We start from the raw sequence: 72,089 nt of genomic DNA, 5'->3' as shown, positions 1-72,089 counted from the left end.
TGCTCACGTCGTCGACACTAACCAGAAATCGAAAGATCTAAAAGACATTCCTGTAGTATGCGATTTTCCTGATGTCTTTCCGGAGGATTTTCCAGGCCTACCTCCCAAACGACAGGTTGAATTCAGAATCGACCTAATCCCAGGAGCTACCCCCGTAGCTAAGTCGCCCTACTGTCTAGCGCCCGCCAAAATGCAAGAACTATCCGGTCAACTCAACGAACTTCTCAGCAAGGGCTTTCTAAGACCGAGCTTCTCACCTTGGGGAGCTCCGGTCTTGTTCGTGAAGAAAAAGGATGGGTCGTTTCGGATGTGCATCGATTATAGGGAACTCAATAAACTCACGATCAAAAATCGCTATCCTCTCCCTCGTATCGACGACCTATTCGACCAACTCCAAGGAGCAAGTTACTTCTCCAAGATTGATCTTAGATCGGGGTACCATCAGTTACGGGTGCTTGAGGAAGATGTTCCAAAGACAGCCTTCCGAACCCGCTACGGGCATTTTGAGTTCGTAGTGATGCCCTTTGGACTGACTAACGCCCCCGCAGTGTTCATGGACTTGATGAATAGGGTATGTCGTCCATATTTAGATCAGTTCGTCATCGTCTTTATTGACGACATACTCGTCTACTCTCGAAGCGAGGAAGAGCACAGAAATCATTTACGATTAGTCCTGGAAACCCTGCGATCCGAGAAGTTGTATGCGAAGTTCTCTAAGTGCGAGTTTTGGATCCGGAGAGTTGAATTCTTAGGGCACGTGGTCAGTAAAGACGGAATCCACGTGGACCCCTCCAAAATCAAAGCTATTGAGAACTGGTCAGCACCAAAGACGCCTACGGAAATTCGTCAATTTCTAGGCCTCGCTGGCTACTACCGTCGGTTCATCCAAAATTTCTCTCGGATTGCGAAACCTCTCACCACGTTAACACAGAAGGGTGTATCATTCGACTGGGAAGAGAAACAGGAGAAGGCATTTCAGACCCTGAAGCGAGCCCTATGCACCGCACCAATATTATCCCTTCCCGAGGGGACAGAAGATTTCGTCGTATACTGTGATGCATCCAATCAGGGGCTCGGTTGTGTCTTGATGCAACGAGGCAAGGTTATCGCCTATGCCTCGAGACAGCTAAAGAACCATGAAGTGAACTACACTACTCACGACCTCGAGTTAGGAGCGGTCGTTTTCGCATTAAAAATCTGGAGACACTACTTGTATGGGACGAAGAGCGTGGTGTACACTGATCATAAGAGCCTCCAACATATACTAAACCAAAAAGAACTCAACATGAGACAGCGTCGATGGGTCGAATTACTTAACGATTACGACTGTGAAATTAGATATCATCCAGGGAAAGCCAACGTAGTAGCAGACGCCTTGAGCAGAAAAGAATATTCCGGACGAAGGACCAAGTCGTTGACAATGACTATACATTCACATCTATCCACGCAGATCAAAGAGGCTCAGCTGGAAGCTTTAAAGCCTGGAAACGTGACGGGAGAATCCCTGCGCGGAACGGATAAAAATCTGGAGGTTAAGGGTGACGGAGCCTATTACTTTATGGACCGAATCTGGACTCCACACCATGGAGGTTTCAGAGATTTGGTTATGAGGGAAGCACACAACACTCGTTACTCCATCCACCCGGGTTCAGATAAGATGTACTTGGATCTCAAAAAGCTATACTGGTGGCCGAACATGAAAGCGGAGATCGCTACCTTTGTAAGTAAGTGCCTTACTTGCGCGAAGGTCAAAGTAGAATGTCAAAAGCCATCAGGACTCCTCCAACAACCGGAAATACCCGAATGGAAGTGGGAGCGAATCACAATGGACTTTATCACCAAACTGCCCAAGACAGTAGGTGGATTAGATACCATTTGGGTCATCGTTGACAGGTTGACCAAGTCTGCCCACTTTCTACCCATGAAGGAGACGGACAAGATGGAAAAGCTTACTAGGACTTATATAAGAGAAATAGTGCAATTGCATGGCGTCCCTATATCTATTATATCAGACAGAGATAGTAGATTCACCTCTAGATTTTGGCAATCATTACAAAAGGCACTAGGGACGAGGCTGGACATGAGTACAGCCTACCATCCGCAGACTGACGGACAAAGTCAGAGGACGATCCAAACCTTAGAAGACATGCTGCGAGCTTGTGTGATCGACTTCGGGAAATCGTGGGATACACACTTGCCTCTTGTGGAGTTTTCCTACAACAATAGTTATCATACGAGCATCAAGGCAGCTCCCTTCGAAGCCATCTACGGCCGGAAGTGCAGATCCCCTTTGTGCTGGGCCGAGGTGGGAGACACTCAGTTAGCTAAAGGACGAGTTCCTGACAGCGCCCTCACTGGTCCGGAGATCATTCAAGAGACGACCGAGAAGATTATGCAGATACGTGAATGACTGAAAGCCGCTAGGGATCGACAGAAAAGCTACGCCGACAAACGAAGAAAACCCTTGGAATTCCAGGTGGGAGACCGGGTCCTTCTGAAGGTCTCGCCCTGGAAAGGCACGATACGCTTCGGGAAGCGTGGAAAGTTAAACCCAAGGTACATAGGGCCTTTCGAGATTCTTGCCAGAATCGGCCCTGTAGCTTACAAACTAAACTTACCCCGCGAGCTAAGTAACATACATCCTACCTTCCACGTCTCAAACTTGAAGAAATGTCTGTCTGACAAGACTCTCGTGATCCCCCTCGACGAGATCGAGATCAATGAGAGCCTCAACTTCGTGGAAGAACCTGCGGAGGTTTTGGATCGTGAAGTAAAACGGACGAAACAAAGCCACATTCCAATTGTGAAGGTTCGGTGGAACGCCAAGCGAGGACCGGAATTCACTTGGGAGCGCGAGGATCAAATGAAACTCAAATATCCTCATCTCTTTGCTTAGTAGTATTGTAGTAACGTATCTGTTTGTATTCTAAATTTCGGGACGAAATTCCCCTAACGGGGGGATGATGTGACAACCCCAAATCTATTCCCGTTACAAATCCCATTTTCACTAACGGAATGCGTCACTATACGTTATTTTATGTAATATTTGGAATCGTCAATATCCGAATATCTAGTTATATGCATGTCTTAATATCATCATAAGAAATATAACTCATACGTGTTAACCCCGTTTAACCTAATAGAGTTGTATTACTTTTTCAACCACTTCACCCGGGTAAAAAGTTTTAACCCAGTTAACTTTAAACATCGGGTAGCCGTGTATCGGGTGTGATACCCGAGACATATGAAATGGGTGTACACAACATTTGAACACTCTTTTACCACACACCCACTTTCTCTCTCTACTTTCTCTCTCTAGACTCGAAATCGGCCCTGATTCCGCTAATTTCCGACTTCCAAACGTAAGTACTCATCCTCTATCTTAATCTAGTCATGCTTCATTGAATTTAGGGGCCAAAAATCATAGAAATCAAGGACCATAAAGGAGTTTACGGCCTAAGAAGCTCCTTAGGCCGTAAACCCCCAAAATCATGCCAAAGATCAAGTTTTTCCTTCTTCTAAGCTAGTATACTAATTAAGGCATATATCTAGAAGAGTTTGGACACTAAAACACAAGGATTTGATATATAAAAAGGAGTTTACGGCCCAAGCTTGTGCTTAGGCCGTAAACACCTCAAGCACCACCATAAATCTATGTTTAAAGCCCCAAAAACTCTTCTAAGATGTTTGGTAAATTGGACTTGACTCCAAGGAACACTTAAATGCATCAAACAACTCCATTTGAGGACAAAATGAGGAGTTTACGGCCTAGCTTAAGCTTGGGCCGTAAACACCCAAAAATTGGTGTCAAACAAGTCCCTAAACTACTCTAGTGCTTGTAAGGAATTTAGCTAAGGTCTTTGGAAGTGTGTTGTACCATTAAACTTCACATTTGGGAACAAAATGAAGAGTTTACGGCCAAGGATGTTCTTGGGCCGTAAACTCCCCAAAAGTGCATGCCAAATTGCCCCAAAACTCAATATAGGGCCTTCTAGGATTTATCTAAGGTGTATGAGACCATGTTATACCATTAAAACATACATCTTGAAGGATTTATTGGAGTTTACGGCCCAAGAACAAGTCTTGGCCATAAACTCCCCAAAAATGTCACAAATTATGATGTTTAATCTTTCCCTATTAGTCCAAGACACATACCATTAAATTAAGGAAGTGAAATAAGGCCCTAATCATACATTTTGGAGTGTCACAAGAGTTTACGGCCAAGCCTAGGGGGCTTACGGCCGTAAACTCCCAAAGGATGGCCTTTGGGCCATAAACTCCAAGGGAGTGAGCTCATGGACCCTCCCGTAAATCATTCATGGCCTTGTACCACTCCCGGGAACCCTTTCTAGGCCTTAAAACCCCGAAAACGATGCTAGAATGTCCAAATACTATAATGAAAAGCATAAGATGATTAACTTTTTGTAAAATACAAATTTCATATGACATTAGGGTCCTAAAAGGTGCTCAAGTGGTTATTTGGTACCAAACGCTCAATCGACACTTTTACCCGATCTACCCGATTCACCCGATTTCCGCGATTTCAGGTGAGTTCATACCCCTTTAATGAACCTTTCAAATGTCTTAAATGTTTTAGGGGGGAGATACAAGTTGCTTATAAATGTTTATGTAAAGTTTTACAGAACAATTTCCGCATCACAAGGATTAATCACATGTGATTCACTACCCTTAGTTCAAATCACATGTGATTTGTCCCTATGCCTTATAAACGGGTTTCACCCTTTTCAAACTATTTTTAAACAGTGAATCAAAATTTAAATGTTCTTTTGGAAAAATATTTTTATTAAATCAATTTGCTTATAAAATGTAACCACCCTGATATATTTATATAAGTAAGACTTGGAGGACTTAGGACCGATACCTCGCCTTATTTCCTGTTCTTGTTTGATTGTGGGCTTAGGGTAGTGGTTATCTGTCCGAATGTCGTTGATTTCTTAGTTATATAATCTGTATATCAGTATGGGATACGAATGTTACTGCTTTCACATAATGCTAAAGTCACTAACATGCCAAGAACCATCCCCACTAAGATAACTATAATAGGTATAGTTACGGTGGCTACGGCTACTACTCGCTAAAGTCATTACTATCTACACTATAATACTCACTATTACTAGACGATACACTAGTAAGAGAATACACCATGATCAATACTAAAAGATTACTACACTATAACAATAGAGAAAACACTAAACAAACAATGATACACTAACCCACTACGAGATACTCTATTCGCTATCCACTACGCCCGGAGTTTTCCAGCAGGGAGACGACTCTACATGTATAGATCTATACGGGGCAGACGCTATTACATCCCGACTGTTAATCTCAGTCCGCGCCGTGCAGGCCCAGGGATGCCACTACTTCACTATACTGTGCATGACTGGGAAGGTCATGGGATCCTCTATTATTCTCACTATTAGTAATATACAAGGAATACTCTACAACTACTCTAAAATACTACACTAAATGCAAAACCACATCCCGAAGTAAGTAAGTATCTATCACTAAAAGAAGCTTGTACCTCTATCACTGATTACAGGCTTAACCTATTCTATCACAATTATTATTTGGAGATTTCTCAATATACGTTTGAAATAAACTGTTTCAAAGAAATGAAGAATGCATATTTCTCACAGATTGTCACTCACAATGTATTTTCTGGAAAACATGGGATTTTTCTAAGTTTCTACTGCTTAGGAATATAAATGACGCATTTTTTCGTACTAATGCTTTGTATACAAAACTCACACTAAATTCTTATGAACTCACCAGCTTTTTGCTGATAATCGTTTTCAAAATAACTTGTATCTTCAGGTCAAAGATAGACAGGTACAGATGCAGCATTTTTGGAGAAGGTGGAGCACACAAGACCCATCTCTTATTTTTGATTTACTTTTGGGTGATTGTTAAACATTACAAAACACACTTGTAATTAAATTCACTATGTAAATGCAATGGTTGTATGTTTCTTGTTTTTACTATTATGCAATTGTGATGATACTGTTCACTACGTCATCCACCCCGAAACGTATTCCGCCGTTATCGGTTTTGGGGTGCGACACTTTGGAACCTGGGAAACAACATTATTTGAGTCGTGTATCAGCCGAGCTGGTTGATGGACCGCATTGGAAAGATATTGATCAGGTTAGTATATTTATTTATATATATCATATAATATTAAATTTGTATATATATATATATATATATATATATATATATATATATATATATATATATATATATATATATATATGAAAAATATGTATATATCTAATAACCTATCATTTTTTGAAGGTTTTAATTCCCATCAACATACCGCACCTGCATTGGTATTTGGCTGATTTGGATCTCCTTACATGGAAAGTGAGCATATATGATTCAACCTAATGGTGTGGTTTCTTTAAAAGATATGCTGGTGGCGGTAGTTTCAAATCGTTAGGAGATAGTATATTAAGTGAACTAGACCACATATCATATTGGGCCTATTTTCCTAATAGACAGAAACCTACTAAGGTGGAATCCGTTAAAGCTAAACATGTGTCGTAGCAGGAAAATGTAGAGAGGAGAAAGAGGAGATTGTGGAGTTTATGTGTTCATGTTTATGGAAATGCTTGCATCGGGTGTACCAGTGGAGACACGTCAGTCACCTAGAGATACGGGATTTAGTTACCGTAATAGAATGGAAGAAATTATTTGGAATAATAGACTTTGATTGTATTATGATTATTGTTTTAAGAATATTTTCTTATGTTTTAATTATGTTATTTGGAATAGTAGACTAGTATAGTAGAGTTAAATTTATAAATTAAGTTAAATACAAGATAATACATATAACAAAACAAACGTACAACAACAGCTACATTAAGGCTAATTACCAAATGTCATTGGGATTTTACAAAAGATACAAAATAAAGCACATTACCACTTTAGGCTGACTTTACAAAATATACAAAAAAAACCTTCACATCCCAATACATACACCTTACACTAACAGCTACACCAAGAGCTTCACATCCCAACACTAATTAGCTAACTTAAAACAAAACAAACATACCCAAAAACTAGAACAACTACCAACAGCTTGTACATACGTATGCTTTTCTTGGAATCACACATCCCCTTCTCCATGCTTTCCAGTAGACTCTTCTCCTTACTCAGAAGAAACTCCAAATCAACATTCTTAGTCCTCAAGTTTTTTATGACACCAAGATCCTCTTTGGAATCCAATTGTCGCTTCATGGAATAGATGAGGTTTTTGTAGTAACCATCTTCCAGTGCAACATCCTTCCATTTAAAGTAATCACATTTCCTCAATCTTGTCTGTATGAAACCCACATGAATAAGACATCAAAACATAATCAGTAATCACCAAATGCAATTTAAGAAGCCCTAAAAAATCGTGTATTAACAAATCAAACTAGATCGAAGCTTACCAAGCTGTTGTTGCAGTTCCAAAAACGTTTACTGGGGTTAGTGAGCTTCCAGCATGTCCGTTCCTTAGCTAGAACATTGAAGTCACAGTTGTTAACATTGCCTTTAACAAACACACGAGCAACTTGGAGGCGATTTCTTGCATTGGACGAGCTCGCAGTCATTATGTTGAAGAATCGAACAAGCTGATTCTATAAAGGAGGGTGCTTGTTTCGATTTTTCACGAAGGGGTAAGAAAGAAATGAATCAGGTCCAAATCGGGGTTTTAATTAATAAAATAACTGGGAAGATAACATGTCAGGTGCCACGTTGGATGTCTAGGTAAGGGGTTTTTGACACATCACTTAGCCACGTAAGAAGGAAGCTGGCAGTGTACACCTCTACGAGTCAGTCTACACCACTGAGGATCAGTGTACACCTCTGCAGATCAGTTATAGAACTGTTTTTCGCGGATCAGTGTACACCTCTGTATAACTATTGGGGAATACGCAGAACTATTTTTTGCGGATTAGTATACACCTCTGTAGATCTGTGTACACCTATGTGGATCAGTTATAGATGTTATCGACATATTTAAGTGGTTTTTTGTGAGTTTGTGAGTTTCAATTACCAGTAGAAGTTGTTTTTTCATTGTGTTTGTGGAGAGTGATTTGTAAAATGCGTTTTAGTATTTTGTGTATGGGAGGGTCGTGACAGTTAGTTAATGGAGATGAGGTTTATGTTAGAAATAATGTGAAAAACTATGGTTTAAATCTTCCTCCTAACATTGACCATGAAATGTTATTACAAATGGTTAGAAGTAAGGCATGTGTGTTAAATAGTTATATATGTTTGTCTTTTAAACACCCGGAGTTAGGGTATGTCATGGAGCTTGGAGATGAAACTGATGTGTTGCAATTGACACATGTAATGTCTGAATCAAAGAAGATGGTGCATTTGTATTTAACGGTGGTAGGTGAAGAAGCTAAAGAACAAGCAGTGGTTAACAACTAGTTTAATCCAACAAAAAATAATAGAGGTCATAAAGAAATCCAATGTGATGGAAACCGTTCAAGAGGAAGAGGAAATGAAGTGTCAATGGGTTATGAAAAAAAAAGTTTCGGTTAATGATAAATTTGTATCTGGTAATGATACTTTTGTATCAGATAATGATAAAGAATCAAAAGTGGGCATTACTGAATTACAACGTCAAAATTTGTTCAAGTTTGGAGAAGCACCTGAAATTGATGATTGAAGATGTGAGGAAAAATCAAATCAAGGGTGGTCGGATGATGAGTACATGCAACAAAAAACTGCTTTTAATCCATGATATTGTATTCCTTCTATTCCTGATTGTCCAGTACCTATTCTTGAACCTGGACCATTTCACAGTTTATGTCCGAATGATAAATTAATTGTCAATCAAACCTATAACACCAAAAAAAGACCTAACATTTGTTATTAAATTCAAAGCCATTAGAGAAAAGTTTCAGATAAAGGTTGAAAAATCTTCAAAATCTCGGTACCGGGTTGTTTGTGTATAAGAAAACTATCATTGGCGTTTATACACATCTCTCATTAAAGGAACATAAATATTTAAAATTAAGATGTTTAATGACGAGCATACATGTTCTTCATTGCTTATACACCTAATCATAGGCAAGCAAATAGCAAAGTTTTGGGAACCATAATACATGACATTATTGTGACATCCCCATTTTCACAGCCAGAAAATACCGATTTTGTTTATGCTTTATAAAAATCATAGTTCTTCTTTTAATAAAAATGTTGCGGAATTTGTTCCCAGAAAAACACAATAAATACGTTACTAAAACACTTTTGAAGAAACGTATTTTATTCATTTTAAAACGTTTGGGATGTCATCGTTAATACAGAAACATAAGCATAAACAGAACTTACATTTATTTACACTAGTGATCTACATCTCTTTAAATCTCTCAGTGTAATGTAACTTCATATCAACACCTGTGATATAAATAAACTGAGTGGGTCAGGTTGGGAAACCTGGTGAGTACATAGGGTTTTCAACCCACAATAATATAATTATTATATTTAAACAATCAAACAATCAACCCAATTACCCATCCTCATTATATTCTTTACTCTTAAGGATTTAACCTAAGAGTCATCTATCCTGCATTCGTTTATTCCGAAGTCCCTTACTTCCAGGGTTATAAGACTGGCACTAAATCCATAGCTGCCAACGTTCGTTCGTAAAGCACTAATTCCATAGCTGCTATATCCTACTCATTGGGTACTAAATCCATAGCTACCAGTGTTCAATAGGTTCTAAGTCCATAGCTACCAATTCCTAATAGGTACTAAATGCATAGCTACCGATGTTTGTCTAATAGGCACTAAGTCCATAGCTGCCGATGTTTATTAGGCACTAAGTCTATAACTGCCAATGTTTACTCACCTCATCTTTTATCTCTCATCGTTCATCTACCCATGTCATACCCAACATATTCGTATATATAAAATACGTATACAGTTTAAATCCTTTAAAACATGCATAAAAACGTTCATCCAGCATAGACAGCAAGTACTAAAATAATATGCACACTTAGCATGTAATTTATATAAAATACTTCATATCTATGTGTAAGATGAAAGTAACTATGCACTCACCTGAAAGGTGATGACTCGACACTCGGACAGCGCTTCGATTCTCTCAAAACGATTTTCCTTCGATAAAACCTAGTATCAATACCACTAGGGTTTAGTCTAACGATAACCGCGACAAATTAATAGTCTGACTATTATTATTATTATTATTATTATTATTATTATTATTATTATTATTATTATATAAGCGTTAAATAACCTTCAATATAACTCATAATAATAGCCCAAATAATTATTTCAAGGACCTAATAACATTCCTATAATTGTTCGAAAGCTATATTAAAAATTGCGTAAGCATAGCACACTTACAGCGAATTTTATCGAAAACTGGAACTTAATTGGAGCAGCGTTTTGAAACCGAAAGACTCCTTTTTCTCGGGACTCCGAGAGCCTCGGGGCTTCCTTCGGGTGCTAGGGGATCACCTAGGCTTAGGGGAGGGTTAAAAACCTTAGAGAGAGAAAGAAATCTAGAGAGAGAAGGAAAATTGTTTGAAAAATGCGGAGACCCTCGTCCCTTTTTATACCCTGCGAGGCCTCGGACTACGTTGGGCGTAACTTCGGATAAGAGCTCCAGCTGTCTCGCACGTGGCTTGCACTCGTCGGATGGATAAGAACCGGAGTACGTTGCACGTACTTGGCCTCGGGTGTTGGGCGTAGCGAAGCGAGGCGTGTCCGAATCCGAAGCGTTCACTGATCAGCGATGGACGGCCCACAACGCGCCACGTCATCAAGTCCTTATCAGCCTTCGCAAATTTGATCATAAACTTTAAAAATTCGAAACTTTCGCGTACGACCTCTGTTTTCGACGTTCTTTATATCCACGCGAAGGTGGGCACATACTCTACAACTTTCGTTTAGACTTTTTCGGCTAATTTTGAATCGATTTTAAATTTTATATTATTAACAGGCCGGGACAAGATTGGTCCGTTAAATTCTCATAACTTCTTCATCCGACGTCCATTTTCACTCATCTTTTTCTCGTTACGCTACTCTTATTGTGATCTTCGATTCTCGTTTAGGTCGTGTTGGCTAAAGATCACTCGATCTAATATTCGAATTTCGGGCTGTACACTGCTAGTCCGAAACTTCGAAAAATCATAACTTCTTCATACGAAGTCAGATTTGGGCGTTCTTTTTATCGATGTTCTTAGTTTAACATATTCTACGACTTTCGTTTAGATCGCTAAGGATAAATCTCGCTCTATCGTAAATTCACTATTTACGCTTCCCGGTGTCGTGCCGGTTCCGACGCAAAACTTCGACGGGTCATAACTTCTTCGTTATAACTCGGATTTCGGCGTTCTTTATATGTACGGAAACCTCGTGACATATTCTACAACTTGGTTAAGATTATTTATTCTAAATAATATTTTGTTGACAAGTCATTTTCGACTCCTATTGCCTCTAAATTGACTAGCCCGGATCTACGGGCGTTACAATTATGGGTCAAGGAAGTTTGAGAGTTTACAAGCCTAATGATATAATTAGAGATATGAATGCTTTGCTACAAATAAATTTGATTTATTCATAACCGTGGCATGCTAGAGAATTTGCTTTAGGATTGATGACGGGGACCCCCGAAGAAAGTTTCTCCAAACTTCCAGTTTATTTTCACAATCTGAAGAAACATAATCTTGGTACTGTGGCGTACATAAAAACTAATTCGGATGATCGTTTTGAGTATTGCTTTTCGCTATTGGATGCACAGTAATATATTTTTAAATATATTTGTTATTTTATTAAATGTTTATAAGCAAATTATATGGTTGATATATTTGGTTTTTATATTGCTGTTGCAGATACGTGCTTTCAGAGAGTGTTGTAGAAAAGTTAATATTATGGATGGTGCTCATTTGAAGGGAAAGTACAAAGGCACCATCTTGCATGCAGTAGCCATGGATGGAACCAATCAGATCTTGCCTATTGGGTATGGAATTTGACCAAAAGAGACTACGGATTCTTGGACATGGTTTCTTGAAAAGCTACATGAATGCATTGGTGATGTGGAAGGTCTAACAATGGTCACAGATAGGGAACCCGCAATTGCTGTAAGTATTCAAAATGTTTTTCCAAATGCTCAACATGGATTGTGTGGTTTTCATCTAATACGAAACTTAGTCCACACCTTTGAAAAAAACAAAAAAAAAAACAACAATTTTGTTTTGGAAGATGGTAAGAGCTTACAAAACCACTGTGTTTGAATTCTATTGGGGGAGACTTTGTAATATAAGAGATGATGTAGCGACATATCTCAGTCAAATTCCACATGAGAAATGGACCAGAGCGTATTGCCCTAACACGTGCTATGATTATATGACCTCAAATAGTGTGGAGTCCATGAATGTTGTATCAAATAAAGCAAGGAAGTTGCCTATATTACCACTTCTTGAGTTCTTTCGCGCACTTATGCAGAAATGGTTTTACAAACGGCAGATGGCTGCATGTATGATTATGTTTAATTTTAAATTATATGATAAATGTCATATATAATAATATATGTTTGTTTTAATAGAAAAAAGTACAACAATACTTACAAAGTGGGCTGAATATATGGTTAAAAAATAAAGAGGGGGTTCATGGATGGTCGGTATCCGGTATTAATAATACAACATATCAAGTGCATGACTTCAAAAGTGGCAGCATAGTGCATTTGAGGGAAAAGGCTTGTTCTTGCAAATATTGGCAACTAACTAGTTTGTCATGTGGTCATGTGATGGTTTCAAAGCACTTGAAAAATGATCACTGTGGGCATATGGCTATAGATGCTTATAAAATTGAAACATATCGAAGAATATACGAGCAGACCGTATTCCCTCTTTCAGAACCTAGTGATTGGGAGGTTCTGGATGACCTTATGGTTGTTAACCCTCTTGTGATGGAAATACGTCAAGCTGGTAGACCAAAAAACACCAATCATATTCCATCTCAAGGTGAGGAACAAAAAATAAGAAGGTGTAGTAGATGCCATAACACAACTCATAATGCAAGGATGTGTAAGGAAATCGTTCCAAAGAACCAAAGTAAAAGTAAAAAACGTATTAGTGTGTCCGGAACTGGGACAAAAGCGGCAGAAGAGGAACTGAAGCAAGTGACCGAAAACTAATGGCAGTATGAGCCAGAGAACCAATGGACGCGACATATCGAACATCAATGGCAGCAGCAGCCAGACAACCAATTGACACAATAGACCGAACATCAATGGCAGCAACAACCAAACAACCAATGGACACAACCGACCAAACATCAATGGCAGCAGCAGCCAGACAACCAATGAACACAACATACCTAACATCAATGACATCAGGAGCCACATAACCAATGGATGCAGGGGACTAAATACTAGCAACAGGAAGAGTCATATAACCAATGGCAGGGTTACACCGAGTACCAATGGCAGCAAGAACCAGATAAGCAATGGACGCAAGCGACAGTAAACCTAGGGACACAAGCAACAGAAAACCCACGGCCGGAATACGAAAACAGATCAAAGTTTCCGTGGTTCGATTTGAATGAATGAAGCTTATTTCAAAGTATGTTTATTATGAAGGTTGTATGTTTATGTTTTCTAAAGTATGTTTTGTAACCTACTTAAAGTATATTTATTATTCAGAATACCGGTGTGTGTAATTTTATAAAAAGAAAAAATGGTATGAATTAAAAACATAAGTCTTGGTGTACATTGATCCACAGAGGTATACACCGATCCACTGATAATAGTTCTGTGGATTCCTAAACAGTTCAGTGGACTGATATTAAACATAAGTTCATTATTTTTAACATTTTTTTGTTAATTTTTTTACCTAATAATAACATAAGCTATTAGTGTATTGAAAAAAATTAATATTAATAAACGAAAACAAAAATAAAAGAAGCAAAAAAAACAAAAAAAATAACTCAAGATCCGAAGAGTTGTTCCTGTTCCTCAGAGGATTTAGTCGATCCACATAGCACCCTCTGCGGATCCTATGGTCATTCTACAAAACTTTGATTTTCATGGTTAAATTATTCAAACAACTCCATATAATTGGTTATTTTACCAATTTTCTCAAATTAATATTATACTTGTGTGAGATTATTGACAAGACACATCGACTAAAAAATTTTGAGTTGCTTGTGTTGTCACATCATTTTTCCGTCCTGAGTTCGTCACTGTATTAAGTTGTGAGTTTTATGTAATAAGTTGTGATTTCTGTGTTTTAAACTGTAAATTGAGTGCATTAAGTTTTGAACTTTTTGTTTAAATTATGAGTTGACTATATTAAGCTGTAAATTTTGTGTATTAATCAGTAAATTTATTGTATTGATTTGTGAATTTTGTATATTAAATTGTGAATCGACTCTATTAAGAGTTTTAAGTTGATAATTTGGCAGTGAATTTATACTTTTTTTTTGTATTAAACTGTGAATTTGTATATTAAGCTGCGATGTTTGTGTTTTAAACTTTGAATTAACTACATTAAGTTGTGAATTTTCTGTATAAACTGTAAATTGACTATATTAAGCTATGAATTTTGTATATTATTTTGTAATTTTTACGTTTTAAACTGTGAATTGATTGCATTAAACTATAAATTTTTTTTTTAAACTGTAAATTGACTGTATTAAGTTGTGAAATTTTAATGAACTTTGTGTTAAATTATAAATGATTTATATATGAATATTTGTATTAATTTCTTGTGAATATACATATTTTATGTTGTATAAATATGTAAAAATGTATTAGTTTTTTTTTTAATTATTTTGCATTAAACTCCAAATAAGTGAACTAATTGTTTATTAAATTGTGAATATGGTATTTAAGCTGTCAATCAATGATTTTACATATTGATTTGATTTGAAAGAAATGATAATTGTGACGGTGGCACAGGTGGTTGGTGGTGATGTAGGGGTGGTTGGTGGTGATGCGTGGTAGTTGGTCATGGTGGTGGTGGTGGGAGAGGTTGATTTTGAACTAATAGGTTTATTAAATTGTGAATATAATTTTTAAGTTGTCAATAAATGATTTTATATATAGATTTGATATGAAAGAAATGATAATTACGACAGTGGCACAGGTGGTTAGTGGTGACGTGTGGTAGTTGGTCATAGTGGTGGTGGGAGAGGTTGAGTTTGACTTCTTTAAATATGCGAATTATGTATAATGGATTGTATAATGTTATGTTGTGAATTTTATGTATTAAACTAAAAATTGATTGTATTAAGTTGTATATTTTATATAAATTTTGTGTTAAAATATGAATGAAGATATTATGAAAATATTAAAATCGTGTATTAGTAAATTATTATATTCATTAGACTGTGGATATTGTATTTTAAATTGTAAATATTTATTATACAATATATATTTTTTAAAGAAATCTATAGTTTAGTAAAAAAGAAATTTGATTTTTTCAAGATATAATTCAATTTTTTTAACTAAAATTTTGTATATATTGGCTGAAAAAAAAAAGTGTTATCAAAGAAATGAGAACTATAATTTTTTTTCTATTAAACTATGAATACGACCAGAAAAAAACTGTCACAACTAGCATTTTAGCTAGGAAGTTCTATTCTCATGTAAAAACTCAACTATTGTAAGGCATGTACTCTAAGTGAATGTCATATTCTATGCTCAATCAAAATCATCCATTTGAATCAAAACTCCTGAGCGAAGTTCAAAATATGATACAATACATCTCATATAGTCAATTATGGGTTGAAAACCCTAAAAATCCTAGTTCCAGTTTAATATGAACTAGGATTCTCTTATTAGGCCTAATGAACCAAAAACCTTTCAATTTGACCATTTTGGGCCTAGGAACCCTAATTGGGCTCTAATTGGACCCACATTCATAAGATTTTAGCATTTTGGGCAATGTGAGCCTAGAATAATGCATCTTATCTCTAATGGACCTTGTTGGGCCATAAATGATTCCATTTTCCCTAATGGGCCTTAAACCCTTTTAATTGGGTGCCATTGGGCCATAAACCCTCATAAGGGCCCAATGGGCCGAAAAATATTACTTGGGCCTCATAATTTCGAACTAAGTCAAGATAGGGCCCAAATTCTCTCATTTCTTTCTCCTTAGCCCAATTCTCAGTCCAATCAATTAACAAAAAAAAGAGAAATGGGATTAAATCTAGAATATGACACATCATTTTTGCATGGTAGATTTCCATGCAACATCACCTCATCACTTCTCTCTCTTCCCTCTCTAAATCTCGGTTGAAGACCCTATCTTCCATCACTCTCCATTTCAAATTTTCTCACCTATATTCCTTCTCTCTCAAACACAAGAAGATCTCCTCCCTCCATCATTGTTAATTTTCGTGATCTTGGGTGTGATCCTAAGAGTTCTTCAACATGTATCACCCACTTGGTAAGTTTCCATCATACTTAAGTTATTGATTTCCATTTTAAGCTAAAACACTCCCTTACATGGCTTCATTCATGTTATATCTTCCTAAGACCATCTAAGTTTCGAAACTTCTTCTAAAGAAGCACTCAAGGCCGAAAATCACATCATCTCCTTCCATCTCTTCATCAAACTGAGAACAACAACCCAAAGTGAGTTCATACCCCTTGTTTTTGGTTTTAATATGTTTTGGGGGAGAATACAAGTTGCTTATGTGATAGATCTATGTATTGTGCATGTTTATGTGTGTTTTTCTTGTTATAAGTTGTGAAAATGTGATGAAACACTATAGATCTTGAAAAATCTAACAAAAATTGGTGAGATTTGTAAACTAAAACACTTTAACCAACATTCTATAAAGATGAAAGTGTTAAACATGTTAAAGTTGTTGAAAAACTAAACAAAATCTTGTATAAGGGCCATTTTTGCCTAATAAACAAAAAGTTGAGACTCTTATGAAATTTACGGTTTCATAAGGACTAAAAGAGTCAAATTTAAATAAAAACGGGTCCTTATGATATTCTTGGTGTTAAAAGGGCCAAAAATGTAAATTTTTGCATAATGGGCCTTAATGTGGGCTTTTACGGTTTCTTGGGGCCTAATTTGTAAAAATTTCAATTTTTATGGATTGAATTGTTATTTAACACAAATTGAGCAAAAAAATGAAATCTATGGTTTTTAAGGGCCTAAAATGACACTTTATTTGAAATTGGGCCTAAAATGTTCTTTTCACAAAACTTGGGCCGAAAGTGTCATTTATATAAAAAATGGGCTGAAAATGTAAAATTGTACAATAATGGGTGGATTATATATATATATATATACTTGGGCCATAAATGTCAATTTATAGATAATTGGGCCGAAGATGTCAATTTTCATAATATTGGGCCTAATTACCTTACATGTTTATTGGGTCTTAAGGGTCCATTTACATGCTTATTAGGTCCGGAATGTACAACACATGCTTATTGGGCCTATACTATGCATTACATGTTTATTGGGCCTTAGTGGTCCTCTTACATGTCCGCTGGGCCTCGTATATTCACACATATACTCGTTGGACTTTTCAAATATAAAGCGTACTTGGAAAAACATTATAAATAATATGATACCATACTCGCGTGAACACGGTTAAGGATCTAGTGAGACATGTCGGTTGACACCTTTAGACTGTACGATCGTAGCCTGTAGTCATAACCAGAGTCTCCTGGAGGGAGAGCGGGAGTTTGTGTATAGATCAATACGGGGTGACTCCCCACACCTGAGCTATTCGCTACAGTTAAACTAGGCCAGTCAAGGGTGACAAACCTTACATTAATCAAGTCGGCGCCAGAAAACGCCACGACAGGCAAATTCGTCATAAATCAAGTATGGCTGAAACGACTCACTTAGAGATTCTCTCCAACACGATTTTAAGGAACACCTATAAGATCTTGTTGATACAAAATCATACATACACTGATATTTGGTCTTAGGGTTGAGACCGCAACACGCTTATAAACAGAAAATATAGGATTTTCTGGGGAAACACACGGTTAAACACTACTTTTTACTTACAACAGAAATACATGATTTTTATCTGGATTGCATCTCATTATACAAAAACAGAAAACACACATGCATTAATACTTGATTTTGACACATCACGTTCAAACTATTTTTCAGAAAATATCGGATTTTCTGGTGTTTTACTAACAGTACAAAACTTTTATTCGAAGATGCTTATGAACTCACCAACATTATATATGTTGACGTTTTCAAAATAACTTGTATTCTTAGGAAATTGTTAAGCGGAAAGGTCTTCAAGAACATGGGGAATTTGTTGAATTTTTGTTATCATCATACATTGATTATTTTGGCACTTAACTTATGATAGTATATTTGATGTAAACAATGTTGGTTGTATTTTTATATGTATAACGATGGTGTTGTCTTGTTCAATTATATGCATTGTGATGATATCCCAAGTTAAAGTCGCTCGAGCCCCCAGACGTTTCCATCGTCTGGTTCGGGGGTGTGACAAAAACTAGTAATTTTAATGTTATTCCGGCGTGGGTCCGACGATGGTCCGACGGGGGTTTGACGAAAGTCCGATGGTGGTCCAACAACAAGTGACAAGTAGTTTGTAAATTAAGAAATGTAAAAGATTGCATAATACAATATAAATGTTCGATTTTTCCAAAATGCTCTTAATGAAAACTTTTAAAAAATAGTTCTTACGGATCTGAACATTTTCTAGTTCTCATTTGAACCACTTCCTATATATATATATATATATATATATATATATATATATATATATATATATATATATATATATATATATATATATATATATAGGGTCCGGTTCCAGTGAGGACTCGTGAGAACTCCTGTAAAAAATTGAAAAAAAATATAAAAAATAATACAAATCATAAAATCTAGCATAGTACTATAACGGAGAGAAAAAAAATTGAAATAAAAAATTTTGGATCATTAAAATTTAATCATGGATCATAAAAAATGAATCATAGATCATAAAAATGATTCACGCTTCAATTTTAATGATTCAACAAAAAATTCAAAATTTTTTCCTCTCCGATATAGTTCTATGCTCGATTTTATGATTTGTATTTTTTTTTTTCAATTTTTTAAAGTTTCCTCACGAGTCATCACCCGATCCTCTCTCTCTCTCTCTCTCTCCCTCCCTGCCTCTCACACTCTCTGTTTCTCTCTCTCTCTCTGTATATATATATATATATATATATATATATATATATATATATATATATATATATATATATATAAAACCCGTAAGAACTACGGTTACAAAATTTATTAAACTTTTATAGTAAAAGCTTAAAATTATTAATCAATTATTTTAAATATATTATTAAATAAGAGATTTTTTAGTTATATAAAATTATAATTATTGATTTTAATAAATATGTGAGATTATATCACTTTATAATTTCTATTAATTTTATTTTAATTTTTAATATATTGTTATTAATTTAATTTAATTAGGGTGAAAATTTAAATTTTGAAATTTGAAATCGAGAATTAATATGTTGACAAATAACATGCATTAGTTAGGAGACATGATAGGATGACACATGACAAAAAGAAGAATAAAATATGCATTAAATAGGAATCCTAATAGTGTGATACATGTCAAAAGAAGAATAAAACTATTCTTTTATTAGAATATATATATATATATATATATATATATATATATATATATATATATATATATACACACACACACTCTAATAAATGAAAATCTTTTTGCCATATGTCACACTCTTATTAATTTGACCACCTGTCATTGTATGGTTCTTTTTAATTAAAATATTTTCCATATGACATTTTATGGTTTTTCTATTTTTTTTAATTTCACTTAATATTTAAATTTAATAATAAATTCAAATCAATTTCAATAATTTAATTTCCTTTGAATTAATTTTTTTTAAATTAAAGCCTTATTAGTTTCCTTTGTTTATTTATTTAAATTATTTGTTTAAATTTAAAAGATAAAAATACTTTAATTCTAATAATTCAATACTTTTCTAATTTTTCTTGTAAAATCATACTTTTCAAATGTTTTGAATTTTCATATTTTATTTTTGGGTTAATATTATAAAAGCCCTAAATTTTTAACGCGTAATTGGAAAAGGCTCTGATATTTTTTTTATTATTGCTGTGGCCACAAATTTCTCGCAGAATTATCACTCTAGCCCACTTAACGAGTTTCATAGTTAAGTTGGTTAACTTTTTGCAAAATTAGTCCTAAAAAGTTCAAATTTAGTCCCTGAGGTTTGAAAAAAATTACACCACATAGTTTTTTAACTTTATTTTTCGTTTTTTGTATACTATATTTATTTTCAATTTTTTTATAAATATATGTACATTTTTTTTCTTTTTATATATATATATATTTTTATTTATTTTCATTTTTTAACTTTATTTTTCAACAATTTTTTAAAATCTTTTTACCTTTTGTTTTCTATTTTTTAGTGTATATATAGAGTATATTAGAGTTTTTTTTTTTTAGGTTTTTTCATATTTCTTTTCGTATTATATTTTATTTTTTTCACCTTTTTATTTTTTTTTATTTTTTGTTATTTATGGTTTTTATAATATTTTTTCTAAGGTTTTTTCATATTACAATTTTTGTTTTTTATTTTTTCTAAGGTTTTTTATTTACTTTGATTCAAGTAAACGAACTTGAATTTAGTATAAATTACTATAACAAGTTTTTTTTTTTTATAAAGATCGACTATTATTATTATTTTTTTGTTTTTTTTTTGTCTATTATCAAATTGAAAAATACTATCTTGAATTTAATCTATTGATATCACATATAGAAATATGATTTAATTTGCAAGTTATATAACACATTGAAACACTAATTCGTAGTAAACAAACTATTTTTTTTTTAATTTTCATTTTTCGTAACATAAATATAATAGCACTAAAGAAAAAAAATAAAAAAAAGAAAATAAGTTGGACCGAAATTACAAATATAAACATAACTACTTTATTTACTTGAATAAAAATATAAAAAAATTACAAAAACTATAAATTATCAAAATTGTAAAATACTCTAATATATTAATACATTATATATTTTTTGAAAAATGTCAATAAAAAGATAAAAATACAAAAAAAACAAAAAAAAACAAATAAGAAAAAAATAAAAAAATAAAAAGATGAAAAAAATAAAATATAATACCAAAAGAAATATGAAAAAACCTAAAAAAAAACTCTATTATACTCTATATATACACTAAAAATAGAAAACAAAAGGTAAAAAGGTTTTAAAAAATTATTGAAAAATAAAGTTCAAAAATGAAAATAAATAATATATATATATATATATATATATATATATATATATATATATATATATATATATATATATATATAAAGAAAATAAAAACGTACATATATTTATAAAAAAAACCGAAAATAAATAAAGTATACAAAAAACGAAAAATAAAGTTAAAAAACCATGTGGTGTAATTGTTTTCAAACCTCAGGGACTAAATTTGAACTTTTTAGGACTAATTTTGCAAAAATGTTAACCAACTTAACCATGAAACTCATTAAGTGGGCTAGAATGATAATTCTGCGAGAAAGTTGTGGCCACAACAATACTAAAAAAATATCAGAGTTTTTTCCAATTACGCGTTAAAAATTTAGGGTTTTTATAATATTAACCCTTTATTTTTCTTTTAAATGAACCCATGTATTACATGGATCTTATACCTAGTGTGTGTGTGTGTATGTATATATATATATATATATATATATATATATATATATTCATTATAATGATATATAATCTTAGATAACCAAACCTACCATACTACATCGTTTTGTTTGATATATTCATTATAATGTTCTTAGACTCCAACCCTAACTTGATTTATTTTCAAGATTTTTGAAATTTCACTATTATCTTTCTCTTACATCACATCTTTTTGCTGAACACTTACTAAGCTATATATATATATATATATATATATATATATATATATATATATATATATATATATATATATATATATATATATATATATATATATTATTGAAATTAAAAATTATGTAACAGGAATATAAATATGAAATTTATAAAAATCTTTAAAGTAAATCAAATTAGAAGTTGAATTATAAGAACATTGGACAATTACAATGTCTATATATGATAAAAAAAAACCGACGTAATATGATGCGTTTGTGTATCTAAACTTATATATTCTTAAGGGTATAATCACTTTTTCATATATATATATATATATATATATATATATATATATATATATATATATATATATATATATATATATATATATATATATATATATATATATATATAGAGAGAGAGAGAGAGAGAGAGACAGAGAGAGAGAGAGAGAAAGAGAGAGAGAGAGTTAGGTTCATACATGAACCTTAACTATTGTTTGATTGTAAGACCAAACTTCAACCATTGATCTTGAAAGGGGTATGATTGACATTTTCTTTTGTATTACCTAAATTAAAATAGTTGTATATATGGAAGCAATTCGAACGTTTCAAATGATAATATATTTTCAGTTGTTTAATTAGGTATCAGATTTGTTTAATTAGGGTTCAGATCGACATATTGTTTTCATGCATCCTTTATTAATCAAGTTTTGTTGTAGTTCGTTTGAAGTTGTCATACTCAACAATTTTGATTTTGCTGTGATAATGAGTATCGTCGATGATGAAATCAACACCAGTATAAGCGATGGATCTATTCGATTTCTGTTTGGTATAAATGCATGCTTTTATCTGTTTTTTTGTTTATATTTTTTACATTATGTTTCTTAAACTGATTATTTTTCCATTGATTCGTCCAATCGTCATATGAAAATCTTAAAGAATGATATATTTTATCATTAATAAAGAATCTTGTATTCTTAAAGAATTATGAAAACTATTTTCAAAATATATACATTCTAACAGATTATTCATAATTAACTTAAATAGTTCTGTTAAATTGAACAAAATAAAGGAATTTGTTTTCTAGTAGTTTCAGTTTGAACAGAACATTATTTTATAATAAACTTACAACTTAATATGTATTTTATATATCAGATTATTAGTCTATTGAAGAGGATGAATAATCTTCTTAATCAATTGGTTTTGAAGCATTGCATGGGACACAAGAAAGCAGTGTATCAAAAGTTGGTTTTGGATATAGTGGAAACTCATTATATCACGATTGAAGGATGTGTGAAACCACATTATGATAATGTCGCTATTGAAAGAAATGTAGTTGTGGAAAGGAAGAGACTTTGTAGGATTTGCAATAAGTTGATAGATCATGATATGAGGAATTGTCCATATAGGAAGATATATCGTTATTGAATTTCAATTCGTTTGCTAGTCATTTTATTTTCTCATGGTTATGAGAATTTATTTTCATTAAATGTTCGGATATGTCTGATTTCATTGAATAAGATAATTATAATTATATTTATTTTCATTTGGAATAAGATTGATTTCATTGAATTAGTTATTTTTTTTTTTTTTTTGAAAAGGCAAATCTAACATTTAACCTACTCCTAAACTACACTTTAATTCCACCTATGTCCATCTTGAATTAGTTAATTACAATTATATGTATTTTCATCAAATGCTGGAATACATTTATACCAGTAGTACATATTCTTCAAGAATTTAGCAAGACAACAAGTTGTATTAAATTTGGAAGTATGATTTGTATTTGCTCAAATGTATCAGACGTTGATTTTAGTTACTTGTATTTTGGAGTCAATAATTTATTTTATCAATTGAAAATATAAATAATAAAGAAATTTATAAATGTTTTTAATGAATATTGTATTATCCAAAAATATGAAGCGTTTAACATGTAGTTGCTCTGATTTTGATTGTTCAGTTACTTTTTTGCCAACTCTTCTTATTCCTCGCCTATAAAACCAAATGGACAATGAAAAGACAAGTAACTTCCTAATGGAGAATGAAATAGTGAATCAGACCGTGCATAATCAAAGCATCGGAATGGAGAATGAAATGCTTGATGAGTTTTTGCAAAATGAAGAATTTATCACTCACCAACAGTTAGAAGATCCAATTGATTGGTCAGATAATATAGATGACGAAAACAATGTTTCAGATTACGTTGATCATGAGGTAAATGAAGGTAAAAACTGTCAGAATGACGCAAAACTACAAACATTGTTATTGTTGTAATTCACATTCTTGCAAAAATATAGTTAATATTTTATTTTTTGTAATCATTATAATGTTACGTATGAACTGATACAGAAATCAAAAGCAGTAGTTGTTTATTCTTTAGGAATGTGTTTTAGAAAATATATTCAATCACACATTATTCTTACATTATTCTGTAAGAATGGTACTAATAAAACATTAACTAATATATTACAGTTGTAGAACAATTTGTAGTTGTAAGTCATTATACGTCTCCGAGTGGGACAAATTATTATACACCCAAGACCAATGAAGATGTAAAGCCTAAAGTCAACAACATATATGATACATATGATGCAGCTGTAGAAATGTACAAAAATTATGCATTTCAAGCAGGTTTTGATATTAGGCTAGGATCAAACAAGAAGAAGAGGGATGGTACTTTCGCAAGCAGGTACTTATTATGTAACAGAGAAGGAAAGCCCAACACTGGTAATGTTGACACTATTGTTATTCAGTACAAAAAAAATAAAACGAAGAAAAGATATGCATAGGACATAATGTGAGGCTCATATTGTATTCAAGCTCCTTCCTCATACAGGAAAATATGTGGTTCATGAATTCGTTGAAAAACATAATCATATGTTGATACCTAAGGCTAATATGCATTTGTCACGTGCGAAAAGAAAACTAGATTTGTCTCAGCAAACTTACATTTATAACATGTCTAAGAATAATGTTGGGGCAAAAAAAGATTATAGGTTAATGTGTGGTCTCCAAGGTGGGTGTTCAGTTCATGGTGGATTGGCGATTGATTACAAGAATTGTGCTAGGAATTTAAATTGTTTTATTGGTGGTAGTGATGCCCAATTGATTGTCAACATCATGGAAGAGAGAGTTAAATATGCACCAAATTTCTCATTTGAGTTATAGTACGTCGAGAAAAAAAGACTATTTTCAATGTTTTGGGCTGACGAAACTTCTAAGTATAACTATAAGGAGTTTGGGGATGTTGTTTCATTAGATGCCACCTACCAGACTAACAGGTTATTAGGTTACTAATAATTTTTTAAAATACATTTTCATGATTATAACATATTTTACATTTAGGTATAACATGGTACTTGTTCCATTTACTGGAATTGATAACCATAAGAGGTGTGTCACATTTGATACTGGATTGCTTACCCGAGAAGACACGGATTCTTACAAATGGTTACTAAAATGTTTTTTGAAAGCTTTTGGGAGTCCACCTAAGATTATAATGTTTGATCAAGATCTGGCAATCAAAAAAACAGTTGATGAATTGTTACCACTATCCAGTCATCATTTATGTATATGGCATATAACAACAAAATTACCAAAAAAGGTATACATACCACTATTATTTTCTACAATTGAATATTCTTTACAAAAAATTTCTTATTTAATTTACAATTTCTGTTATTCTTTGTATTCTTACATTTTTATGTTGTTTTTGTTTTTTTAGTTAACTTGGGAAATTGCCAACAATTCAGACTTTAAGAAACGTTTCAACAGCTTGATATGGAATGCAAAAATTAATGAATTAGAGTTTGAATTCGGATGGGACAATATGATTACAGAATTTCATCTTGAGGATAATACATGGTTAAGAAAGATGTTTGGTTTGAAGAGACTTTGGATTCCTGCATTTTTCAAGAATGTTCCAATGTCCGATTTGATGAGAACCACGTTACTCTTAGAAAGTCAAAACTGGTCTTTTCAGAACACTACACTATCCAGATCATATGTTGTCAATTTTATGATGACATTTGACTTGGTCATGGAAAGACAAAGGCACACTCAAAATTCAACGGATTTCACTACTACAACAACATTTCCGAAGAACATTATATATCTTTCTTATGAACCACACGCAACAAAGGTTTACACTAAAAGAATATTTTATCAAGTTCAGGAAGAGATTTTTGAATATGAAAAATCATGCTTTATCACAAAAGTCGTAATTGATTCTTCTGATGGTGTCGACATGTTTGATGTCTTAGAGAGAAAGAAAAGTGTTAGCACACGGACAAAGGAAGTTGTCCCCTATCAACCCTAGGAGGAAGAATATCATTTTGATAGTCTTGTAAAGGACAAAGATTTTAAGGTATGTTTGTGGTATTAATTGATATTGAAATTAATTAAAATTCACATCATAGACATATTAATTGATATTGAAATTAATTAAATTTTCATCAATAAAATGTAGGTTACTCACAACAAGAGTGAAGGATCCTTCATGTGTACATGCATGCATTTTGAACATGTTGGAGTTCTACATATTTTCTGTTATGAGGTACTACAATCTTGAAAAAACACCCGAAAGATATATATTGAAACGTTGGTGTAGAGACATAATTCCTCCAGAATTATTGAGGCGTCGGTTTAAGAATTCTCAAATGAACAGAAAAGTTGACCAGGCAGCAATCGACATCTTTTTAACTGTTGATCACTGTGTCTCATTTTTGAGTCATGATCCAGTGAAGTTGCATGAGTACTTAGAGGAGATAAATAAGTTGAAAATGAAGTACCGCCTTTCATCTTCGTCTGACAATTTGGTTAACAGGAATCATTTTCAACAGATTATAGGTGTTACTCTTCCAAAGGAACGTGAAATTGAGAATCCTTCTATAATCAACAACAAAGGTTATGGTACTCGTGGAAAAAGACTTAAAAGTAAAAAAGAGATGTTGAAAAATCAATGTCATAAACCAAAGAGAATGTGTAACTCATGCAAACAGAAGGTTAATCATGATAAGAGGAATTGTCCCTTGAAGGCTAAAGTAGTGTAGTCTTTTTTTGTCCTATTCATGCAACAAATGAATTAAACGACTTTATGTTTTTCATTTAATTTCTTTTTCAATAAAAAGTACGTGTTATTTAGATTGTTATAAGTAGCTAAGTACTCATTGTTATAAGTAATTAATTCCTTTATTCTTTGTTTTGTTATTTTACCTTCACCTGTTCTAGTTTATTATTCAATACAGAATCATTTTTAAAACTATGCTTTATAATTAATTCTTTCAGAATATATACTATCACAAGCTATTATTTGATTTATTACATTTAAATGTAGCATACTTGGGAACCATTAGTTACACGTAATACCAAACAAATTTTTTCTTAGAATCTATTACAAATAGAAACATTTTTACATTCAGGTTTTTATTACTTAATACCAAAATATTAAAAAATATATATCTACCAGAATGTCCAGGTAAATGTAATTAAAATTATTATTCAATACCATATTAAAACACAATATTCTAAGAGATTATCCATGTAAATGATATATATTTTTATAAAATATTATTACTGATTGTCAATGCAAATCAATCATCCTAGGAACCACCAATTTCAATTATTGTTTACTCAAATTCCTAATAAATCAGCCATAAAAAAATCACATTCCACAGATATTTGTTTGAATCACCAATAAAATCATATCTTATTCATATAAGAGTTCAAAAAATTGTCACCACCCAAAACCTTTAACTTTTATTTCATTCATAACTCCATAAACCATCATTTTTTTTTTAAATAATGATGTCTATATAAATCATACGTGATTAGATACATATAATCACATATGATTATATACACAAGAAAAAATATTGATTCATGAATATTATCACTATAAATCATATGCGATTTAATACATATAATCACATGTGATTAAGTACATGAGTACAACTGTTGAATTGAGAAAGAAATAATGAATCTTGTCCACATACGTCATATGTGATTAAATACATATAATCACATGTGATTAAATATATTAGAACAATTATTGAATCGACGCAAGAATAAATATTTTCCATACGAATCATATGTGATTATATATATATATATATATATATATATATATGTGTATATATATATGTGTCTATATATATATATATATATATATATATATATATATATATATATATATATATATATATATATAATTACATGTGATTAAATACACAAGAACAACTATTGAATCAACACGTGAAAACAAATATTGTCCATGTAAATCATATGTGATTTAATACACGATGTCAATTATTAAATCGAAAACACGAAAATAAATGCGACCCACGTGGTGGTGATAAATGCGACCCACGTGGTGGTGATGGTGACCTAATGAATCAAAAACACAATAACAAATCTTTGTAGGTGGGGGTCGGGGTGGTAGCGGCGGGTAGTGGAGGCGGGGTGGTGGTGATTGGTGGTGGTGGTGTGTGGTGATGGGTGGTGGTGGGTGGGTAGATGGTTGCAAGTGGTGGTGATAGTGACAGGTGATGGTTTTGGTGGGTGGTGGTGGCGAGTGGTGCTAGTTAGGTGGTGATGATGGTGGGTGGTGATGGCGGTGGTTATGGTAGGTAGTGATGGGTGGTGGGTGGTGAGTGGTGGTGGTGGCTAGTGATGGGTGGTGGTGGTGGGTGGTGTTGGTTGGGTGGTGAGTGGTGTTAGTTGGTTGGTTTTTTAATTGTTTGTAACTATTTTTTTTATTTATATGAATATTATTTTATAATTTTAATTAAAAAAATTGTGTGGTCTAAATTTGTTCTCAAATGTTCTCGGTATAAGAAATGTTCTCGATTGAACGTTTCGCTAATGTAACATGTATCTTTATAATTCATCATCACCCTTGATTCCGTTTTCTTCATTTAGCAAATTAGTGTATTCAAGTGTGTATTATAATATGTACCTTCTAACTTGTATTGAGCTTAACCTAAATTCCAGTCGGTTTTCTATAAATCTAAATTACATAAAATGTGATGACACTAAATTCATCGTATATATAAATAACTCGAATTACAACTTTTTATACAAGAATCTTGAAAGAGGATATTTGTCTTGCTTAAAGTAAATCTAGGAAACAGGAGCCGTACAACTTTACATAAATCCACTACCATGTCATATGGTAGTAGATTAATATGTGTACCGCCTCTGATAGGGGTGAGCAAAAACCGAACCGCAAACCAAAAAACCGCATAAACCAAAACTGAAAAACTGAAACCGAAATGAAAATCGATGGTGCGGTTTTTAGTTTTGCAAAAACCGAAAATACTCGGTGCGGTGCGGTTTCTAGTCTCGCAAAAACCGCAAAAAACCAAACCGAACCGCATATATATATATATATATATATATATATATATATATCTATATATATATATATATCTATATATAAGTGTTGATATTTGTGAGGAGTACTAATGATGATATTATTGTATGCATATATGAAATAAATATTATATTAAATTTGTATTATGTTCAAGCGTTAGAAATATGTTGGATGAGTGGTTATGTAATTTGATTTCAAACTAAGAGGTGGTGATATCGGTTCATCTTCAAAAAATGATTAGCACACCTCATTTGAGTCAAAGTAACTCGTCGAGTTACTTGAGTTTTAGTAAAAAGACAAAATGAAAAAAAAAAACTAAAAAAAAAAACCGAACCGCAATAAAAACCGCAAAAACCGAACCGCATAAAACCGAACGGTGCGGTTTCTAAATTTCAAAAAACCGAAGTTGCGGTTTTCGGTTCGGTTTTAGCCAAAAACCGTACCGAACCGCACCATGCTCACCCGCAGCCTCTGATTTTGAAATTGAAATTGGAGGATGGGAACGATATCAAGTGATGACAGCAAGTAAGGATGTTCAAAGCAAGAAACTGAATCTGAAATATAATACAACTGTTTTTTGTTTTAGAAACATAACTGAGCTTTATTTTTAAAAGGAAATAACACAAATGCTCTACAAGGTTTTTAGGATTAGTCGATTCGGTCTCTAAAGTAATTTAGGTTCCGTTTGATAGTTTCTGTCTGGGAAAGTGCTATATGGTAAAGTGCTGTTTGGGAAAATTTTCTGACTAGGAAAGAAACCATGTTGTTTGATTGTACATCTGATTGACTGTGCTGAATGATAAAAAAAAGTAATAATTGAATAAAAAATAAATTTAAAAAAGTTATTTAAAAAAATTAATAATCCAATAAAGAAAGAAAGAGGCGGGGTTTGGTGTATAATTGTCTTTCCAGCCCATTCAGCCAGAAAAATATGATTTTAGGGCTTTCTGGAAAAGACATATCTTACCGGGAAAGACCCTTTCTTTTGTGTAAATCAAACAGTCTTTCCGGTCCATTCAGCCAGAAAGATCTGTTTGGACTTGGAAAGATGCATATCAAACGGGGCCTTACTGGCTTTACAGGGGTATAAAGTAGATTACAACTTGTTTTTTAGTCTCTTTCAACATTTAATAACCAGTACACAATGTCAGAGTGACCATTTAGACAAAAAAAAAAACTCATTATGCCGTTATAAAACCAAAAAAATAAGTTTGGGATTATTTAAACCAAAATTTAGGAAATCGACTTCAATAGACACTTCCATCCTTGATGGGAAAACGAACTCATCAGTAAGTATTGCTTCCTTTCAGTTGAGCTGGTTTTCCCATCAAGGATAGAAGTGTTGATTGAAGTTGATTTCGTGAGTTTTGATTTAAATAATCCCCAAACTTGTTTTTTTTATAGGGGTATAATGTGAGGGTTTTTTATTTTTTATTTTTTATTTTTATATGGTCATTGTCGAATAATATACCGGCTATTAAAGGTTCAAAGATAATAAAAGAGCAGGTTGTAACCAGTCTTATGACCCCATAAAACCATAAAATAGGTTGTAACCAGCCTTATGACCCCATAAAACCATAAAATAGGTTGTAACCAGCCTTATGACCCCATAAAACCATAAAATAACTTAAGAACCGAATCAAACAACCCTAAAAATTTTATAGAGCATCTGTGTCATTTCCCTTTATTTTAATATGACATGTTTTTATAATATCTTTAAGTTCTTTGCTTGCTTGTTTAAGTAATTTCACATACCATTATATTTAATGCTATGGTGTATTACTAAACTCAATAAATATTTTATGGATTCGGACTATTTTTATGGTTTTTGACTTCAACACAACTTAGTTCATTTTCGGTTGGTTTGCAGTTTAAGGCAAAAACCGAACTATGTTCACCCTTAGCACAAAGTACTCGATCTATATAACTGGTATCTATATGGATTGACGAATCTATTACAGAAAGCTAATGTCTTGACAAAACCTATGACGTATGGAGCACTCCAATAATTGAACAAACTTATCAAGAACACATAGAAACCAACCGTTAACTATGAAGAACCACACGATGTACAATTACAGGTCCTGGGAACAAAACCGCAAACACCAAAGGGCTTGTTGGGAAGTTGGCAGTCAATTCCAAAGCAACATGGCATGTTTGAGCATGTTGTCGGATCGGAGACATTCATGCAGCATTTGCACTCCAAACACACTTGAAATGCACTAAGTTTCCCCATAGTACGATCATCAACAATTCCCAGTTGCATCATAGGCCGGTATTCAGTTATTCCCTCTCCGACCTCAAAGTCATCAATCTCAATATCTTCATGAAATCCTACAGTTTAACATTAAAAAAAATGGTAAACAATATCAGTCCACGTCGAACCCATCTCAAGGCCCATCACTTGGATGGTTAGTTTTTAACCACTAGCTAGTAATATTTTGGACTTATCAGGGTCAAACTCTGAAAATTCCTGTATAGAAATTCACACCTCAAGTACTGCTAGTTTTATGGCGTGAGGACAAAGTATAAGAACATTGTACTAATTTTTATTAAGAAATTATATTTTGAAAAATCTATCCACTTGTAGCAGTAAAATTTGTTTTATATTGAGTTTTAATATGACATGTTTTTATAATATCTTTAAGTTCTTTGCTTGCTTGTTTAAGTAATTTCACATACCATTATATTTAATGCTATGGTGTATTACTAAACTCAATAAATATTTTATGGATTCGGACTATTTTTATGGTTTTTGACTTCAACACAACTTAGTTCATTTTCGGTTGGTTTGCAGTTTAAGGCAAAAACCGAACTATGTTCACCCTTAGCACAAAGTACTCGATCTATATAACTGGTATCTATATGGATTGACGAATCTATTACAGAAAGCTAATGTCTTGACAAAACCTATGACGTATGGAGCACTCCAATAATTGAACAAACTTATCAAGAACACATAGAAACCAACCGTTAACTATGAAGAACCACACGATGTACAATTACAGGTCCTGGGAACAAAACCGCAAACACCAAAGGGCTTGTTGGGAAGTTGGCAGTCAATTCCAAAGCAACATGGCATGTTTGAGCATGTTGTCGGATCGGAGACATTCATGCAGCATTTGCACTCCAAACACACTTGAAATGCACTAAGTTTCCCCATAGTACGATCATCAACAATTCCCAGTTGCATCATAGGCCGGTATTCAGTTATTCCCTCTCCGACCTCAAAGTCATCAATCTCAATATCTTCATGAAATCCTACAGTTTAACATTAAAAAAAATGGTAAACAATATCAGTCCACGTCGAACCCATCTCAAGGCCCATCACTTGGATGGTTAGTTTTTAACCACTAGCTAGTAATATTTTGGACTTATCAGGGTCAAACTCTGAAAATTCCTGTATAGAAATTCACACCTCAAGTACTGCTAGTTTTATGGCGTGAGGACAAAGTATAAGAACATTGTACTAATTTTTATTAAGAAATTATATTTTGAAAAATCTATCCACTTGTAGCAGTAAAATTTGTTTTATATTGAGTTTTAATATGACATGTTTTTATAATATCTTTAAGTTCTTTGCTTGCTTGTTTAAGTAATTTCACATACCATTATATTTAATGTTATGGTGTATTACTAAACTCAATAAATATTTTATGGATTCGGACTATTTTTATGGTTTTTGACTTCAACACAACTTAGTTCATTTTCGGTTGGTTTGCAGTTTAAGGCAAAAACCGAACTATGTTCACCCTTAGCACAAAGTACTCGATCTATATAACTGGTATCTATATGGATTGACGAATCTATTACAGAAAGCTAATGTCTTGACAAAACCTATGACGTATGGAGCACTCCAATAATTGAACAAACTTATCAAGAACACATAGAAACCAACCGTTAACTATGAAGAACCACACGATGTACAATTACAGGTCCTGGGAACAAAACCGCAAACACCAAAGGGCTTGTTGGGAAGTTGGCAGTCAATTCCAAAGCAACATGGCATGTTTGAGCATGTTGTCGGATCGGAGACATTCATGCAGCATTTGCACTCCAAACACACTTGAAATGCACTAAGTTTCCCCATAGTACGATCATCAACAATTCCCAGTTGCATCATAGGCCGGTATTCAGTTATTCCCTCTCCGACCTCAAAGTCATCAATCTCAATATCTTCATGAAATCCTACAGTTTAACATTAAAAAAAATGGTAAACAATATCAGTCCACGTCGAACCCATCTCAAGGCCCATCACTTGGATGGTTAGTTTTTAACCACTAGCTAGTAATATTTTGGACTTATCAGGGTCAAACTCTGAAAATTCCTGTATAGAAATTCACACCTCAAGTACTGCTAGTTTTATGGCGTGAGGACAAAGTATAAGAACATTGTACTAATTTTTATTAAGAAATTATATTTTGAAAAATCTATCCACTTGTAGCAGTAAAATTTGTTTTATATTGAGATAACATTTCTATAATTTGGTAGATTTTTGAAAATATTATATTGTAAAAGGAAAGAAATTAAAAATTGGATGCTACAATAAACAAATAAATAAAAGGTTATTTCTTCTATTTAACTTATATTTGAAAGTATAAAGAAAGATTAAGATTTCCCTAAGTAGTAAGATGACTTGCCTGAAGCTTTGCTTATCAAAAGAACTAGTAACAGGAGTATGTTGGCATGTTTTCTTGCCATGCGATTCGAGAGAGTTGGGAACGAATTGTGTGGTGAAAACTGGAAAATAAGGGTTGGGGGGAAGCGATCTTGTAAACATAAATAAAGTGGTTAATATTCTTATTCTTGATATTAGACATGAGACATGAGAATAAAGTGGATTTCGAGGAACAATCCACATGCCAGTCAAAGACATTTAGCAACGCATAAAGGGGCTGGTAAAATCCCTCTTTATATTGTTCTTAAACAAATTATAAACTATGTCAAGCATAACTATAAACGGAATCTATGTATGATATGAAAATAAATTGTTGAAAATGAAGATGGAATCATGCTCTTACCACTAAGGTTGTGTTTTGTTATCGTACGTAACACACAATTGGAATGAAGCTTATAAGGGTTATTTTCGATAATAAGGATTCTCTATGGAAGTCATTCATGTCTTTTATTCAAATGGAACGAAAGCAACTCCTAAGCTAAACTCTTTCTGTATTTCTTCGTGTATAAAGACATAAATGATCTCCTCATCGAGTGTCCCTAGAAAGCTTGTCGGATGTGAAACATTTGTATTGTATTTGTTACACAGGACAAGACTACAACGAAAACAACTGACTAGACAACTTTTCTTGAACTATATCAAATGATGAGGACGAAAAGGTATTTGTGTATTTAGCATAGGCGCTAGAGCGGGAGTGAATTCATATCCCATCTTGTTCCACCTTTTTGGATGAGACAAAAATTTACAATATATTTCTCGTTGACATTAATCACAGTCAATGAAGTACAATAAGGCCATCTTATTCTTACTTGTCTACATTTTTTTTATCGCAGCTCAAGGTGACATGTGCTTTCATGTATCGTATATATTTAATCGGTATTGATATTGGTTCGGTTCGGTATAGTTTAGGTTTAGTATAATTCGGTTCTATGAAATGATCATTGTGGAACGAATTAAGAAAGTAGCCCAATAAGCTGATTTAGTTTTTGCAATATCGGATCTTGTGAACAATTAGCCGTGAAGCTTATTTTGGCAGTCCACTACTGATTTTTCGCAGTCCATTTCTGTTATTTGACATCCAGCTGTGAATAGTACCCCAAGAATACCAAATTCCGAATTGTTGGACAGTGGAGTCGATACGTGTGTGTATATATACTAGAAGACTACCCGTGCGTTGCCCGGATTAAAATTATATGGTTAAATTTTTGATAATTATACGTTATTGAAAATATTTATGTCATTTTTATTAACTATAAAATAATAATAATTACATTTAGTTGATGAAAATTATAATTAATTTGAACAATAAATAATATAACATTTATTAAAATCAAATTATTTAATGGTCTCTGCTATGCTTTACGTATGTATAAAATTAGGGGCTGTTTTTTTACCACTTAATGCCTCTTAAAAGAGGTTATGTCTAAATCTTAAAGATTCAGATTGTTTGTTTAGCTCTTAAAAAGCAAATATGAAAATTAAAAATATATCTGATTCGGTAAGATTTAAAAGGGCATCTGAAAAAAAAAAAAGACGCGCTTATCCTTGCCCTCCCACAGTCGTTCATCTCTTCCTCGCCTCCCACAATCGCCTCTACTTCTGACACTCGTCACAGCCCCTTTTCCGGTCGTCGCTACCCTCTGACACCTCCTCGCATCGTCGATCACATACTACATCGTTGCCCCCATCGTCGACACACCGCCTCGCATCGTCGACCCCACGTTCTGATATCAATCGACTCACACCACCAAGGTCAGACCTCCGACGCCTAGCTCCGACAGCAACGCCCTCGACAACGCTAGTCTCCACCACGCGTCCTCCGATCTATTGTTCAGGTACGGAATTGATGCCGCCCCTTTTTGCGTTTAGTTCTTTCCTGTTCCCAGAATCCAATCAACACCCACCCCAAATCGTACTTCTTCCTTTTTCAATCAATGTGTAGCTCTGGGTTCTCACGATCGCAGGTAAGCTTCCAAATTGGTTATTGATTTCTACTTTGAATGTGTGCTTACATCCTTCCAACTGTATTAAGTATCTGTAATCAATCATTTTTATAGAGATGATTTTTGGGCATTAACCGAATTATCAAATAACATAAAAATCCATCAATTTATATTTTGATACTATCTAATAAAGTCCATACCTTATAAACTTTACTTTTACTTTTATAATATCCAATATATATTATAAGTTTTTGTATAACATTAATATCATCTACTTTTCTTATGTCAGATAATATTTTTTTTGAATAAAATAAGAAATAAGTTATTTTGAATGAGCTATTAATAAACAATATTGAACTAATAAACTTTGTATTACACTATTTATATTACACCAAAACATCCAAGGTTTCATATATAAACTTTCAAATATTAAACACTGAAATTAAGAATGAAGTCATACAAAATATATCATTATACATAAATGTCATCAAGAGTTTTAAAATAAGTCGATTAATAAATATGATATTTAATTTTAATTACATATTTTTCAATGCGTACGTTTGACTTTATGTTGGTGCGCCGAGAAATATCTTCTTCCTTAATTTGTACGTAAAAAATTAAGGTGAATAGGAATATAAAATAGATATTACTAAGCATTAATATAAATAATTAAAAAGGTATATGGATCTTTTACCACTGGTTAAAGACAACATACCTCTCTAGTGGTATCGATTCCTATGTGAAATTGAAGTAGTCATTCTATGTACATCTTGTTTTCTAATTATATAAACAAATATGAGTAACCAAAATGATCTCCTACCACCGGTTAAAGACAACATACCTCTCTAGGTATGATGTTATAATTGAAAGAAAATGATACAAAGGGTAAAATGATCATTTTTATCATTCTGCACAACAATTCAGAGGTTCCAACCAAACAACATTTAAAAATCCAGATCTTAAAAATTCAGACTCCCTTAGAAATTCAGACCTCTTAAAAATTCAGATCTTAAAAATTCAGATCTTGTCGAACAACCCCTTAGTTGTGGTGACTTAGTAAGACATATGAAATATATGTAGAACAAATTATTGACCTATATTTAAATTATCACACCACTCTAGGACATGATGCATAGCTTTATATTTGCATCTAGGGATTATTTGAGCATTAAACCCTTGTTATGGAAGTTCTCTTTCTAGAAAAAAATTATAGTACTCACTATTTTAATTAACTATTGTTATAATTTATTAAATTTTAAATTTTTTTGATGATGTTTTAATTTCATCATGAATATTATTTAAATTATCAACTACTGTTTGTAATGTAACAAAATTTATTTTATAATTTCATGTTATATTTAATTATTACTATTGTTATAAATTAATTTAAAAACAACTTAATTGAATTTTAGTTATTATATTTATCATATGTAGTAATTTCCTTTCAACTATTTTAAAAAACATATGTTGGATTTTTATTACTTTAGTTTTTTAAACTTTACATTTTATTTTTAAGTTTGTTTGATATATTAGTTTAGGTTATGTATTTAACACTATATTGAAGTCAACAAATTTAGTATATCATATTGATAATTCAAGAAGTTTTCAACTTATGATAATGTTTATAATTAACAACATGTTTAATTTAATTAATTAAATATATTATGTGGAAATATGAAGAGTTAGGAGTTCCAAAATTTTATCTTTAAAATGATAATGGTTTACATCCAATATTATATTAAAACTAATAAATTAAGTATAATATGTTAAAAGTAAAAAAAAAAAAAAAACATAACTTTATAAATAGAAGTAAAAATATTATTTTAATATTGAAATTTAGTTTATATATGATTACAATTTAGGTTTGATATTTATTTAACCTTATTAACCAACTTATAATTATTATCAGAAAGAAATTTGACATGGGAGATTCAAATGAATGTGGTGGAAGAAAAAATACATTAGAGTTTTAAATGAATGTGGTGAATGGAAAAATGTTTCCTTATATATATATATATATATATATATATATATATATATATATATATATATATATATATATATATATATATATATATGGTAGCCATATTGATTAAATTTTGGAACTAGAAAATTTAGGAATCAACAAAAGAATGAAAGAAAAGATATTTGGTTATATGCCAAAAGAAGACACATCCCTTTATTACCTGTAAAGAAAACTTTATGTAATCGAAGAAAAAAGAATATTTCAATACCATTTTTATAAAATGTTGCTCATAATTCAGGATAATATATGAATATATTATTCTCCAATATTTTGTAATTAGGAATATATTTTTATTCTCCATATTTTGTAATTAGGATTGAGAAAAAGAGAATTCAATTTTATCTTTTTTGGTGGGAGATTCCTTATTTTTCCTGTAGAGCTAGTTTTTCGTCCGCTATCTAGGCCGACGTTCATTTTAGAACTTTCACTAAGGTTATGTTTGGTGCGCCACAACTAGCTTATTTTTTGAGCTTTTTTATATTGTCGTGTTTGGTAAGCCAAAAATTAGCTTATAAGCCGACTTATTGAAAAGCTACTTGGACAAGCTTTTTAGGAGCTTTTTAAAAAAATTTCAAATACACCCCTTGATTAATTATAGAAACATATATTCTTACATGTCCTTTTATGTAATTTTATATATTTCAGCTAGCTTTTCAGCTAGTTTTACCAAACGTTATTTTTTATTAGCTAGCTTTTCAGCTATCAGCTAACTTTTTATTTAACAGGTAGCTTTTCAGCTATCAGCTAGCTTTTCAGCTAACAGCCAGCTTTTCAGCTAGTACGCCAAACATAGCCTAAGGCACCAAAAATACATATTTTGTCTTATCGACATTGGTGTCACTCCAAATTCAATACATGCCAAACATTTTATTGTAATGTTATGTCATCATGTTACATCATAAATAATAAACGAATCTAACTGTTTAGTTTTCCCACATTTTTTAGTAAATATCCTTCATCTTTTTGTATCCTTGAGTTAACCGAGCAACACCTGACATCTCCCTTAGGCTCGCAAGTGATTAAACCCTTCTAGTTGCATGTGATTATTCATTCAAAGAAACTTCATTCATGATCCGATCTATATGAAGCCCAACAATTTTTCTATCCCTCATTGACGAACAAACCAAAGTTGGAATCTATCCTCGTAAAATGTAGTTTAAGGTTTGAATACAGAATTTAGAAACCTTTTTTCCCTTGATTTTGTTGTCATCAACTAAGCTTCCGTCCATGTTATCCTTTAGTCATAATCATGATTTGATAACATCTCCATCAATATTGCAATTAGATCTCATAGCCTTCGTGGGTTTATACTATTTGATTTTAGCTCTCAATCAATGCAAGGTAAAGATTGACATCTAAAAAAGGCTAGAGATTTTATTGACACTTAAAAGTGTATATTACATGCAATAAGGAGGAAAGGGATATATAACTAACAGCAAGAGAAACATATTTAAATAAAAAAATCATTCTAGACCTAAGTTGATAATGAAAATATACTAAATATATGGTGACTCTCCCCTCAAACTCAAAATGTTACAACGATAAGCATTCTCGGTGTTTTAGACAAGAAACGAAAGCATGAAGCAAAGTGTCTTTTAGTAAAAATACCATCAATTATCAACATTTTGTAAAGAATAAGGAACATAAGGCAACAAAATTATTCAAAGTTGAAGATGAAGATTAGTTGAATAACATTGGGACATCTCCAGAAAAACCCTAAAATTATAGTCTAATTTATGAAAAAGTCATGAACTAATTTTTGTTTACGGAAAAGTACAGAATACCGGCTAAAACTTCGAAAAAACTCTTTTTGGCCGGTTTTGTAGATTTAGGCAGTATTCTGTCATTTTTCGTTAATTTGCTCAAAATATTAAGACTTTTCTGAAAATTACCCGATAACCAAAATATTGAGATTTTTTTTTTAAATTACTATGGAATTAATGGATATTATTATTAACAAATCATTTATAAACATAATTTTTTTTTTAATTATAAACAAAGAAAATACATTTGTTGCTAATTTCTAGGAATAGAATGGTCGACATTGTACTTCTCTATTGTTTGTTGACCACTTCAAAGTCTCTCTGTTCTTCCTATGTATCGTTGTGGGTCCATAGTGAGAAGTACTCTGTTAGGCATGACCAATACAAGAGTTGATAATATTTATTAATACACAACCAATAAGTGTCTAATTGTTATTAGGCATGATGCTATATGATCACGTGTTATTAGAAAATATCATTACACGAACATATAGATCTTTCATTATGTTCTTTAACCTAACTACCACCTAACCTCCAAACATTACCCGATAACAACCATAAAATTACACACATCTATCGAGAGTGAAAAGTAAACATTGAACGACAATTTAAATAGATAATAACCATTCACTTGTTTCCATATAAATTATCATTCACGGTGCATTTTTCACATTTTATAGATGTGTATTAGCTAGGAATGTCAAAAGGTCTCGTGGGACCCCGTTCCCGTTGGGGCCCTATCCCATTTGGGGGAATTTTTTTAAAAAAATCGGGGGCGGGGGCAAGGTTAACCTCCCTTTTAATTTCGATGGCAGGGGGGAGGTAGCCAATCCCGTCCCGAAACCCCCATGGGGACCACGTTAATAAATTACACATATATGTACATATATTAATTATATAAATATAATAAACAATAACATGATTTTGAGCTTTCAAAGTTCATCAAAACACATGTTTTTAAGTTGTTAGTATAATGTTTTAAGATGTCATAACTTTTTTATTTTTAGCATATAAAATTCTGCTATAAATAATTATTTGTTACCTAAAAAATAGTTTTTTTAGACTAAATAACAACTTCTTTTAGCCCAAAAAAGGCAGCCCAAAATCAATCGGGGGCGAAAGAACGAGGGCAGGGGCGGGGGGTAATAAGGGGGATTTGAGGGCCGGGGCAGGGGTAGGAAGGCTGAACATTTAGGGGACGGGGGCAAGGACGGGGGAACAAGGAAATTTCGGGGGCGGGGGTGGGGGATGCACTCCCCGTCCCGTTTTCCCCCATTGGCATCCCTAGTGTTAGTCGATGGTTGTTAACATGTAAGGTATGAATGTTGGTTTGTAGTTAGGTTAAACAACATAAGAGGAACACCAACAGTAGAGGAATGCTAACTAAGTTCATCTCACCATTATACCCACAACAATGCATAGGAAGAACGTAGAGAGTTTGAGTGGTCAACAAGCAATAGACTACTTAGACCACCAATTTATTCCTAGAAATTAGCAACAAATATATTTCCTTTTTTTATAATAAAAATATTTTTTATGTTTATAAGTGATTTGTTAATAATAATATCCATTAATTTCATGGAAAATTTCCAAAAAAATCTCAATATTTTGGTTATTATGATACTTTTGGAAAAGTCCCAAAATTTTGAGCAAACTAACGAAAAATGACAGAATACCGGCAAAATTTGTGAAACCGGCCGAAAATGTTTTTTTTTTTTTTTTTTTTAAGTTTTAACCGGTATTCTGTGTTTTTCTGTAAATAAAATTTAGTTTGAGACTTTTTCATAAATTGGACTAAAATTTTAGGACTTTTCTGAAGATTTCCCAATAGCATTTAATATTAATATGATTGGTCCTTTAGTGAAAAAACAAAATTTTGAGAAATATTGATTTCACTTTTATCATCACAATGTAGTAGAGTAGGACAAGAAACATAAATTCACATCTTCGCAAGTAACCAACTCAACTAAACAATCCCACAAAGTAGTTAATGTCATTTAATAACACTCTGTTGCTATGAACGATCATGAAACAATATCATATTTCTTACTCTTTCATGAAATATGATAACTACCAATAAAATCGATTAATTTACTTATGATTTGCATTGTTATCATCCCAATAACATCACTGTAAGCTTGTAGCTCGAAAAAAAAAATGAAAACAATAGACTCTAAAACTAACTGTCTGACAAATATATAAGAATGAGAAGAATTGCAGCCCAATAATGTTAGTATGGTAAATGGAAACTAACAACCACAATACCACATAAAAGACATGCATTATGAATGGATGAGTAACTATAAGATAAACCAAATAGCCAATAATTTTATTGTACAAGCTATGATCACAAAAAACACTATCAGATGGTGAGTAAGAGCATTGGTTTTAAGAGTGGTATCAGCAATATTGTTGTCAGTAAGGTGTACATATTCAAACAAATTGAATATATACTTTGAATATAATAAATAACCTTTTGGGAATAGGAAGTTTTAGAAAGTAATGTAGTATCTCCTAAGTTTTTTATTACACAAAGATGAATCGGATCATGCTTTAAGATTCTATACCAACATAATAATCACATATGCTTTCTTATCTACATACAAGGATAAGATGATTTGACGTGCACTTTTACATTTGGTAAAATAAATCACGATTAGTAACAAAAGATATGAAAGATACATAATAGCTATGTCAAATTATTGGATTCACAACAAGATCATATCATATCAAAACACCGAAACAGCTTTAAAGAAGACCTAGCTTAGTCTAATCCCAAAGTCAAATCACCATGTAAAAATTATATGATCGGTACATGAGGTTTAGAAATCATATCTTGAAGTGCACATCCTTTAATTTAGTGTAGAGATCGTTAATTGCAAGGGATCAAAGTAGCTCCCATATACCCCTATCCATACACGAACAATTTTAATCACCAAGAAATGAGTGCTGGCTGTCAGTGGTCATAATTATTCCATATACTTAGGTTTCGATCAAGTTCCACCCAAGATTGCATATTTCTCACATTAATAATCATAAAAAAAGAATTGGTTGATGACATGCACTAACCTTTAGGTAAATTCATTTTTTTAAAAGACTAACATGTTATTGAGAAAATTACAAAAATAACCAAATTCCTTAATTACTTTGCAAAAGATAGTCCAAAAAAAAAACAAATTACAAATCTAGCCACAAAAATCGCAGATGGATTAGGGTCATCTGTGAACGTGTGAGCTCATCTGCGAATATACAAGCAGTTAAAGCAGGCTCGTGCAGTGGTGAGTTGTACGCTCGAAGATGGACCTACCCATCTGTGACCATCTGGTATTTTAGCTTTTTCAGGGTGTAAATGCCTTAATTTTTTTAGAATGCTCATTTTTCTTGATTTTTGTTTGGGAAAACTCTCTCTAAGGGAGCTATGGATGCTCGTATGTACTCTCCCGAAAACATGGTAAGATCTTTACTAATTTTGTGTTGTAATCATCATTTATCATGTTTAGGGTATATTTGTTTACTAGGTGTGAGACCCATGTATTACATGAGTTTATTTAAAAAAAAATTAAATATAAAATTTTAACAATTTGAAAACTTTAAATTTATAAGAAAAATAAGAAATTTTTTGAATTTTTAAAATTAATGAGACTTTAATGCATTAGATACATTACATATATAAACCATTTTCTAATAAATACCTTACATATATATTACCTTATATATTAAATGTGGATTTTAATTTAATAAAATCAAAAATATAATAAAATGACAAGTGGAAAATAGAAAAATTTAAAATTTCTAGAAAATGCCATGTGTCCAAATGAATGAGAAGAGGACATGTGGCAAAGTCATTTTCATTTATTAGGGTAGATGAGTTATCTGGAAAAGATATGAAAAAAAAAAACACAAATCAAAGGTGTCGATTTTTGTATATTTATGAGTTATATTCGATATTTAGAGCATTTCATAAGTAGCCATGTGGTTTTGAGATGATTTCTTTCTTGGTATTGTTAGTATATTGCAGATTTGTGATTATACAAGTATGTGATACGTAAATCATGCATTGCGAGGTTGTATATTTGGTTTTCTTACATAATATTGGTAGTAAACTGATTTTTGATGCTAGTTTTATGCAAATATGTTATAGAAATTGGATAATAATATTATTTCTGTTATAAAATTGATTTCTAATGCATCTTGAAGTTGTACCTTTGCATTTGTGAGGTAGTACATTCGGTTTTCATACTTTATATTTGTAATTAACTGATTTTTGATGCAAGTGCAAGTATTATGGTTCCTTAGTGGGATGTTGATAGGGTATAAATATAGTTTTATTGAAATTACAGTTATTAGAATACTTCATTTTTATCACAATATTAATAATTAAATATTTTATCAACATTGTGTAGGTTTATATATCGGTTTATTTATATCCAAATCATCGTTTGTTTGGTGAATTACGAATGGAGTCAATGGAAGTCCATTTGTATGATAGTTTGGGTAGCAGTGCTTATAATATACTTGAGTCAAATGAAACATTTACCAAGTTTGAGGCACGAGTGGCAAAACTTTTAGAGAAAATTAATTATTGAGAGATGAGGAACATTCGAAGGACACCATTGAAAATGACATTTACTCATTGAAAATGACATTTACTCTCGAAGGTAATGTTCCCCAGCAAAGCATCCACTTGGGAGATTGTGATGAATTTGTTTGTATGTTTAAGGAGCAACTAGTATCATGACAACCAATAAGTTTACTTACAGACACTAAAAAGGCAACTATGGAGTTTCGTCAAAGGATGACAAAAATCTATTAGGGATCGCCTGTTGGTCCTATGTAGTTGCATGTGATATGTATGCAACTAAATGTTTGATTTATAATCTAACAATGATTACACACTGTTAATTTTCGTTACAACTAAAAACACAACCAATAGAGCTAATGCTTATAACTTATACACAATAATTGCCAATAACAAGACCCAACTACAAAATAAGCTTATCTTCAACTTCTTATTTTCATATTCAAAGTGTTTACTCGACTTGGCCAACATAGTTATTATCAAAGAAGATTGGTTCGTCGCTTCATCAACCTAATAGATACACCCGCATTGTGGTCCCTGTGAAATAAAGATAGATAAGAAGATAAATTTATGTGGAAATAATAATAAAAAAACTCAAATATTAAGTAACTAAAAATCATGATACCATTTTTGGGCAAGCATAAAATAATCTTCCAGGACTTTTGGGGGTCCCCGATATCCTTATAATACGTTCACCTACACAAATGCAGTATGTCGTTCGCCTGATTTATTCGATCAAATATCAATAACTTCACAAATAAATTAAATTGATTGAGTATGACACATTTATACCAAATGTAAATGCAGACAAGTACAATGCATTGTCTTGTCAATCAATAAATTTTGTTTATGGTTTGATTATGAAATCATTACGTTTGACTATGAATTGTTCATGTTCAACTATGAAGTATAAACAAGTGCAATGCATTGTCTTGTCAATCGGTAAAGTTTGTTTATGGTTTGACTATGAAATCATCACGTTTGACTATGAATTCTTCTTGTTGAACTATAAAGTGCAGACAAGTACAATGCCTTGTCTTGTCAATCAGTAAAGGTTATTTATGGTTTGACTGTGAAATCATCACGTTTGACTATGAATTTCTCATGTTGAACTATGAAGTGTAGACAAGTACAATGCCTTTTCTTGATAATCAGTAAAATTTGTTTATGGTTTGACTATGAAATCAACAAGTTTGACTATGAATTAATCCAATTTCAGTACCAACTATTGTATATTTATACACGGGTTCCTAAGATTTTTATAATCCACTTTCATTTCATGTGAAAATGAGTTCTTATAATGAAGTTTACCAAAAAAAAAAACTTTTGCGACCTATCAATATTCTTTCATAATCTTGAAAGAACAATTCCTAATACCTTCACATCCATCAAGAAAAAAACAATCGGCCGCTTTCAATTCTGTTTTGTAGCTTTAGGTTGCATGGTATGTTATCTTTATTTTATTGAATTAATTAACAGTTGTAGGTAATGTACCTCCTCAAGTTTTTTAATATGACTAATACAAGTATCCTTTATTTATACGCATACTCGTAGTTTCCTTAGGTGCATGATACCATTAATATTTGTGGGTTATGTACCCCTAATTTGGAACAATCTGACAACAATGTACTTTGCGATAGCATTGGACGGAAACCATGAACCCATACTCTTAGCGTTTGGTTTGGGAACCATAGAGTGTGAGGAATCTTGGACATGGTTCATAAGGAGGTTAACAAAATGTTTAGGTCATAGTACAGAGGTTGGTTTCATAAGCCACTTAAGTGATAAAATAGACTATGCCCTTAGGAGAGTCTACCCACATTCGTATCATGGGTATTGTCCTAAAGATATAGCTTGGAAAATACGAGATTCTATCAGACATAATACCATTGTCGAAAATTTGTTCTGGAAGTCATGCAGTGCGTATAGTGTGAATGAATTTTACTTGTGTTTGGAAAGCTTTCAAAGTGCATGTAATGGTAATCCACTTTTCTGGGTTGACAACATAGTCATTGAAAAATAGGCACGGATATTTTTTTTCCTAAAGTATGTTACTATGTTAAATATATTGATATTCACGTAGCTATAAATACTTTATCCACTTACAGATATGAGTTACCTATAACAACAACCATCAAGTTAATCCATCAGTCGATTGTGCTCCCCACAGAGAACTACTCGGTCTGATGAACTGCTTACCTAGAAGCTCCTGCAGCTGATATGAGAGCTCTTACATCTTAAGTGGTTCTAAGTGGTACGATGCCTTGGCAATCGGAGTCGAACCTTGCACAAGATCAATGTTGCACTCTACCTGCCTCTCAGGAGGCACACCGGGTAACTCCTCCGAGAACACATCCACAAACTCCCTGACAACTAGAACCTCTGAAACTGAAATCTGATACCCAACCTGAGTATCAACCACATAAGCCAAATAACCTACACACCTGTGCTGAATATACTGACAAGCCTTGGTTGTCCAAAAAACCCGGAACTAACCCTGGTGCCCTTTCCATAGATAACCAGTTCTCCCCCATTTGGGGTTCGAACTACTACTTGTTGGCCCTTGAAATCAATAATGGCACCAAACCTATTCAATCGGTCCGTACCTACTATCATGCATACATCCCCCATAGGGATATAGATCAAATCAATCGGATATGGCACCACGAAGATCTCCAATACACAACCTTGATACACTACAGATGCAGAAACCCCGTGTTTGTTAATGATGGACACTCGCAACGGACACTCTAACTCCCCAATAGGCATATCAAACTCCCTACTGAATGATCGAGATACAAAGGACCAACTCACGGCCAAGTTAAATAATACAAGAGCAGGCAAAGAGTTCACTAAGAACGTACCTATTATGAGCAAATACATGAGCATAACATAAAAACATAATCAACATAATAATAAATAGAAACATACCAATCATGACGTTTAGTGCTGACCTGGCCTCCTCTGCCGTGAGCTAGAAAGCGTGACCTCGAGCCCTCGGGGGCTCCGCCCTGCCCTGACTCCCATCTGTGATCCTCAGAGTAGTCGAAGATGTAGTATGTGTCGGCCTAGCAGCAAGCGAGGGACATTTGGCCTTCACATGACCAACCAGGTCGTAGTGATAATAAATCTTGGAGCTAAGTGTTGGGGCCTGATGGTGGAAATTTGTCGCCATATGGCCTTGCCGACCACAATTACGGCACCCAGAAGAAGATCGGCAAGCACCCTCATGAACCTTGCCACACTTCCCACAAGTGCTTCCCTTCCGACCCCAAGATCTTAAATTAGCGTCCTTAAAACGCTTTAGCGTAGGCTGCGACTGGGTCAGGGTCGGTCTCTGCTCCTTCATTTGGAGCTTAATCTCAATCTCACGCCACATGGAGGCCTTCTGCAACTCCAACAATGAACCATAACGCTAAGTGGAAACAAACTACCTGATGTCCATCTTGAGCATGCTCAAGTAATGGGTCATTTGATCTTTCTCAGAAGCAGCAAACTCAGGACAAAATGGCCCTCTCCGTGAACATCTAGGTGATCTCTATCACCGACTCCGTCCCCTATCTCAAATCCAAGTACTCCTGAGCCAACCTCTCACTTTCCACCAGCAGAACATATCTAGAATGAAACATCTCCGAGAACTACTCCCAAGTCACTGCAGTCCTCTGCTCAGGAGAATACGAGCTAGTAACAAGTCTCCACCAATCCTTCACTTCGGACCTCAGAAGGTTCAGAGCGCACCTGAACTTCTAGTCAGCTGGGCAAGAGCAAGTGAAGAAGCACCCCTCAATGTCAAACAATCACCTCATGGCTATGATCAGATTCTGAACTCTGTTAAAAGTCGGGGGCTTCATATTGTCGAAGTCCCGATACTGTAAAACCCTCCCAGCACCAACCCCAGTAGCAGCAACGGTTGTAGTGGTTACAGCAGCATCAGCCTCAGAGAGGGCATCGTATCGTTCATCAATGTACTCCACCATGGCAGCCTTAATAGACCCAAAAATCTCTGGAAATGTGCCTGAAAGTGAGCAACAACCTCCTCTTGAAGGATCTCCCTAATCCTGTCCTCGGACACAGAAGACCCATTCCGGCCACCTATCCCTGTTCCTGATCCGGATCTTGCCTCGAAACATCATGTCATCACCATACTAAAAATAAACTAGGGAGATGTCAGATAACACGTAAATCATACACAGGTAACCAACTCCCATTAAAGCCCTAGGGTTTGTGACTTCCCTAATACGCCTACGGGTCATGTGTTTCTAGTAGTACGTGTCCATACTACCTTCCACACCTACCCGTATTATCCTAGTGGATCATCACAACAACCCTAACAATACATACTAGCATACGCAAACACTCAATCCTCGCTTCCTAGAGGAGGGCTAAACATTACAAAACTAGTCGACTGACCCCCACACAACACATTCATTAAACTTCCACCAACCCTGTAGCACTCATGTATGCTAATCATACGTAACACTAGATCTTATAGACAGTCAAATACTTGATTATACCCTAAGCCCTTCATCAAACAAGAACAGGAAATAAGGCCAAACCAAACATTCTCAGGCAATAGAATCTTCGTTATGTACAATTATGATGCATACACTAAGCAACTATAGTAATGATGTCAATTTCATATAAGTAAAACCTTAGGCTACCAGGCATCATATAATCAGGCAACTCTATCATGCAATTCCTAAATATCCCTAGACTATCACTAGCATGTTGTTCTAACATATCACAAGATCAAATAACAGTGTGGTAATTTGGGGTCCACTTACTGGCTCCGACTGATCGTACACATCACGTCCTCTTGGATTTTTTGAAAACAATTTGGAAATTATTTTTTTTAAATCTTTTTTCTTAGTTTGAGACTGGATTCACATGAGTGTTTCCCCAATTCACTCAAACCAAGGCTCTGATACCAACTTGTAACGTCCATAAAAATCATGATAAATTTAAACTTTTTAAATACAACCCCAAAACATAAAGTGTTTACAAAATAGTTTTTAAAACATTTCCATCATCAGAGTTTCCCAAAATCATAGATCATAAATAAAGGATGTGTATGATCACACATTTGCCTTCCCATAGTCGTCTGAAGTACCTGAAACATAACCTAAAATTGTAGGTCAACAGTTAGTGACTTCCCCCAAAGTACCAACACATAAATAATAACATATACAACAACATGCAATGAGTCCACAGCTAAAAGACCGGATTACCCCTAAGCCCTCAACATAAGTCTAGCTTACCATCGGGGCCCATAACTTATGTTTGGCTTGCTCACTGACCAGATCAGTCATGGGACGGAAATACCATCAATCCCGCAGTATGAGTCTAGCATACAACTCGGACCTCATCTCGTATCTGGAATGATCATGAGCCCTCAGTATGAGTTTGACATGCCCTACCTGGCCCTCAGCTTATATTTGGAATGCTCTAGGGTTTGTTGGCTACCGCACGAAGTAGTACAACCTCAACCCAACACATATGTCGATATATAACAGATAATAAACATATACAAATAATCATGCAAACAAATTCACAAGTAGTCCAATAGATCTACCAGACTAGCATATCAGTAACTAGCATAATCATGTATATCTATTCCATACTCAGTATATCAGTGAATATTAACTAATGGGTCGGCCTTGGTGCCTTCGACACACAAGTACAATGATGAAAACTCACCTCAAAGACTGAACAGTATCTGATGAGGCCCCGACTCCGAATCTCAGCTCAAAATGTCACCTATCCACCCAAATGACCAATCAAAATCCCAAAATACCCTTAAGATCAAATTTGGCCAAAGTCAAAGTCAAACCGGTCAAACCAACTAAGTCAGTTGAGTCAACCCATTCGAGTCAACTCAACCGAATTGACCCAGTATGAGTACACGGTGCGTACACCGAAGGTGCGCTGGGCATACCCAAGTCCTCGCATGTTGACCACCATTGGGGTGGTTGACCTCGTACACAGAGTGTACTCCAAGTATGCAGGGCATACTCCCAGGAACTTCAAAACTCATTAAGTTCTTAATAGCTTAAGTACTTACGTCCATATTTCAGATCCCATGGCTAAAATACACTCAAGAGTCATAAACTTTCCAACTTTATGACTTTGCATGCCCATTAAATGCTTAACTCAACTTTATAATCCATTAAGACATTCTACAAGATGCATGGAGCAAAACCAACCATTTTAAATCGGTTTTTATGACTCAAGACCCTCCCAAGGGTCTGAAAGGACAGCTTAATGGGTCAAGAACATGCGTTGTTCATGAAACACCATATTTGGGATAAAAAGAACCTAAAACTAACCCAAAACAAGATATACAAGAAAGAACACCAAGTTCAGAACTTGATAACTCAAAATGGTACCAAAAGGTGGTGTGATTCTAGATCTAGAGAGCTTCACTCCTTCAAGGTGGTCTTCTCTTCCTTCCCTCTTCTTAAAAAGCACCAAAACACACACAAGCTTAGAAATGGCTCCTCAAGAGGATACTAGGGTTGAAAACACGTATGAGAGGGTGGAGGCTAATAAGGTTAGGGAAATAAGACTATAATGGGGTTTAAATATGAGCTAAACCCTAAAAATTAGGGTTTGCATGTTAGGCACGTATGTCCTACGTACCTAAGGTGCGCCTTAGTACGTTAAGCGTACACACGTACGCATGGCATACTCCCAAGCCCCCCAAATTACAAAATTTCCACTAGGGCTTGCTATGCACACTTCCTTCTACTTAGGGACCCAAAATTCAACATAATAAAATTATAGGGTTAAATTTAGAAGTACCTTATCATCGGGATGTTACATCATGTCTATCCCAAGTACTTTTGTACTATCGTGCTTATCCTAAGTACTTTTGTAATGTTGTGCTTGTTGTGCCTATCCCAAGTACTTTGTACTGTCGTGCTTAGTCCAAGTAATTTTGTATTGTTGTTCCTATCCCATGTACTTTTGTATTGTTGTGCTTATTCCAAGTACTTTTGTACTGCTGTGCTTATCCTAAGTAGTATTGTAATGTTGTGCTTGTCATTCGTATCCTAAGTAATAATGTACTGTCATGTTGTCGTGTTTATCCAAATTGTTATTATACCGCCACGCCTAATAACCTAGGAAGTGTAGGTGTCTGCTGATAAATGTCCTTTAAGAAAGATCCCTCGAGATCATGTTAGGATTAGTAAGTGAGAATAACAGGAATGGGGTAATTGGTTTATTTGAATCCCGAAGAATATATATAATTAAAGATTCCTAACTAGGTTTCCTAACCTGTCCCACTCAGTTCCCTTAGATCACAGGTAGTGATATGAAGATATTTATAGATAATGTAATTACCTGTTGAGATTTTCAAGGAGATGTAGTTCGTTAGTTTATTGAGACTTTGTAAGTCTCCGCTTATGCTTATGTTTCTCGTATCGGTTATGAAATCTCGAGTTTTGAAAATATAAATGAAAAACATTTTTTCTCGAATTCCTTGATTTGATATTATATCGTATCAAGCATATTTTGGGACCAATTTCGCAATGAATAATGCTTTAAATAAGCATAAACACAAAAAAAAGTTTAAAAAGGCCATGAAAATGGGTATGTCACATTGAAGAAACATACTTAAATGTCTTCCAAAACCATAAAACTATTTTGAAAAATGTATGCTTGGTTAGTATACATATAAAACTTAGGTAAATCTATAATGCAAAAACAAAAACCTAGTATCCTCAATGTTTTATAGAATTTTGAGAAGACAAATATCAAAATCTAGAAAATATATACATGTTATCTATGTCTTTTGTGTTTTACTTGGGGTAGACCAAGACATGGGAAAGCCTTAGTGTGATTTAAAGCTTGTGCCAATGGGCATGAAAACAAGGTTTATACATGACCATGAACTTGAAATTGTAACATCCATAAAAATCATGTCAAATTTAAACTTTTTAAAACATTTCAAAACCAATGATTACTACAAAACTTGTTTTCAAAATAGTATAATGTCAGAGTATCCCCATAATCAAATCATGAAAAACATAAGGAGATGCACGATCACGCCTTCGCTTTCCCGTGATCATCAGAAGTACCTGAAACAACAATCAATAAATGTAAGCTCGAAGGCTTAGTGAGTTACCCCCAAAAAACCAACACCATAAAACATATCAATAACATACAAGCAAACATCATGCATAATGAGCCTTCAGCCTGACTGGACCGCCTCGCAGGCCTTCAACCTATCTGGACCGCTCTCCGAGCCTTCGGCACGTCTGGACTGCATCGCAGGGCCTACAACCTATCTGGACCGCTCGTTGGGCCTCCGGCCTGACTGAACCCCTTGCAGGGCCTTCAATCTATCCGAACCGCCCTGGGTATGTCGGCATTCAGCACAAAGCAGGACCGCCTCAACCCAACCCCGAATCAAACAAACATGTGCACATAATATCATACGCTAGCATATATAACAGTCAAACTGATCTAACATATCACTAATCATAGTAACATCCTATAACTGGGATACAAACCTAACCGGTCACTAACATAGCATCATCCTATATACCAGGATACTGACCTAACCAGGTTACTAAGCATATCACCATCTTAATTACAAGGATGTTAATCAATAAGCATATCATGCAATAAACCAGGATACAAATTCGATGAGGTCCGATATTGGTGCCTTCGACCCTGTTAGTATAGTGAGGACAACTCACCTCACACTGCTGAAGTCCCATGGATAAAACTCCAGCTGCTGGAGGACAGGTTCTCGAACTGTTAGTATCAAACAACACCCAATTAATAATAGGCTTCCAATACATAACCACAAGTCCATGCTTGGGGGTAAAAGACTAATTTACCCCCAACCTAGCTTGATTCAAGCCCAAGGCCCAACTCACACTCTAAAGGCCCAAAAGTCAAGTAATGGGCTAAAGCCCAAAATAGGCCCAATTTTCCAAATTGGGCCCAGACCTCTACATGGTCTTTCCTTAACGCCCATCCATTTATTCTAGTCCAAACTCTTGGTATTCCAATGGCCCAAAATCTCTTAATCATCAAGCCCGAGTTATGGCCCACCTATGGCCAAATTTTCCAAATTTGGCCTAAGTCCTTCACATGGGCCTTACCCTAAAGCCCATACAAATATTTATGTCCATTTACTTGTTATTGGAAAGCCCATCAATAGCCCAATCACCAAAGCCCAAAAGAAAGGCCCAACTCAAGGCCCAAGTGAGATTAGGGTTGTCACATGAAATAACAATTAGGATTAAGTGTTCTTACTTAAACCATTAAGGACTTAATCCATTAGGTCCAATATTGCATTAGGTTAATTGCAAATGATTATTAATTAATATTTTAAGTTTAATAAATAATTTCCGTGCGGGTCCTGATAAATCCCCAAAATTAGGGTTTCATTACATTAGGATTTTCGAAACCCTAATTAGGGTTTCCAGCCCAAATACTAGTCTGTGACATCCCCATTTTTCACGGACAAAAAAGACTAATTTTGTTTATGCTTTGTTTAAAAATTAGAGTAACATGTTTAAATAAAATTGTTGCGGAATTTGTTCCCAAAACAAAATATGATAAATAAAATTTATCAAAGCATTCCTTAAAGAAATGTGTTTTCATATATAACAAAACTCGGGATGTCATGTTCTGATATAGACCAAAAGCATAAACGACACATTATAAGCCTTACAACAGTTAAACAGTTATATACAACTACTGGCCTATAAACAAAATATCTTCACAAGTTGTCCAACTTATGCTCTCGCGTGACTACCTGTAATAAAAATAAAACTGAGTGGGTGAGGCTCCCAATCCTGGTGAGCATATAGGGTTTTCAACCCACAATAAATAATTATATTTAATTTTCACCATCCAACAATAACCCGATTACCCATTCCCGTTATCCTCACTTTACGTCCCTAAAATAACAACTATCACGAGGGACCTAGTCTAGGATTTTTCATCGGGATGGACATTACTGCAAAGGGGTTTCCTCAACAATAGATGTCCTAAAGGCAACCATGAGGGGGATAGAGTACATCGGTGAACACATCGTTCTCAACACCTACAAGTTATGAGCTTACCGGCATTCCACTGGACTCTCTAGAAAGAGTCTGTGGTCGTCATGCATACTCCGCTAGATGACTAAGTCAACAACAACATCAAGACCTCTCATTAATTTATCACACGTCAACTATCTACCCATGTTCTAACCTAACAAATTCTGTAGATAACAATATATATATATATATATATATATATATATATATATATATATATATATATATAAACGTACATTCATATATAACTTAAAACTTGATGAGATATTCATTCAATACACATTCCAAATAAACAGATCATATATATATATATATATATATATATATATATATATATATATATATATATATATATATATATACACACACACATAGCACGTACTCTATTATGAGATACTTCATAGTTATGTGTTACAAGAAAAGGGAAGATACCCTCTCTCAAAACATATACTTAATACATACAACAATACTTGTATTAACAATCGTGTTTTATGAAAGAGACTATGCACTCACTTGATAAGACGATGCTCGGACAGCACTACGACTCTTAAAGTGGTATTCTTCGGTGAAACTGTGATATCTTCACACGACGGGCTTCTCACGGGTAGAGCTTCGGCTGGAAACTCTTTTCTTCTCGGGATCTTTGGGGCTTCAGGACTCGCTTCGGGTCTCAGGATGATACTGGGGCTTCGGGGGTACTTCAAGACGGCTAGAGAGAGTATCAGGAGTGAGAGAGTGGGGAATTAGCAACCATGGACGACTGCCCTTCAACTTCTATTTATGGGGATGAAACTTGATGCTCACATCGTGAGCCACAACTGCTCACATCGTGAGCTTGATATCATTGCTTCGCCATCAGGCCACTTTCCCTGGAAGACGTCCATCACCTGCTCATGTCGTGAACACCGTGCTCACGTCGTGAGTTCTGACACAGGGGTTGAAGTTCGTGACCTGAACTTTATAGATTCATATCTTTCGCATACGAGCTCCATTTTTGACGTTCTTTATATCCGTGCGTAGGTGAGATTATGCTCTACAACTTTCATTTAGACTTTGTCTTCTAATTTTGGTTTTATTTTTTTATTATATTATTTTTTTAGTAGGCCGGGACAGGAAAACTCTGTTAGAAATTCATAACTTCTTCATCTAATGTCCGTTTTCGTCTGTCTTTTCAATGTTGGATTACTATCGACGAGATCTTCAATTCTTGTTTAGATTGTTTCGGCAAGAAATCACTCGATCCCATATTCGAAATTTGGGCTGCATACTGCTAAGTTGAAACTTAGAAAAATCATAACTTCCTCATGCCTAGTCAGATTTAGATGTTCTTTTTATGCACGTTCTTGGTTTAACTTATTCTACGACTTTCGTTTAGATCACTAAGGCTAAATATCGCCCTAACATAAATTCATGATTTACATCACACAGTGTCGTACCGGTTCTGTCGCGAAACTTCGACAGGTCATAACTTCTTCGTTATGTAACGACCCAATTTTCAAGGCCAAAAATTTTATTTTTGAATTAACGCATTTAATAAGCATTTGACCAAAACATTGTCAATAAAACATTCCATTACAAAATCATAATGTTATATTTCAAACCATAACATCATAAGTATTGAAAATCAGAGTACAGTCCCAAAAACTTCTTGTGGAAACATGTATGTGTGTGATGCGCTGCTACACCGCCGGCTCTTTCCCCTTCGACGAAGAGGTACCTGAAACTAAAGAAACCAAAACTGTAAGCACAAAGCTTAGTGAGTTCCCCCATCATACCACATACCATACAATATCGTCGGTATCTTTCAACCGGTAACCTTAATCAGTATCTTTCAACCGGTAACCTTCATCGGTATCTTTCAACCGGTAAACATCACCGGTATCTTTCAACCGGTAATCAACATCGGTATCTTTCAACCGGTAACCGGGGACTATTTCACCCCATACTACTAGCATACAATCAACATATATAAGCATACAGTCAGGCATATCCGGGTACCGACCTACCCTTGGGTCCTAAGGACCACTGTCAGGGAAACTAATCCCTACCATACGCATAACATACTACCCAAATAAACCTTATAACCAACACATAACCAGACCAAGATAATTATCACAAAGACCATTATCTTTTAAATACCCCTTTTTGGTGGGCCGACATTGTGGCCTTAGACCCACCCCTACTGGAAGGTAACTCACCTCAATGACGTGCAGTGTCTGAACTATCCTCGGCGCACAAGTCGACTCCCTACGACTCTTCGATCCCTACACGACAACCTTCAAGTCAACATACAACACACACAACCCTAAACAGGGTCGGTCCAAGTTCAGTCAAAGTCAACATTCAGTTGACCTAACTCATTGAGTCCATGCTTCTCTAATCCCACACAAAACCCCGGCTCCACTCGTCGAGTCTAGCAAAAATTCGACGGGTTCTCCTTCAATCATAACATCGGGACCATCTTCATCCGACTCGCCGAGTTCCTTCTTGAACTCGTCGAGTTCATCTCCAACTTAAGAACTTGTCCAGTCTATGACTCGCCGAGTTGTATGAACAACTCGTCGAGTCCATCTTTAAAGATTGGTTGATTGCTATGGACTCGGCGAGTCGGCTGATACCACTCGCCGAGTCCCATGGCTTCCAGGTCCCTTTTCGCGTCTAAACCCACAAGGGACTTCCTTCCTAAGACTTATCCATTCAAAAAAGGGTTTGGTGCACAGTGGTCACCGACTCGTCGAGTGCCAAGAACAACTCGTCGAGTCCAACCTTGACCAATTCCATACAGTCGATTTAAATGAGGTCTAACACACCAAAACCATAGATCTGGCCTCCGAATGTCTATTTTATATGTCAAGTTCCAAACTTGATGCACATGCATGGGGTTTTTAGCTCAAAAATCCATATAAAGTGTCCTATAATGTGCATGGGGCTCTCATGGCCCTAAAGTTGGCACCTTTATGCCATGAGACCCCTCTTAAGGCCCAGATCTGAAGTCAAAACTCACTCAAGACTTCCAAACCCAAAAAATGACTTAGAATCCCATGGAGATCCCAATCTAAAGATGAATAAACACATAGATGAGTCAAGACATGGGCATTATACCTTGAAGCTGTTGAAAATGAAGTAAGATCTCCGGATCTACAAGCCCCAACTCGATTTCCAAGATCCTTTCTTCCTTCCAAGCTTTACAATCCACACAAGAACACTAAAAATGGCCTTAACTCACACACAAACAACTAGGGTTCGATATGAAGCTTTCAAGAGAGTGTTAGGGACAAGGGAGGCTGAGTTAAGTTGTTTATATAGGGTGCAAACCCTCAGATTTAGGGTTTCACTTAACCAGCACCTACTCGCCGAGTCAGTCTGTGGCAACCCGAAATTTTCTATCCTGTACAGTCAAACACTCATTTGAAAGTCAAACTCATTCTTGCTGTCATTTAGCAAAATTTGGAGTCTGTTTGAGCGTTCTGAGCCTTGTACACTTACGGGATAAGTGTCGGGGCTTATCTGCTGGAGAAATAGCACAAAGAACAGACATGGAACACCCTAAAAAGGAGTTCACAGCCACCACCATGGAGTTTACGGCCGTAAACTCCATGTTGGCTGTAAACCCCCCTTATATGGTCAAGTTATGGCCATTTGTTCATTCCTCCCAGTCCTTTGGCTGAAATCCTCTCAACTATCATCCCGATCTTCGTCCCTAATCTTCAAATCTCGTAAGTTCCTTGTCCTAACTAGTTGAAATATTACATAAACTAGTGATCTTACATGATTTCATCCATGAAATCATTCCATTTGTGTAGATCTTCAAGTTTCACAAAGAACACCAAGAACACACACTAGTGTTCTTGGCCAAAATCGACCATTCAAGCTCCTAGATCGTAAGTACTCTTGTTCTAACTCGTTGTACACTAGGTTTAACATGTTTAGAGCTTAGAAACCATAAGGAAACACATGATTTAAGGAGTTTACGGCCAAGGCATGTTCTTGGGCCGTAAACCCCTTTAAGTGGTGCAAATGGCATGCTAGTCCCCCCATTGGCCTTGGACACTAACCTAGATCACCTCCTTGATGTATTAAGGACCTTAAACACCAAGTTTTGAGGGTTGAATGAGATTTTACGGCCAAGGATCCCCTCAAGGCCGTAAACTCCCTTAGGTGGTGCAAAGTTGACCTAATCACCTTACCAAGCCTTGGATCTTAGTCTAGAATTACACCATATTGAATTAGGGAGTTCAATCAACGAATTGGTACTTCATACCATGAGTTTACGGCCGTAAACTCATGGGGAAGTGGTCCTCGGGCCGTAAACACCTATAAGGGCCATTCTTGGACCTTAAACCCACCTAGCCTCTTGTTTAAGCCTTGGAACACTTAAGCACTTAAGACATAATAGCCTTAAGCCTCATTTGGAGACCCATTTGAGAGTTTACAGCCAGGAGTAAACTCCTCTGGGCCGTAAACTCCAATAAGACTGGTCCATTGACCATAAACTCGCTTAAAATGTCTTGCACTCCTTTTTTGCAACCCAATAGCCTCCTAACAATTTGACCAAACTGTTTTCCTCACATTAGGATGGTTATACTTGTCTAATTAGTGTTTAAATCACTAATTGTATATATACATATGTCTTTATATGTTATTAGGATCATTGTGTGTGTTTAAGTCTTCACTTGACACCAAGCACTTGTCCGACACTTCCATCCGATCCACTCACCGCAGGTGAGTTCATACCCCTTAATTAACCTTTTAAATGTTTATAAATGATTTATTGGGGGATACAAGTTGAATCATGCTAGTTATTATATCAATCACATGTGATTAATAATTAGCATACAAATGGATTTACTATACTTTTAGCTGTTTTACCAAACAGATTACTTCAAATGACTTTCTCAAACGTTTTTACATGTTAAAACTCTTTATCAAACTGCTTTACATACTGTATGTTTCCTTTCAAACTCTGTTACACTTGTGTTTCAATCAAAGGTTTTCCTTTTACTTAAAACTGTCTTATCAAACAAAATACTTTCAAGTCGTTTTATAAACTGACATCAAGTCATCATTTCTGAGTATTAAACTTTTCAAAGGTTTTACAAAACTTCTTTTATACTTATATATTGTCAAATGCATGCCTATATATGTATAGTTATATAAGTAATGTTTAAAGGACTCAGGACGGCTAGCTCGCTTTATTTCCTTTTCCTCGTTGGGATGTGGCCTTAGATCACCGGTTATTCGTCCGAATGTCGTCTAAATATTAGTTATATATCATGTATACATATATAGACATAAAAGTTCCAATAGTCAGTTCAGTACCTTTGGGTAGCAAAGGTATACTTTCGGTTATACACGTACATTACTAGTAACTATAATAGGTATAGTTAGGAGATACTACTTACTATTCCAAGTACAAGGAATCACACAAGAGTCAGTTCATTCATGAGTCTATACTAATACATTACATATCAAATGAATACGCTGACATGAAGACGTTTACATAGATACGTTTACATAGATACGCTTACATGGATACGTTTACATGAATACGTTTACATGAATACGTGTACAAGAATACGTTTACATAGATACACTTACATGAACACGTTTACATTAATACATTTATTAGATACTATTGCATAGAATCTGTTACAAACGTTTCGGACTTACCATTCCACACCCAAAGTTGTTAGCTACAGTAGGGAAAAAGATTATCGACGGGTGTCTACGGTTGTACTATTCGGCGAGTTTCCACGCCGTGAATATCCTAGTGCAAAAGGATACATTTTTAGTTATTATATTATTTTCCTTCCTTTACTTTGTGACACATTTACATGAACGACGAGGTAGGATATATTTGATCTAGATAAACTATTTTCCTTATTACCTTTATAGTGTGACTCATACACCTAAACGAAGAGGTAGACTATAACTTTTATAATAATAGTTAAACAAGGGAAAAATCGTCACATCTACAGTGATGCTTACTTACAAAGCAGTCGGGTCTTGGTAGAAGACTACTTTTATACTAGTAGGAAATATGGGATTTTCTAGGGTTTTCAAACGTTTACAATTACTTACAAACACTTTCGTACTTATACAAACTTTTCTTCAAACAGTTACAAGTCTTTCTTTACAGTTTTAAAAATCAAAGACACATTAATACTTACGAATTCACCAGCTTTATTGCTGATACTCGCTTTCAAAATAACTTGTATTCCTAGGTCACAAATAGACAGGTACGACGACCAGGTTTTGTGAAGACGGAGCAGTCAAGACTCGTCTTTTATTTTGAACATTCATTATGTTGTTTATGATATGAAAGAACACACATGTATTTAAAATTATACTATTAATGCAATGGATGATGTTGTTGCTTGTTTACTACTTTACATTGTTGTGATACATTACATGACGTCCTCCGCCCCAGAACGTTTCCGCCGTTCTCGGTTTTGGGGTGTGACAGATTGGTATCAGAGCATTGTTTATAGTGAATTGAGTATATCAACCCATAAAAGATATACTAACTATAAATACAATGGGATTAAAAATACTCTGACCAAGAGTTTATACTTTTAAATAATAAAATATTTAACTAAGTATATGTGCCTGCATTCATACTAAAATCCGTGTCACAATGACAAGAACAAAAGTATTACGATTGTTGAATATCACAAGTAAGCTCGGGGATGTATGGTCAGTCCTGGAAGTGGCATAGCCAGATCAACTATGCTGGTCCGAGGAGTGATTAACACATGCCCAAGAATGTTTGTAATGTGTCAACAAGTCTAAAAAATTAACAACACTACCACAATGAGAACATTATAACAGAACCTAAGTCTAAAATACTATAGGAGTATTTTGTGTTACTATAATTACTTACTTGAGAACTAAAAAGGATCTTCATTACTAAGTTGATAGTTTCTAAGTGGATACACTAAGGTTATATGTAACTAGGATTTCATAGACTTAGAATCTGTGAAATTTTTGCTTTACCCCTGTTCCTTGTGAATTTGGAGTTAGGGTCACTTTTTCAAAGGCCTATCATGTTTTGATTACATATACCTAGTATGCACTTTACAAATAGTGATGTAACTAATGAAGAATATTTAATAATTATCTAGTTAGTTCGTCTAATAACTATTTCCATACCCCAATTCTCGCGTAGATAACATGGCTGGACTCCATCCCCACGACAACCCCTACCTTCCGAACGAAGGCAATGTTGGATGGTTTGGAGAAGAACCCGAGAATGATCATCCAATCCCTTCGAATGATCACCATGCTGAATACCTTTTGGATGATGATAACTCCAAGCCCGAGGTTGATAACCTACCCTGGTAGGTCCCATTCCAAATCCTAACCCTCGTCCGGCTTTTCATGGCCCGACGCCTCTTGGGGTAGAATGCTTAGAAACATGGCGCGAAGAGTAAAATAAACCTATGTCGTTTAATGGAGACCCAAGATTCTACAACGTAAACGAAGGGAGCTCAGCAGACAGAGTTCTACCAATCTTGGTCCATAGAGTTACCCAAAACGAAATTCAAGGCATGACGGCTCTCCATCGTATCGAAGAGGTTAATGCAAATGCAATAATGCATACCATCCGCACCAATCACCTTTAACACACTCATGAGAAATTTGAGAGAAACCATGAGGCCCTGCTGCAAGCACTAGCTGAAACTCGAGCCGAAATCATAGAGCTCCGAGTACGCCAGAGGGTGTACGAAAGATACCTACTTGATATGGAACTCCAACTAGATGAACTAAGGGTTCACCATAGGGGTGACCGTCGCCAGTAGGAGATGCTTTACTTTACTTCTTTGTTTTAAAGAACCGTGTTCCTATCTATGTTATGTGTAGCACTTTTCTATGTGACTACCTTGTATTGTAAGTACTTTTAGTTAGGTCTTTATGCTGTCAAAGACTTATCCACTCCGTATATGATGTAAGACCTACTACAAGGTCAATTTTCCCGAACTTATTACATCTTAAACATCGATGATATTGTTAGTCGACTAACTGCTGTGTCACTCTTTGTTCAAATACTTTCATCATACTATCGTTGGAGTCTATCTGAAACCCACTCTAGTCAAGTTATTGGACTAGGGTAATTTAACTCCATAATCATTTTCAAGCCTCTTTCAAAGGTTGGATCATATTATCCACCAACCAATAATACCTCGGCTTGAACGACAAACGTCTTGAGACCATTCTACGAACTTACTTCTACTCTTTACTAGGACTGCATCATAGGGATGTAGGTCAAACCCTCGAGAACATACTTCTACTCTTTTCATGAATGACCAAAATTCATCTAGGTTCAATGGTAACATTTCTAAGTAATCTAGTAATGTTTACTGAGAATTCTAGTTCATTAAAAAGGATTCGCAAGAAGGTTATTATTATGGTTTTCCTTGCTTATACATTCCCGAGTTATATATAACGAAGACCTGGTAGACAATAGAATGTGGGATTTCTAATTTAGTTTCTTTTCCTCGTTGGAATGTGGAACTAGAGTAGAATCACACATTTTATTATCCGCCCAATCTTGATTATATCATAACGTGTATAAGCTAAGTTTTCATGTATAATAACTCATCTCTTAGTCAGAATCAAAATGATACAGGTTCAACCGTAATAGCTCACAAACCCCTTTTCTTTCGTATTACAGAATCATGTCGTCATCTAGAAATAGCCCACCGAGCAACAAAACCCCTATCCTTCATATCGACGCCGCTACATTACAAGCCACGGTAACAGCTGATGTGACAGTTTTCCTTGCACACATCAACTCTGACAATGCAAACAAGACTGGCAAAGGAGTCGACAATTCTGATTCTCGTATTGATTCGGGAAGCCAACAAATGACAACAGTCACGGACTCGCAAAGCCGTAAAACCGAGAGGAACAAACAAAAGCGCCAAGCCCAAAAGGAGCGCAAGAGATCCCAAAGACTTGCCATGCAACAACAACAAGTGGCAACTCCTGCCATCCTAGCACCGATCAGACCATACGAAGGAAAACTTCCGAAGTGTAACAAGTGTAACTTCGTCATAACGGGGTTTGTCATGAAATGCAATGCTGCAATTGCCACAAGGTAGGGCACCATGTTCGTAGATGTGGAGCACCGGCACGACCCATTTCTCAAGTCCCTGACATCAGGATCAGTGGCGGAGCTTGAACAATTAATTTGGGGGGGGGGGGGGGGCGAAAGTATCATAAACTAAAATTAATGTTCTTCCATAACAAATGCATATATGCATACGTATGAACGGTTGTATATATGTATATGTTTGATCAAATGCATATATGCGTATGTATAAACATAGTCACATATACACACATCGAGATGGCTTTTAAGTTTCACAAAAAACCAATGGAAAAATGAATAATTTTATCATAAACAAATAGAAGTAACAACCTCCACAAAAATGGTAATAATACCAATTTGATACCTTGTTGGCGATTAGCTCTACATATTTCACATATAGTAGTCACCAATGGGAAAATGATAAAATCCATGCTTTCTTTCTACATCCACTATATCCAATCCTATTATCTGTCATCATATTAATTTTATTAAGAAAATTTCTTCAACTTGTAAAACACCATAAAAATATTAAGTTAGCATATACACAATAACATACCACAAAATGTTGTAAATATTATCAGGGGAAAAAACATGTAGTTGAACTAGAAAAATGTACAAACCGCAAATCCAAGCTAAGGTTTGCATTGTTATCATATATAGCATAAAAAGCTACTTTTGTTATGCCAATATGAGGAAAGAATCAAATTCAAATAAGACATTTGTGCTGAGAATTTTAATCTTAACAAAAACATTAATTTTAAACATTAAATAAGTGTTAAATATGTATAGGTTTCTATGCATAAAATATTTGCAATTTTTAATTTTCCTTGATGAAAACAAAACATAAACTTATATGTGCATAAATTGACTATTAAACCTTAGACCGACACAAATTCATTGGTAATAAAAACTTAATTAACGATTAATCAAGCAATAGTAACATTATCAAACCCTAGATTGACGCCTAAACAGATCACAAAAACAAGCAATCGAAATTAGTTGATTCCCAAATCACAACAACAAGCAAACGGAGGAGCTCAGAACAATTCATTCAATAGAAATCAAATATCTAAGATTTTTGTATCCTAATTCTACTATTCCAGCAGAGAAGAGTTGATCAGATGAAGACAGAAACCGAAAGAACTGGAGAAGAAAGAACAGGAGCATCCGAGCCGAGCATACCTGATTTCCGGTGACCGGTAGACTGTGGATAGCTTCATAGTGCTGCTGCGGTGTCTAGGTGAAGGCGTGAGGCATTGACGTGAGGCATCCATCGAAAAAAGATGGGGGCGGAAGTTGTGGAACTACGAAGGGTTTAAGGACGATGAATTTTGACTTCTACTTTGCTTTGCCACTTGGTAATGGTTCGGACTATTGGAGAAATCAGGAGGGGCCAAGCCCAAATTTGACAATAGCAAGCTTATATCTATAAATTTTGAAGTTATACAGGCTACTTCTAACCCAAATTTCAGGGGGGGGGGCACAACCCCTCCTGGACCTATAAATCATCTGCCCCTGATCAGGATCAGCCCTGCACACGATAGTAGTGGTAGAACCAGACCCCGTAAAAGGAAATTTTCAAAGTGGATGAACAAAGAAAACACCCGTGTCCACATAACTCTGACTCGTCACCTCACTCCCACCACCAATGCTAGTACTAGCCAGACATGTCACCAATGTGGTGAGATAGGGCACTTCAAGAAGGATTGTCCAATAACAAAGAACTCTGACTCATACGGGAGGATACTAAGGATCACTGTCGCAGGAGAGACTACTCCAGACCCACGTTAATGTAATTAAGGTGTTTCGTTGTAACAGACCCATAAAACATGTTTAAAACTAGTGCAACTCGCATCTTATCTTCTGCGAGATCTCATCAGTAAAGGGATCTTCGTGTTGCGTATAATTACCTTTTGTGGTATACCTTGTTCGCAGCAATAGTCTTGTAGTAAATCTCAAGTACTGTAACTCTGTGAAAAGTTGCACTGTTGTGTTTGGTATGTAACGCCTTTATGCTCAAATCTAGTGTCTTTACTTTCAAGTATGTCCGATATTATAATACAACCTGAGTCAATTCGATCCGCACAATACCAGTTTCGTGCGCACATCTCACTCTCCGAAATCGCCTTTCTAACGAAACCTCCATTCCGGAACTTCGAAGTACTCATGCATAAAGTACCTCATATTTCTTATCCAATCTGAAGAAACCTCAGCAAACCTTCCCGAAGTACCACTCGTACAGTACGTCAAGTTCAATCCAAAGACCCATACAGTTGATCTATCGCTGAAGAATGTATACATAGAGGTGGTATATAATCAAGGTTCTACATGTTTAGAATTGATGATTCCACTTTAACTTCTTTTCCTCGTTGGGATGTGAGCTTAAAGCAGAATCATTTATTCGACTACCTTTTCAATCTTAATTATATACGACTTGTATACACGAGACTGCGATTGATGAACCATGTATGACTTCTAATATGAACTTCAGGACGAAGACTGCCCAAGACTACGAGTAATCGCATCGTCATGCGAACAAACTTAGAACCCGATACGACTCTTGTAACTAGATCGCCCTACAGTCTAACACCTACGAAGATACAAGAACCGTTCGGACAACTTAATGACTACTCAGCAATGGAATGAAAAGACTAAGCTTCTTACCCTGGCTCCGGTCTTGTTCTCCAAGAGGAAAGACGAATTGTTTCGTAGGTCCATCGACTTCAGAGACCTCCTCGCATCGAAGAATTGATCGACCAACCGCAAGGAACTATTTACCTTTCAGAAATAGACATGAAATCCGAATATCACTAGTTACGAGTGTTAGAGAAGGGTGTCCTGAGGACAATCTTCCAAACTCGATACGGACACTACGAGTCCGTAGTGATACCCCTCAGATAGGACCAATACGCCCGTAGTATTCATGAGCTTAATGAATAGGGTATGCCATTCTTACTAGGATCATTTCATCATTGTCCTTGTAAATGACTTACTTATCTACTCTCGTAGTAAGAAGGAAATCATAAAGGGAATCTACAACAAACCATGGAAACATTACGATCAGAGAAGCTTTATGCGAAGTTCTCTAAATACGAGTTTTGGAATTGAAGAGTCGAATTCCTAAGACACACTATTAGTGATGTGAGAATTCTTGAAGACCCTTCCAAAAAAATCAATCAAAACCGTTGAGAATTTGTCAGCACCTAAGACGCCTACGGGGATTCGCCAAATTCTAGGTCTCGCTGACCTACTGTCGAAAGTTCATCCAGAACTCCTCGCGAATTACGAAACCTCTTACGACTTTGACCCAGAAGGGAGTGACCCTTGACTGGGAAGAGAGACAACAAAAAGAAACCCTTGGAATTCCAAATAAGAGACCAAATCCTTTTGGAAGTCTCACCCTAGGGAGGCTTGATACGCTTCTAAAAGCGTGGAAAGATAAAATCCAAGATAGTTCGGGCCTCCGAGATTCTTGCCCGAATCAGCCCTGTAACTCACAAACCCAACCTACACCGTGAACTCAGTAACATACATTTTACCCTTCACGTCTCGAACTTGAAAACCTACCTTTCCGTCAGGACTCTTGTAATCCCACTCGGCGAGATCAAGATCAACGAAAGCCTCGCCTCCGTGGAAGAACCGTAGTGACCATCGACCGAGAGGTCAAGCGGACAGAGCAACGCCGCATCCCATTAGCGAAGGATCGTTGGGATACTAACCGAGGACCCGAATTCACTTAGGAGCGCGAGAACCAATCGATTAGGAAGTATCCCCACCTCCTTACTCGATTATTCATGCCTACTCCTGTACCTAAATTCTAATTTCAGGACGAAATTCCCTCTAACGGGGGGGAGGGGAGGGGGGATGATGTGACAACCCGAAATTTTCTATCCTATACACTCAAACACTCCTTTGAAAGTCAAACTCATTCATGTTGTCATTTAGCACAATTTGGAGTCTGTTTGAGCGTTCTGAGCCTTGTACACTTAAGGGATAAGTGTCGGGGCTTATCTGCTGGACAAATAGCACAAAGAATAGACCTAGAACACCCTAAACAGGAGTTCGCGGCCACCACCATGGAGTTTAAGGCTGTAAACTCCATGTTGGATGTAAACTCCCCTTATATGGTCAAGTTCTGGCCATTTGTTCATTCCTCCCTTTCCTTTGGCTGAAATCCTCTCAACTATCATCCCAATCTTCGTCCCCGATCTTCAAATCTCGTAAGTTCATTGTCCTAACTAGTTGAAATCTTACATAAACTAGTGATCTTACATGATTTCATCCGTGAAATCATTCCATTTGTGTAGATCTTCAAGTTTCACAAAGAACACCAAGAACACACACTAGTGTTCTTGGCCAAAACTGACCATTCAAGCTCCTAGATCGTAAGTACTCTTGTTCTAACTCGTTGTATACTAGGTTTAACATGTTTAGATCCTAGAAATCATAAGGAAACACATGATCCAAGGAGTTTACGGCTAAGGCATGTTATTGGTCCGTAAACCCCTTTGGCCTTGGACACTAACCTAGATCACTTCCTTGATGTATTAAGGACCTTAAACACCAAGTTTTGAGGGTTGAATGAGAGTTTACGGCCAAGGATCCCCTCAAGGCCGTAAACTCCCTTAGGTGGTGCAAAGTTGACCTAATCACCTTACCAAGCCTTGGATCTTAGTCTAGAATTACACCACATTGAACTAAGGAGTTCAATCAACAAATTGGTACTTCATACCATGAGTTTACGTCCGTAAACTCATGGGGAAGTGGTCCCTAGGCCGTAAACACCTATAAGGGCCATTTTTGGACCTTAAATCCACCTAGCCTCTTGTTTAAGCCTTGGAACACCTAACCACTAAAGACATAATAGCCTTAAGCCTCATTTGGAGACCCATTTGAGAGTTTAAGGCCATGAGTAAACTCCTATAGGCCTTAAACTCCAAAAAAAATGGTCCATTAACCATAAACTCGCTTACAATGTCTTGCACTCCTTTGTTGCAACCTAATAGACTCCTAACACTTTGACCAAAGTGTTTTCCTCACATTAGGATGTTTATACTTGTCTAATTAGTGTTTAAATCACTAATTGTATATATACATGTGTCTTTATATATTATTCGGATCATTGTGTGTGTTTAAGTCTTCACTTGACACCAAGCACTTGTCCGACACTTCCATCCGATCCACTCACTGCAGGTGAGTTCATACCCCTTAATTAAAAATCAAAGACACATTAATACTTACGAATTCACCAGCTTTATTGTTGATACTCGCTTTCAAAGTAACTTGTATTCTTAGGTCACAAATAGACAGGTACGACGACCAGGTTTTGTGAAGACGGAGTAGTCAAGACTCGTCTTTTATTTTGAACATTCATTATGTTGTTTATGATATGAAAGGACACACATGTATTTAAAATTATACTATCAATGCAATGGATGATGTTGTTGCTTGTTTACTACTTTACATTGTTTTGATACATTACATGACGTCCTCCGCCCCAGAACGTTTCCACCGTTCTCGGTTTTGGGGTGAGACACAGTCTCCCGACTCGTCGAGTCGGTCACTTAAAATGTCCGCAGCCACGTACCTATTCGACGAGTTGATCCTCCAACTCTTCGAGTCCCAGAGAAAAGTACATATACTGAAGAAAACATACCAGGGTGTTACAAATCTCCCCCACTTATTTTAGACTTCGTCCTCGAAGTCTGCCGCTCGATCCTGAAAAAGCTCTGGGTAATGCTCCCTCATCTCGTCCTCCAGCTCCCAGGTCCATTCCGAGCCCTTTCGATGCTGCCACTGAACCTTTACCAGAACCACCCTCTTGTTCCGCAGATCCTTTGACTTCCTGTCAAGAATCGCCATCGGTCTCTAGATGTAGTTCAAGCTGTCGTCAACCTGAATATCCTCCAAGGGTACCACCTATGATTTGTCCACCAAACATTTCCGTAATTGGGAGATGTGAAAATTGCTATGAATCTGATTGAGTTCGGCTGGCAGATCCATCCTATACGCAACCTTGCCCACCTGGGCTATAACCCTGAAAGGTCCGATATACCCGGGGCCCAGCTTGCCCCGCTTCCTGAATCGGATGACACCCTTCCAAGGTGACACCTTCAGGAGAACCATATCCTCGACCTGGAATTTCAAGTCTGATCGGCGCTTGTCGGCATAACTTTTCTGCCGACTCTAAGCAGTCTGAAGCCTGCTTCAGACCTGCTGGACCCTCTCCGTAGTCTTAAGTACCACTTCGATACTCCCCATAACCTTCTGACCAACTTCACCCCAACATATCGGGGTCCTGCACTTCCTCCCGTACAACATCTCGAAGGGAGGACAGTCAATACTCGCGTGATAGTTGTTGTTGTACGAGAACTCAACCAAAGGAAGGTAAGTATCCCAACTACCTCCGAAGTCTAAGACACACGCCCGCAACATATCCTCCAAATTCCGGATGGTCCGCTCACTTTGTCCATCTATCTGCGGGTGAAAAGCGGTGCTGAAATGCAAACGAGTTCCCAGCTCGATATGGAACTTCTTCCAGAACCTGGAAGTAAACTGAACGTCTCTGTCTGAAATTACCGATACTGGCACCCCGTGCCGCGCCACCACCTCCCTGATATAAATGTCGGCCAAAAAACTCTCTTGAATCGGGATAAAATGGGCGCTCTTGGTCAATCGATCGACAATGACCCAGATCGAATCCGCTCCTCATGCGGTCCTGGGAAGCTTTGTGATAAAATCTATCGTGATGTCTTCCAATTTCCACAACGGAATATCCAATGGTTGCATCTTTCCGTGAGGTCTCTGATGCTCGGCCTTGACCTTCCTACAGGTCAAGCACCGTTCTACGTACCATGCCACATCCCGCTTCATGCAGGGCCACCAATAGTCCATACGAAGATCCCTATACATCTTCGTCGCCCCGGGGTGAATGGAGAATCGAGATTTGTGCGCCTCCTCCATCAATACCTGGCACACACCCCCATTGTACGGGACCCACCCTACGGTGCAGAGTCAACAACCCCCAGATGTCATAGTCAAAGGAGGAAACCTAACCCACAATCTGCTCGCTCTTCCGATGTTCCTCCTTCATGGCCCCCTGCTGGGCCTCCCGAATCTGCTCCAACAGCGAAGTCACCACCGTCATCCTCATACAGATATCCTTGATCGGCCCTGACTTGCGGCTAAGCGCGTCAGCCACAACATTAGCCTTTCTTGGGTGGTAAAGGATATCGCAATCGTAGTCCTTTACCACGTCTATCCACCGAAGTTGCCTCATGTTCAGATTCGGTTGATCCATAAGGTACCTCAAACTCTTGTGGTCTGTGTAGATAGTACAGCGAACCCCATAGAGGTAATGACGCCAAATCTTGAGGGCGAACACAACAGTCCCCAGCTCCAAATCATGCGTCGGGTAATTCGTCTCGTGAGGCTTCAGCTACCTCGACGCGTAGGCGATGACATGGCCTCTCTGCATCAGAACTGCGCCCAAAACTGAGATGGATGCATCGCAATATACAACAAAATCCTCCATGCCCTCTGGCAGGGCTAAGATTGGCGCTTCGCACAATCTCTGTCTCAGAGTCTCGAATGCGGCCTGCTGCTCATGCTTCCAACGAAAGAACACGACTTTCCTTGTTAGCCTGGTCAGGGGTACGACTATCTTGGAGAAATCCTAGATGAATCTCCGATAGTAGCCGGCTAATCCTAGGAAACTCCGAATCTCAGATGGAGACCTCGGAACTTCCCATCTTATCACGGCCTCCACTTTGGCCGGTTCCACTGAAATCCCGTCTTGGTTGACGAGGTGCCCAAAGAACTGCACCTCGTGCAACCAGAACTCACACTTGGAGAACTTAGCATACAAGTTCTCCCTCCTCAAAGTCTCCAGAACCTCCCACAGATGCTCCTCGTGCTCATCCTGCGTCTTGGAGTAAACGAAGATGTCATCAATAAACACTATCAAAGACCGGTCTGACATCGGTCTACACACGCGGTTCATCAGCTCCATGAACGCAACAGGAGCATTGGTGAGCCTGAAGGGCATCACTATAAACTCATAGTGGCCATAGCGCGTCCGAAACGCAGTCTTCTGCACATCCTCCTTTCTGACCCTCATCTGATGGTATCCTGAACGCAGATCAATCTTGGAGAACCAAGATGCTCCCTGAAGCTGGTCAAAGACGTCATCAATCCTCGGGAGTGGGTAATAGTTCTTCTTCACCGTTACCTTGTTCAGTTCCCGATAATCTATACACATCCGATGCGACCCGTCTTTCTTCTTCACAAACAAAATCGGGGCTCCCCAGGGAGAACTACTCGGTCTAATGAATCCTTTGTCTAACAGCTCCTACAGCTGTATAGACAACTCCTACATCTCAGGAGGAGCCAGCCGATACGGTGCCTTGGCTATCAGAGCTGCACCGGGGACTAGGTCGATCCTGAATTCCACCTACCTCTCCGGAGATATCCCAGGAAACTCCTCGGGGAATACGTCCGTAAACTCACGCACCACGGGCACATCGCCCACCGTCGCCTTACCCGCCTCCTGGGTGTCCATAACATAGGCGACATATCCTGTGCAACCCTGCTGAAGGTAACGCCTAGCTCTCGCTGCAAAACATACCGTTGGTCCATGTTGTGG

General features: G+C 35.5%; 2 protein-coding genes and 1 long non-coding RNA gene across 3 annotated transcripts; 1 reads left to right on the top strand and 2 right to left on the bottom strand.

Moving 5' to 3' along the window:
* The first annotated feature begins 12,101 nt into the window (after positions 1-12,101).
* On the top strand, positions 12,102-13,186 carry LOC128127882 (uncharacterized). The gene is made up of 2 exons (XM_052766608.1): positions 12,102-12,131; positions 12,596-13,186. The coding sequence occupies exons 1-2, from the start codon at positions 12,102-12,104 to the stop codon at positions 13,184-13,186; spliced, it is 621 nt and encodes a 206-aa protein (XP_052622568.1).
* An 18,035-nt stretch (positions 13,187-31,221) lies between these two features.
* Positions 31,222-32,562, bottom strand: LOC128128124 (uncharacterized). Its single transcript, XR_008225762.1, has 2 exons — positions 32,273-32,562; positions 31,222-31,635 (listed from the first exon to the last, which is right to left on the bottom strand). It is a non-coding gene; the product is annotated as an uncharacterized LOC128128124 (long non-coding RNA).
* Positions 32,563-33,075: 513 nt separating this feature from the next.
* On the bottom strand, positions 33,076-34,060 carry LOC111885771 (uncharacterized). Its single transcript, XM_023882012.2, has 2 exons — positions 33,942-34,060; positions 33,076-33,489 (listed from the first exon to the last, which is right to left on the bottom strand). The coding sequence occupies exons 1-2, from the start codon at positions 34,000-34,002 to the stop codon at positions 33,206-33,208; spliced, it is 345 nt and encodes a 114-aa protein (XP_023737780.1). The 5' UTR covers positions 34,003-34,060; the 3' UTR covers positions 33,076-33,205.
* Positions 34,061-72,089: the final 38,029 nt, after the last annotated feature.

This window comes from Lactuca sativa, chromosome 8, assembly GCF_002870075.4.
Source record: "Lactuca sativa cultivar Salinas chromosome 8, Lsat_Salinas_v11, whole genome shotgun sequence".
Lineage (NCBI taxonomy): Eukaryota > Viridiplantae > Streptophyta > Magnoliopsida > Asterales > Asteraceae > Lactuca > Lactuca sativa.
Note: the sequence above shows the minus strand (reverse complement) of the source record. Positions and strands in the feature narration are given on the sequence as shown.

Coding starts and splice junctions, on each gene's coding strand:
- LOC128127882 (XM_052766608.1), top strand. CDS start 12,102: ATGGTCACAGATAGGGAACCCGCAATTGCT. Junction 12,132..12,595: donor ATAGGGAACCCGCAATTGCT/GTAAGTATTCAA, acceptor TTGTTTTAATAG/AAAAAAGTACAACAATACTT.
- LOC111885771 (XM_023882012.2), bottom strand. CDS start 34,002: ATGGCAAGAAAACATGCCAACATACTCCTGTTACTAGTTCTTTTGATA. Junction 33,490..33,941: donor TTTGATAAGCAAAGCTTCAG/GCAAGTCATCTT, acceptor GTTAAACTGTAG/GATTTCATGAAGATATTGAG.